Source organism: Sinohyriopsis cumingii, chromosome 7, assembly GCF_028554795.1.
Source record: "Sinohyriopsis cumingii isolate HCF-2022 chromosome 7, ASM2855479v2, whole genome shotgun sequence".
NCBI classification, from domain to species: domain Eukaryota; kingdom Metazoa; phylum Mollusca; class Bivalvia; order Unionida; family Unionidae; genus Sinohyriopsis; species Sinohyriopsis cumingii.
The window spans coordinates 20,901,563-20,962,510 of NC_142967.1; the positions used below are offsets into that span (position 1 = coordinate 20,901,563).

The following is a 60,948-nucleotide window of genomic DNA, read 5'->3' on the forward strand; positions in this document are numbered from 1 at the left end:
ATCCAATGTTGTTGTTGATGCTGTCGTCGACTTCGTCAAGAAGGTCATTTATTGTCTTACGCAGTAACCAATTCAGGTTTTTCAGCTATGAATTCCAAACACCACCAGTAAGATGCTGAGCTTAATGTATTATCGACGGCTTCCACTATAAATATTTCCTCGGTTCCCTTGTTTAATATTACAGTGACAACCCCGGAAAACCTGTCGGTGGAATGTCGCCAGGGATAATTTGTGAAAATATCTAACACCTTCTTGTAAAACACAGAGAGTCTGTGCATACCAGTGACTGCTGCGGTGTATTTGATACTATTATTTTCCGGGGTCCATGTTGCTTTTCCGGAAGATATCGTGTATACCATGTTTTTAATCTGCGCAGGGACAACCCCAGATGGAATTTTAATCAGATTATTTTTATTAACGATATCAGGAATCCCACTTACAACATCTTCGAGTGTTTTTCTGACTGTATCCAGGCTATTTTGAGAGTTTCTACCAAATTTTATAAACACATTTACGTGATCGTTATGATCACCCCGCAGCGTGGATACTTCACGGTTAATGGTGCCGTATTTAATGTCTACGTATCTTTTTGTCACTGCATCTTCGGGAGATGTTGGATCCACTAACGCTGTTATCTTGTTCCCGTTCATGTTGAGTTCGCCTGTCATTGTGTCACCGGTATTTTTTAAGCGATTAGTTACACTTGCTGCGATTTGATCTCTGATGGTTGTAAACACATACTTGAGTCTCTGATTTTTCCGCTATCAGTGAACACAGGGATGTTATCCGGGACAGCTCCAAGAACCCTGCGAACTATATCATTCCATTTGATATTGCTGGTTTTTAGTTTTCCGTATTGGTCCTGAAAAATAACAACCTCATCTGGGTCTATCCCGATCAGGCTTAAAAGATTATCGATTTCATCTTTGGTTGCATATTTTGATAAATCTATATCACTGGACTTCACTTTTCTGTTGAGAAGAGATCTTCCGTAAGTATCAACCATTATTTGATAGGAAACTGTTTAAATTGACCCGCGGTGTATTCATGCACGACTTTATGAGGCGGTTTGGTTGATTTTGATATCGCGGTGAGAACATTTAATACCTCACGACCACATATCGGTGGATTGGTCAGTGTTTGTGTTGGTAGTGTTGAGTACCAAACTGAAATTGGAGTTGGAGTACTTCGTACTGGAGTGCTTTGTACTCTGTGCACATATTTCAGGAATTCAACTGGCGGAGCTAACCCATACGAATCGAAATAGATAATCCCACGTGGATCGATCGCGTAAGCAACCCATTGAGTTCCAGGACCGTTACTGTTATCGAGATTAATAATTCCAGTTTCTGGATTATTCGGTTGTTGTGGTAATTGATCTCGCATAAAAACGCCTTTGAAATTTTTTATATTTGATTGTTTAGCAGCATCGAGCAAATCACAATTTGACATCGGTGAAAACACTTTGTGTTTTCAGAACCGTTTTGGGTACCATGAAGGCGGAGTTCCTGGAAGTCTGAGACCTCGTACTTTTTTTGGTATCCTTTTCCAGTTGCTTTCTTTAAAGCCATTCCGGCAGCTTTTCCAACAGCTCCCAACGCGGCTGCTTTAGCGACAGCTGAGACAGCAGCAGCTATCAGCGCTGGTATTGCTGCGAGAAGTGGACATATACCACCTGATTTAATCATATCCTTGATAGCTTTTGCAGCGAAATCAAGTTGAACTCCAGTTTTTGCTTGCTTCGCTTTATTGAAATGTTTTAGTTGGGTTTTAGTCAGCGATAACCTGTTTGGACCGCCGCCAGAGATTTGATCGTTTTTTAGTGTTATCGCCGCCCCACATACTTTTGCGTTTTTTGATTGTAATTTCTTTACCTGACCAGGAGTCAGAGTGACATTAACGTGACTATATGACATTTTATAATAAACGCGATTGATCTAATTGTCTTTGAAAACTACATATTTTTTACTGGTGCATCAGTAACTCTCATTCGTCCACCAACACCTTCAAGTAACATCGCCTTATCACTGAGTATAACAGCAATTGCTCTGTACTCAGCTATAACCCCTCTATTTACTTGAGCTCTGAAATGCACATCAACGACAGACTGTCTAGTTAAATCAAGATGCTCCAGTGAGAAGTAATAGATTGGATAATGTGACATAAAATCCAGTTGTGATATTTGCAAACCAGTATCGATATTTAGATCACACGCTAGATATTTCATCAAGCGATGATATACACGTGCAACATGATAATTAGCAAAATTTAATTGTATATTTTCAGATGGTTCTTGATGCCCGTTTATTCTTAAAGAAACATCAGTAACACCGAGTTGATCAAATATCATGTGACTCCGTGTTTGTGAGTTTATTCGTGCAATATGCTGAAGAGCAATGAAAATATGTCGCGGTGCAGAAACTCCCTGCTGTGATGCTATATGCCATGTAAATAAACCATTAATATCACTCTGAATACTATCTGTGGTTGTTGTAAGCCATGATAACAACCTTTTACCACCTTGATCCATAAAAGAAAGCAGTCGCTGTTCTTCAGCAATTGCTGGAATCATTACCGGCATCCACAACGAAAGTTTTTTCAACACTACCTTATCAGCGTCACCCGCGGGTCGCCATAACGCATCATTATCATCATTTTTTCTAAAAAACGCAACCGTATGTTTTGCTCCGAAAATTACCTTTCGGACATCTCTACAAAATCCAAAAATATGCGATAGTGGAATGGCACACAAAAAATTTCTACGACCAGTGTTTAACATTTGTCTACGTGTATGAAAAACCTAAATTAAATTCTGTATTAGCGCTAATAATCATGTCTTCGACAATATCAGCAGGACTAGGAGCAGCACGGTTTTTTGGTCGTCTAATAATAAACTGATCACTGTTAGGAAAATCAGAATTATCCTTGGCAAACATCATTGATAGACCAGCTGATCTTGTATAATCATCAGAATATCTTACTAAACCTATTATTGTTGTAGCCACATCAACATTGTTCTCAATTGACTCAATTTTTTTCCCATCAATGAGATACGTAGCGCTTTCAAACAAAGCCATGATTCCATTATTGACAAATCCGATTTTAACCGGATCCAAGTATACTGTATCATCTGTTTTTATAATTTCACCTACTACTTCAATAAACGCTTCAGCGGGTAAGAAATATCTACTTGTGTCTTGAACTTGCAATTCAATTCGTCCTCGTTTATCTGGTTCTCGTGCATCATAAGAATAATAATGAAAATCGCGCACCGATTCATCCTTGGGTACTGGTGCATCTATGTCAAATGCTGTGTCGGATTCCCGTTTAAACATTTTATTATAATTTGTTATCTTCTAAAACGAAGACCACTTCCCGACACCAGTCTTGTATTTATTTGTTCAGTCCCTTGATTTATCAACTCTGCTAGTTTTTGATTTGCAGCTTGATTTATTACTTTACTAACATCTGCAGGCATTACTTCGGTGCCTGGTAATTTCACCGGTGGTGGCTGGACCGCTTTTGGCCTGCGTATTAATCGTGCTAGTCTATCCTTGATTGCCAAGAATACTTTACTGGCAACGTTACCAACAGCACCAGTAGCTTTATCACGAATAACGTCAATAGCTTTCATTGATAATTGTTTTGCGATCGGTATTGCTTTAGGAGCCATTCCCGCTAATAAACCCTGAACAACATCACCAAATCCATCTCCGTAAGTCATTTTGTATACTGGCAATCGTGAATTTACCACCCTGACCCTAACTGGCCTACAATGCGATTCGTGTATGATCATTTTATTTAATTATTCACTTATCTAACAACTAGTCACTGTGATAGTCATCAACAAGCTCATTAATAAGTTCTCGGTAGATACCAGTATCCATGATACCACCTTGAAATAATCGTCTGCAAATATCAACTGCTTCATTTATTATTTCTGGTGAGTTATTTCCAGCTCGCTTTCCTCCTATGAGAACTTCTAGTCGTTGCACATCATTGATGATATTGTAAGGACAGTCAATAAAATCACTTCCCAAACCACTGCCAATAGTGTCAGGAGGATCATCATCATCCCTTCCTGTTAACATCCGTTCCCTTTCTCTTTTAAACTTCTCAATTGGCTCCCTCGAAATAGTACGTTGTCGGGTATATAATCACTGCAGGGGTGAAGGGTTTTGCTGCGATGAAGAAGATTGTTGTTCTGTCTGTTGCAGAGGTGGAGAAAGTTGATATGAAGGTTCCTGCTGAGAGAGCTGTTGTTGTTCTGCTTGTTCCATAACCTCTCTATAAAGTCTCTTTACTTCTTCATCAAGAATTCTGTATTCTACATCATCATCTCTGGCTTGTTTTTTGTTCTTATATATGCGATATATCCATTTAATAAGATTATCATCAGTTACGTTTTCAAAACCGGGTTTTAAGATACTAGATTTATTAAACATATTAATTAATATTTTCTGGGTAAATTTTCTCTTTTAATAGGTTTAATATCTTCGATAAAATTCTCCCTAAATTTTGCAATCAGTTTCACATTTTCCTTTATTGGTTTAGCAAGTTCTTTTTTCACACCGGCAACTTCAGTACGAATTTGTTCAATATCTTCAAGTATTTCTTCACCGGGCTGAGGTTGAGCTGCTATTTTTTCAACTTGCTCAGCGGTCTGCTTTAATATTGGAAGAATACCTTTTCTTCGCTCGTCCTCATCCTTAATATCTCCCAATAAAGCTCCTTCAGTGACCGCAGCAGATTTTTCAGTAGCTGTTGTAACGGGTTTAAGCAATTGTTCCATGTCTGTGGCGTATTCAACTTGTGCTTCTTGCCGCGCTTGTAATTTTTGTCTTACAGAATCTCTCACAGGAAGAAATTTTTTGATTGCTTCTGATCGCTCTCGAGCTAGTCTAACGGAATGTGCTTCTCCGATATTAGCCATTATTTGTTACAGAATTTTTTAATTGAGCAGCAGGGAGGACGACGACAACGAATTTGGTTCATTTCGTAATCGAAGCGCCATTAATGAATTTTTCAACCAGAAACCGTATTTAGACTAACTCGAGAGGACCTCCTGGGAGGTTTTCCCTCCAAAGGTTCCTCTTCAAACGTAGTCGACGGTTTATTTCCGGTTGAAATCCTTTTTTTTTTGGAGGGTTTATTTTGACATTCGGAACCCTATAAAAAGTTGTAGGATTCGCCCTCCCTGCTGCTCCATCAGACAACAATGCCACATACATTCATGTCATGCAAAGACATTACTGTGAAAATATAAAATCGAAATTTAAATGAGCAATTTTCTCGAAGAAAAAATAATTAGGAAACGATCCAGATAAGATAGTGATTGGATGGGCTAAATCTTTCCAGTTCAAAAAGTTATTCTCCATAACAATGAACTTGGACTTGTCTCGGAGATCTAGGATAAAATTACTGAAAATGGTTACATATGTTATTTTGAACACTATCCGATTAATCTGGATGGAAAAATTTCACGTGGTCTACAATTGGATGGAATGTACTAATCTTACGGATGGAATAATTCCTTAGCCCAATTTTATTTACAGTTGTTCAGCACTTATTGTTTTTCTCCACCATTTTAAGTTGATCAAATTAACTCATCAAGAAGTACAAAATGATGTTTGCCGTAGAAAACACTTTCTTTTTTTCATGTACTTGATTCCATCATTTCTGCATTTTCTTTGAACAAATAAATATCTTGCACTGAGTTTAATAGTATACAAATTACTGTGTGTGTGTGCTCTACATTGCAATTCATCCGCATTGTTAAACCTGATCTGTATATTAGATATTTCAAGTGATTGGTTCTCAAAACCTTGATTTTGAAGAAGGAAAAGTATATAATGAACCATTCTAAATATGAAAGCCCGCCAAAATACAGATGCTAAGCAAGTTGTAAGCTTTCAACGTATGTATCAATACGGATGCATTTTTTTTTATTTTAAAACAAAAAGTCTTTTGGAACTGCTAAAATGCTTTATTTCTATTACATTATTATTGTTCATGTATCTGTTTTTTTTTTTTTAACAGGTTAGCTTTGTAGGCATTTACCCCCCACCCCCCTTCCGACACTAACGTTATTAAAGTACAAATGTACTAAAAAAAAGAAGACTAGGCCTGTGTATGTGCTTTTGGGGGAAATGGGAAGTATGTTATGGATTATACTAAGAACGAATTCTGGAGGACACATAAAACGCAAATTTCCAGCGTACCTCAGAATTAACAAATCGCTTTATCATTAATGATTAATAAGAGGTGACAAACTTGTCATACAGTGTACGTTGTACACTCTAATATTTATAATGTGGGGGTGCACACCGACATCATAAATATCAGGGTGGACGCCTTACATTGTAGAACGTGCAAATTCAGGTGTCAGCTTATACGTCTAACTTTTCAATACTGTAACTTTATGAAAAAATTGAGAACCAGCTTGATGTCAGTGTCTTCTCTGATTTTAGGCAGTCCACCACCAAAGAAAACCAAATATTGCACTTGTTTGAAAATTAAGGTAGGTATATATAGTAACTCCATAAACATTGTATATATTGTAATGTATAAGGTGTATATATTTAGTACTAAAGCAGTTGGAATGCTGTTATTTGCTAAATGACACACCATTAAGGCTGATCCAGAATGATCTAATGTTATGGTTTGCATCCATGCCCTTTTCTTCGTGAGACCAGCATGAATTGGTGTGCAACCATAGCTCTTGGGCTATTCTGACAATTTAAAAGGAAGATTCCTGTCTCCATCTGTTTTTAAAAAGTTGGGAATTTTCTTTATAAAGGAGGAATTTATCAAAGAAATTTAAGTTTGGCTTGAAAATAATGTGCCTGACTTTGATGTAATCAGTTGGATTTTGTGCATTTTTTTAAATAGAAATCAGCAACAATCCCACAAATGTGCATTCTAGCTTTGACCCTGTAGGACTGAGTGTTTTTTCTGTTTCATTCACTTGTCCCAAAATTTAAATCACTTGTTAAGATTTGATATTTGTACTTTAATCCATAGAAAGAATAAATTTAATAATGTATAGCAAATATATTTCTTAAAAGATTTTAATTTTTCAAAAACCGAGTTTGACATTATAATTGTATAACATTGAAGGTTTATATTTTTCAATTGTCCAGGTATCATTTCAGGTAGTATTTCTTTCTCTCATGTCAGTACTTCCATTAACAAGAATGGAACAGAATCTGCTGGACTTAAGACTTTGTGTAACTTCTTCTCTCTAGATTTCAACGATGTCTCTTATCTGGAGTCTGTTCTTATAATTACCTCCAATTTCAACATCTTTTTCCATTGGACTACACTGTGTTGCACAGATCTTGTTAGGTCTAGAAGAGTCATGATTCTTGATTGGTGCAATCCTGAATTTATCCATTTTATCGACAAACATACTGTTTGAATTTCCAACCTTGGTAAAATTGATCTTGGATTCACACGGTCATTGAAAAGGATCAAATTAATGTGGGTTACACACAGTCAGTGAAAGAGATTAAATTGATGTGGGGTACACAAAATTTTCAGACATATTGTAAATTTACAGTCATTACCATTTTTCTGCTTTTCATTTCAGCATTTAGCAAGATGGATATAAATGTATTCAGTTCCACCTGCATAGAGTGATCTTTAATACATTCCCCAACTGGAACATCAGTCAAGCAAGAATGGCTGTCTTCAGATATTGTTACTTACTTTTTTTTTGGATTGGTAATTATGCAGAGAGAGACTGTATGTGAGAGACAGAGAGAGACTGTGTGAGAGACAGAGAGAGAGGGCTGCTGAGTGTTCCAGTAAAGAATCCCAAAAGTGGAGGGTGCCATTTTCACTTCAGTGCTCAAAGCACTAAAAATTCTTGTGAAAGGGCACCTTGTTGCACTTCATTGTCAGGTGATAATAATTATCCAGATATAAAAATGTAACTATTGAAAAGTAGAAGATAAAGCAGCTTTTAATTAAATTTAAAAAAAATGTAACTGTAAAAAATAATTGTAGAAAATTAGATACATTTAATAAGTACAGTGGACTCTCAGTTATTTAAACTCCTGTTGTGTAAATATCCTCTATATTCTGAACTATTTGTCTGATTGAGGCTATATTTGATCTTTAATGTTTATATCGTACCTGTTATCTGAACATTGATTATTCAAGTAGACTCTCTTAAAAGAAGTAATTTAGTGTAATGAGATCCACTAATTATATTGAAACTCTGCCTTGGGATTAAAGTTTGTTTTTGTATATATATATATACTAGAACCAAGAATAAAATAAAGATTTGCAGAACTTTAGGCTTTTCAGACCAGTGAGAGTAATTTTTTTCTTTTTGCTCAAAACATTTTGATTCACATCTAGATTTGAGTCATAATTTAAATTCAGCATAAAAATAGTTTCATTATTTTTTAAATATTTAGTATTGTTTCTTTTTCTTGTGTGAATTAGAGATGAAGTTTTTACCAGCCACAATGGAAACCATTGCGGACAGCTTGGAGCCTAGTCTAAGTATTAGGTAAGATGCAAAGTTTTGGGATTTGGTTATATCTATTTAATTTTTTGTGAATTGGTGATATAGTTTTATACCTGCCATTGTGAAAATCTGTGAGAACTTAGGGTTCTTTTTGTAGATTTTGGAACTTTGTTTCCGAATGTCACCACACAACACATTTCTGCTGATTGGGCTTAAGTCATTGACCTGTGGGTCCAGAGCTGATCTTATTGATGTATGCCCAACTCTTTCATTAACTTGGTTATCAGTAAAAAAATTAAAAAAACGCCAAATGTATAGTGTGACACCGCTATATAGAACGCTCCATTATAACATGAATTCAGACATAACACGGTTGTGGTGTGGCTCCTGAAATTCGATATGCATGTATTTTTCTTGTACATGAAAAAAACTTTCTTAAAAGTATGAAAAAATCTGTAAAATGACTATTTTCATTTTGGGGAAGAGATCGTGTATGAATAATACAAAATGATCGTGGCATGACTTCTTTTTTATTCGTATCTTTCTCGTACAAGAAAAGTTTATGTTTCTTAAAAGTACGAAAATAATGTGTGAAAAGTTTATTCAAGGATCACGCACGGCTTCGCTAATATTTCAGATTGCATTTTTTTCTTCCCTTATTAGCAGCAAAATACACTATTTGGCAATTTTTTAAAATTTATTATTGGCATCATTGGTGGATGTTTAAATTTGTATATACAACCATTGGTTTGGAGTGGAGAAATTCAGAGACGCCATGAAAAGAAGCCGCAAACTTGATACAAAAATGCACTGAAATTTATAAATTGTTACATAACAAATTCTTTGTCTATCTTGACAAACCATCTTAAGAATGCATTGTTATATCATAATCCGCTAATGTTGACATCCACCATAGGTACTGTATGTTGTGAGATATCTGTTTCTTTTACATTTCTAGTGGCAGAGATCAACTGGACGCATCATTATCCCATGATCTATCTTTAGATGAGTTTTCGGCTACTCTAATATAATTATTAATACATTTACATAGACATTTGTATGTGGATGGTAACTAAAATTCCTTTTCTTTTCACTCAGAATTAAATCCTTCAGAACACTCACATTTTCTGTAGTAATCCCTGTAATCAGACCAGAACACCTGCATATTTTGTCCGTTTACCCTTTTTTTAAATTTCTGATGCATGTGTGGAAGGCAGCATCACTTCACTTACCACAAAAGTAAAAAGAAAAATGGAATCCTACTTTAAATTGTCTTTCCAATAGGGAAGGAGGAACAGTGCCTAAAATTGACCAAACAACTGCCTATTCCTTTTTTTGAATAATGTATGCAGATAAAATACTTTGCTGAAATTGCAAAGAAAAGATTACCTTTGAGGCACCCATTGTTAGGAAAAATTACTAAGCAAATGAAAAAAATTCAGTCTCAGTTATGCAATACAATTATTTGTACTGATTGTCTACTACACAAATACATCCTGGACTACTTTATACTGATTGTCTACTACACAAATACATCCTGGACTCCTTCATACTGATTATCTACTACACACTCTGCAATATTACTGATTGTCCACTAGACAAATAATTCTGGGCTCCTATTGTGATTGTCCACTTCTTTGATTAAAGTCAGTGTTAAAATTTTTTCATGAAGTTTAGTTCTAAAGTTGTTTAACTTATTAGCTAAAGGAAAGGTAGACTGCACCAAAATGAGTTTCCTGTAAATAGACAAATATCATATATTTAATGATTGATCTTTTACTTTTTCAGTCTCAGTAAATTATCGAACTGAGCAACACTGCAAACTATATTATCTTTAATGTGGATTAGCTTGTGATTTATTGTCCAGTTTAGAAGGCAAATCACATATTCGTGTCTCCATATATGAAATTTTTATGATATGGCAAATTTAGCAAAAATATTCATTATTCTGCCATTTTGGATACGACAGTTACATGCAGAATACCAGCATTCTGCCATTTTGGATATGACAGTTACATGTAGAATACCAGCATTCTGCCATTTTGGATACGACAGTTACATGGCCACCCACTCTTTATGGTCAGAATCCCTTGGCACTGACGAGTTTGTGTTCAAAAGTACCCCTCAAAAAAGGCCACGCTTCTAACACGACCAGCAGACATGTTCCCTTGAAATAACTCTATTTTTGAGACAAACATTTTAAAAATGCTACTTTTAAATGAAGATATTAACTGCTATAAGTTACATGTAGCTTTTCTACTCTATAAACATACGTATTGTTAGGAGTCTATGCTCTTAAAATAAGTAACAGAAAAGAGTGAAAGACAACAAGCATTGTAAAATTTAACAAAGAAAAAAGAACTTATGCTTATGCGAGTTAATTCCCAAAATAGTCCAAGAATTAGATCAGTCACAAGTCCTAGTAATTTGAAGTCCTGAATAAAACTCAGTACAAGTCTGGAAGAAATCCAAAAACTGAAGGTGATTATATGTCTGTTAAAGCTCATTGTTGATGTGTCAGTAATCTTTTGTTGAATCACAGTAATATAATTCAAGATTTGAATTCTGTATAAATTCCAGTAAATTTCTTTACCCAAGAATTGTATCAGGGCACTTTTGTATTTCCAGAGAAAATAGTCACCTGAATTCAATAATTTGAAGAAGAAAAAAATTCATCCCGACTGGACACAACATAATACATGCTTTAGCATGAATGACCAAGTCCTCACAGTTACAGTATATATATAGGTCTTGAATGAAGCTGCAATATAATTCATTGTTGGGGTAAATACTCTAAATAAATTGTTTTCACGGGCCCCACACCCACCATTTCTTTGGATTCATTGATGATTATACTTCATCTATTTATGGGAAAAGTGGAATAGAGAGCTAATCTAAACTTGAATTTAACCCCAAAAAATTCTGTTATCCACTACATAAAGCTCTTAATAAAAACCACAGTCTCCAAATGCAAGCTTGATACTAACATGGACCCATTAAAACATGCTGAGTATAACATGAGGACAGAAAATATATTAAAATTTTCCAGGCTTGTAACTTTTAAGAAACAGCCAACTCACATCAGTGGTCCTTGATGATCTCTGGTGTAAGGAAGTTATCAATACTTGTGTGGGTCCCCGGGATCAAGAGCACTTCATGGTAAAACAGTCACCAAAACCCATGTGTGAATCCTGCCTTTTGTGACATATTGTACGATTATCTTAATACTTGGGTAGCTTGTGCCTTATGGTAGGGTGCTGGCTTTTATCACCAGTCTGGGGAAAGGAATAAAGGTTGATAATCCCCCCCCCCATATTAAATCCCTACAAATTTTGTGGATTCTACTGTCTTCTTTTCCCCTTATGACATGATGGATAAGTTTTCCATGTTTACTTGGGTTGGCTGACAAGTCCCGGCATAAACTCAAGTTCCTGACTTTTAGAAGATAAAAAGAAAAAGGAAAAAGTATATAATCATTTTTTTATATCAGGATTGAATTCTTAGCCATTTTATTTCATTAAAAAAGTTTAAACATTATAAATATGCATGTAAAATTAAAATTTTGTACTCCTAGAACAAACACTAGAAACAAAAAAAAACAACAATAAAATCAATTTCAATTCCAAGAATGATAATTTAATATAGTTTTCTTGGCAAGTAAAAGAGGTTCTCCATTCATACCAAAAAAACTTACCTGGCTTTACACTGTTCTGTATCTATAAACATACATTACCATCATTAAATGACAAAAGAAATGAAAAATATAACAAGCAGTACAATGTGAACGAAAAACTAGGTAGAATAAATACATTAATTTTTAAAAACATTAAATATCTGAAGAGTTGGCCAGAAGAAGTAGAGGTGGGAAATAACTGGGGTTCTATAGAAAAGATGCATTAATCATGTGCAGTGCCTATATAGCTTGATTATGCAGATGTGAACTGATGTCAGGATGAATTCAAACAAACATTAGGTACTCAGATTGAACTTTCACCTCTTTTGATCTTCTGTTGACATTATTGTCATTTTCATCTCAGTCAGTTCCCAAAAAATGCAAACAGATTTTGCAGACTCAATTTTACAAGTTGACACATTTTTGTAGTCCTTTATAAAGTCACTCTTGATGCTTTTCTTCCTTATAGTCTAAATCACGCTTGCGTATATTGCAGTTGTTATTAATATTATCATGGTATATCAATAATTTGAAAATATTGTCAAAATGAGACTATTCTGATTTATATTCCTATTGTCACCGATTTAATTTAAATACCATTACTACAGAAGAGGGCATCATTTTTTTGCTGAACAATTACAGGTGCTTACATACTTAGTAGACAGTTGTTTTCTTTGCAGTCGCGTAAGAGTAGCCTTCAAATGGACAGTTTTAACAAACATAAAAGGATATGGGGATTGTTATGTATATTTTAATTAATTTATATTTGATTTGATTCATTTGTTTTGTTTGTTTGTTTTTTTTTAAAATTCTTCCTTTAGATGTTATAGTAAATTAAGTGTAATTTTGTTTACAGGAATTTGACATTTACCAGAAATTAGTTTGACCTTAATAATAGAACTTTGTATCTTTATGCTGACCTAGTTTCTGACCTTGATACAGAGTTGTTCTGGAAAGTGACCATGTGACCCTATACGGGCATCTGTTTTGCGCAGTAGCTAGGTTTAATACCGATGTTTTGAGAAATAATCTGGCTTAGGCTATTAAACACTTGGATATCAAGGTGTTTTTTTGTTGTTGTTGTTGTGACCAGTTGGAATTACATTTTAATGTTTTTTCTTTAAATTATTTGGACTCTAAGAGATTAATTCTTTTCTCTGAAGATTATTTAACCCATTCGGCCCCGATCCCGTCTGTAGGCGTGATCCGGTTTCTGCATTCATTGGCTGATCCCACCTGTAGTCGTGAATTGTTTACTGCATTCAATGGCCGATCCTGTCTCCAGGCGTGATGAATGTGTGTTAGATACAACGTCTCTGATTGGTTAGAAATGGTTTATTCCAAGAACTAAACAACTATTAAACCAATCAGAAATGATTTTACTTTCATTTGTGGAAATTTGAATTGTTCTGAAGCAAAAGGCTAAAGTTTGAGAGCGGTTTAACTACACGTGTTCTGTTCATGAAAAATCGTAAATGATGGTGGACGGAAGAGTGATTTTTGATGAGAGCAAAAATGTGGAGTTTCTCGGGTTTGATCTCGAAAATATTGAGCAAGCTGAGGAAAGATATGTTCAGCAGTTGAATATTTTGTGAGATTTAGATTTGGACATAGAAGTTTCTGAGATTGAATCGTCTGAAAATGATGATGCTGACAGCGATGATGACGGAGTTCTTGCGGATAAACGTTGCACATAAGTTTGTAAATACTGGATAAATAAGTTGTAAAAGACTTCGACAAATAGGGAAAAAATTACATCAATGTGTCGACAAATTCATTTGAAATAAATGGTGAAAATTTCGTGGATTTTGTTTGGATATAAGAAGAGAAATTAAGGTAAGAGTGAATGCATGTGCACGATGTTTTCAAACAGGTAAAAACTATGGGGCACAAGCAGCTAGACACAGCTTTGTGCTTCTGAGGCATATCAGCAGAGATACCGAAAACAGTGCTGGGGCCGAATGAGTTAAGTGCTCATACAGAATTCTTGGACAAAGATATTTATTGAAATTTTATTCCAAATTCAAACACCAGAATATTATTTCCTGTTGTACATTAAAGAACTGTAGACACATCAGTGCTACACTGGCTATAGCAAATTTCATTACCTTCCATTTTGGAATTTTTGCCGGGACAAACTGAAATTCATTTGAACATTTTATTACTAGGACTTATAAATTTTAATTCTTGGATTTTTCTTGGATTAATGTTGGATTTGATTCTTAAAACCGTAAGTTCTTTTCCACATTTTTGCCTTGTTTTCTAGGGAAATAAATTATTTGTTAAACTTTACAAAGTTTGTTGTCTTCACTTTTTTCAAGTTACTGTTTATGAGAGCCTAAACATGTAACAGGAAAAAAAGGGTGCATCCTTTGAGAATTTTGCATGTATTTGATCTGGAAGTGCAAGTCCATGAGCGCTCTGGTTAGGGATTCTCATTTAGTATTTTGATGGACAGTCGATGCACAAAATTCTCAGAAATGTCCTGCTAAGGGACCTGTCACTGTCTTTGATGACAATGACGTGTGGTTAATCCCTTGTAAAGAAAAGTCATTTCTAAGTCTTATCTAACACATTTGCAAAATTTTCATTACATGGGTATAGTTCATACAACCTTGAAAAATTCATGAATTGAAGAGTTGCCATAATAGCTGTTGTTTTTGTCCCTGAAAAGACGTTGAATATGTTTTTAAAAAAACTCCTTAAAATTTCTCTGGGGTGAAAGATGTTAAAATTAAGTAAAAAGTAAATTGAGTAAAGGATTACTGATATTATTTATATATTATCCCAAAAATGTGATAAAATTTGTTGCATCAAATGACATACAACATTGATAGTTCACAAAGTAACACGGAAAAAAGTTGAATTTCCACAAGACAAATTACCTCTTAAAAACTTTGAAAGTCCTTAGAAACTTTCTGAAAACACATTTGCCATTTTGGGGGAATGAATTTCAAGAATTCTTTCAGCATTAAATTTTTTTTCTCCATCTGGTGGCTAAATCAGTAAATTTTTCTGGTCACTGTTTCATACATACACCAGATCTCTTTCCTAGATTCATGCTGGGGTTCTTACCTTGAGCCTGAGGCAGCAAAGTCCTTGGGCTTGTGTTCGCTGGATGAACCTTTTCCTTTTATCAGCAACCTATAGAATAGTAGGTTGTTCTTCTAACTCTACATTGATGCATCAACCTCATAAGACAACTGTATTATGGTTGTCAATGACAACACAGCTTATAGCAAAATTTGAGCCTAAAAGGTACTCGTGCCCCTTCTCGTAGCTTGGAAGTCTGAAAGTTCCTTAGATATAAGAAATATCTGGCTGTGCAGTCTTTATAGAATGTTGTCTATTATGTTGTGAGAACTACCACTATGTCTCTCCAGAAAGCAAGGGTACTAGATACATTCAGTCTGAACTGGGATTGTGATTTGTCTGTATGCCTACGCCCTTCCACCCTTTAAAATAATTCCACCGAGTCATTGATAGATCCTCTGTAGTGCCCATGGTCATGGTTCGATGGTCTCAGCCATTGGGGAGTTCCTGCTGTGAGATGGATCTGCTGTTGCTGCAATGGGGGTCCGAGGGTGCACAACAATCCACAAATTCTTCACCTTCATGTTTGGCTTATATCAAGCAATCTATCCACCAAGCCCCATTCTCAAGCAGGTTTGTATACTGCATCACTTGTGATAGAAAACAATTGATCCCCAACATTTACAGGTGGAGAGTTTTCTGCAATCAGTAGAGTTTAAAGCATATTGAGTCTATGCTCCTTTGGAGTTGTGAATTTTTTTCTCACTGGTTCTCTATGAACTCCACTATATGGTTGGAGCTCTTTTTTAAGAATGACGTAAATGACGAAGCCATAGAACTGCAGTGCTGTTTTTTGTTTGTTCTAGTCCTCCAGTTATTGATTGGAGTAGGGAATACAGGGTATAGAGATAGCAAAAGTAATAGTGTGATATAATTTAAAATTCTCTACTCCTCAAACTGTATTTGATTCTGTGTTGTGTTCTACTTTACGTTGTATAACTGTGTAGGCTGTTAAAAAACAAGGGTAAGCTGTGTACTTTGATTACATTTTGGAGATTTGAGATTCATTTTCATATTTTCAAAGTAAATAGGCTTTAGTTTAATGTAATTCAAGAAGGAAGAATTCGGGACAATAATAGGGGTGCAACAATATACTGGTATATTGTGGTTTGCTTTATTGGTAATATATATGCAGTATGGTTTTGTGTACCATGAATTTTGCACAGTCCTGCTTTCATCTAACAAATCTTTGTATACTGCACAATTTGTCCAGTTTGATTCAAGAACTGTATTGTCATATTGTGATTCAAATGAATGCACATTGCAACAACTTTTACAGTTGGTCTAGAATAGATGGAATTTGTTTTTTCTGTTCATTCTATTCATTTCTGCTTTTGATGGACTAGATTTATTAGCAGTGCCAACTCTTCAAAGTACATGTGATTTGAGCAGAGATGGACCTGCCTTGAATCAGCTGCACATTTTTTTTCTGTTCTTTCATTGACTGTAACATGGAATCATCACATAGGAAAAATATGAACTCTTTCAGTTGAAATTATCATAAATATATTATGGAATATCACCTTCATTTCATTTTGAGTGAAGTAAGGAGAAACCCAGGATTGCAGTTGGAAATGTAGTAAAAGTTACAGTGCAATTCCATGTCTGTAATTAAGTTTTAGCTCATGTAATTCGGATTTTCAGAACTAAGAAAGTACATTTTGAGAAAATTCAAGATGCAAAATTGTAAGTATATGTTTTGTCATTCTTATTACCAGTTAAAGAAGACGTGTATGCTTTGCCACTTGCAGGGACCCTCAGCTATGTTTTGACCTGTATGGCTTCTACTGGTAGCCTAAATCTGAAACATTGTATTGAAAAGGTTAACTTGGAAAATTGCAAAGCAGCAGGTGTGCGACAGTCCATTCAGCCAGTGAAAATAAGAATTCTTGGTTGTCTTGGCTTATTGGATCTGAGGCTCTTTTCAGTTGCATTGTTTTCGTGACTATAGTACTATGACTCATAAAATGGTTGCCTCTGATAGATATTCGATAGTCTTTGGCCTCAGTTATGATCCTTTTCTGTGTTATTTTAATGACCCTAGAGAGCACTACCGTATATACTCGCGTATAAGCTGAAAAATTTAGGAAAAAAATAAGGCCTGGAAGAAGGGGGGTCGGCTTATCTGCGAGCCAAGGTCCAAGTCTGAAATTTTTTATCCTTTTTCCCTCAATTTCCAGTATTTATTGTTTCTGTCGATCGCTGAAGATGAGATCACATGCCTAATGATGGCTCAAAAGATTTGTGCTGTCGTGAAGTGAAACAAATATTTTTTTCTAACTTAAGTGGTAGGATAATGAATGAAAAACATGTTTTAACATACTTGACATCTATTTGACAGATGTCCATCCACCAGAAAATGCAGCCATATGTGTTATTTGAGCCACGGTGGTACGTGTATTTTCCAAAAGAACCGCCATATTAGTAATCTCCAGTCAAGTATTTAACCCTTAGCTAATTAGTAATCATTAAACTCTATAGTATCGTACAAATGCACGCTAGCTTATTTCAGTGTAAATATGAAAAGAATCTACGTAATAAATAAAAGACTTAGATACTGAAGGTATATATGACAAACATTTTGATCAAGAGTAGAAAAACATGTTCGATTGTCTTAAAGGAACAATAGCGAGAGGCTCCATAGGGGTTTGTTGCATGTACGCTTAGGAAGGGTAAATAACAGCAATATACGAGTCAGCGTGAATAATTGTAAAACAATATAATTTGTGGGATTTCTTTGACAGGTGTTTTAGAAGTAATCGGCAGCCACAGTTTATATACTACTGTTGTTTAGTTGTTTGTAAAGCAAAGTGGTTTGTTAGCGGTAGAGTGTTGTACAATAGCTACCATATGCTTAATCTGTGGTAAATGCCTCAGGGATAATAGGTTTGTTTTGTTGCACAATGCCAATGACTTTACTAATACATGCCGTCTCTCAGATGTATTGTTTAATGAGATATGGTAGTGGATTTGGTTTCTGCTCAGAGTTATAAACTGTTACAATACTTAAAAGATGTGGGCAGAATGGGTTTGTTCAGGGGCTGTGAAAATGACAAAAAGCAGGAATTTAATGAGGCTGGACATCAATTTGGTTGCCACGTGGGTAAAAGAAGCGTGGGACTCAATTCCATCGGAAATGATTGCAAAATCATTCAGGAATGCAATGCCATGGATGGAATAGAAGATGATGCTATATTTCAATCCGACAATGATGAGGAGAGTGAGAAGGTGAACGACACACTATCGGATGACCATGATGACAATGACGACGTATATGATGAAAGCACATCCCGTAACAGAAGCAGAGTTTCGTGAACTGTTTGGCGAGTCTGATGCAGAGCTAGATTTTGAAGGACTCTAAAAAGTGTTTGAACTTTTATAATTGATGATTTTAGAATGAGGATTAATTAAATTTCCATTAAGACTTAACACTTTAGAATTGTTTTTATTTCAACATATAAATTAGCTTTCTTACTTTCATTTTATTTAGTAATGTGATTTGCCTAAATAAATATATTCGGAACTCACTTTGTGCATTTTGTGATGTACCGGTAGTCTAAAAATTATGGGTCAGCTTATACGCGGGTCATGCACTTTATAACAGTTTTACCAATTCAGTTGCGGGGGGGGGGGGGGTCGGCTTATTTGCAAACAGGCTTATATGCGAGTATATATGGTAGTCATTGTCTAAATTATTAGAATGGTATTTTCAATACTACATCTCTTGCATTTGCTATGGACATTGCGAATATCATGTTCATTCATTTGCTTGTTTGAATGTTTCATACTTGACTTGATAAACTCGTCCACATTCAGATAGATGAAACCACTTTTTTAGTTCATCCAAAAACAAATCTAATAAACCAAAACCTAAAAGTATCTGCTACATAAGTGTACATTCTTTACCATCAGAGTAGTTCCTAATGCATGATACTATTTGTAGACATGCATGCCATGCAGTATGATGCTGCTCAGTACGGACAAATATACTGCATGATTCTGACATTGAAAAGTTAATGGGGAAAGAAATGAATAAATTTCAGTATATCACAATAAGGTTTTGGACATTTTGTTTCACCTCTAGACATTATGTTTAGATTTTCTAGGGAATGGGAGGTTTTGGTTTGCACTGGCTTCACTTTCTCAGTGTGCACACACACACACACACACACAAACACACACACAAACCTAGTAAAGATGAAAAGGCATGTGCACACAAGACTGTCACCTGGGAAATGAAGGTGTTGCCCCTGGGACATAACTTCAAATCTATGCATATATTCACTGTGCTTACCTTAGATTTTGTGCTGAGGGTTGTACAGACAGACAATTCTAGTTTCAGATGCAGTATTGCCAGTTTCGTATCATGGCCATATTTATTTTTTTATTTATAGATGTGTGGAGTATATTTTTTATTTTATTTATAGATGTGTGGAGTATATTTATTGAGGTGTGGAGTATATTTTTTATTTTATTTATAGATGTGTGGAGTATATTTATTTTTTATATTTATAGATGTGTGGAGTATATTTATTGAAGCAGCAGAGAGGGTGAACAGACCATAGAATTCCGACAAAACAAATAAAACAAACAAATAAAACATCTCGTAGAAAGGTCAAGATTTTACAAATGAACTTTCCTTGAGATGTTTATTTTTGCAATGACCGATTGTACTAATAAAACCTCAGTTCGAAATAGTATCTGAAAAAATAAAGTACTCTACGTGTTTATTTATTTCTTGTTTATTTTTTTGACGACCAATGTTGGTAGGTACCCTCTCTGCTGCTCCCCCTGTTACCCAAATATTTTATCAATACCCACACGATATCTTGTTCTTGGATCATGTAAATTTATTGTTATAAATCCATGCGGGGTAGCTTGCGCTCGTGAGAAGAAATTTTTGAATTTAATTATATCCATGTCACCACCACACCAGGTTTGATGAATATTTCGCAACGTGTGTGTGTCTACGCCATTAAACACAACTAAAATGTTGCAGTTGTCTCTGATCACCTTCGGAATTTGTGTATATCGTTGAGTAACATAGATCACGTCTGTATTTTTATGTCTCCCTCAGGAAAATATTCTGGCTGGATTTGATTGTTTATCTAGCATCACATCGTCGTATACAACTAAATTATTAATAAATCCGTCTATGGAATCTACGGATGGTGCTTCATCAATATCGGTTATAAACTCTATAACATCATTATCCTCATCCAGTAATCGCGCGTTTTCATTGAAATCTTTAAGTACATCATAACATCGCTGATCATCAACGGATGGTGCTACTAAATACAACTTATCCCATTTCAACCATCTCATTATCAGATTAAGTAATAATTGCGTCTTACCCGATCCAGATGGTCCTATGATAATCATTCTGATGGAGTTCGGTAGCGCAGGATGATGCTTAACTGGCTCTCGCTGCCGAGTTGCTGAGAAATCAATTATATCCATATATGTTATAACATGAATTTATATTGTTTACGCTGTAGAGTTAAAACTCCAACTATTGATTTAGCTACAGTTACAACAAAAAACAAAAAAATAGCGTACGGTGGAAAATGTTCTATGTGCTGTAGAAAGAAATTTTCATTTTTACCTAATAAGCGCGGTGGTGATATTGCTAATTTGATGTCAAAGTTTCCAGGTGCTCCATGGGCTAAATATAGTGGAGATAAACATCTACCAGGATATAATTATTGCGGTCCTGGTACCAGACTTGATATCAGGCTCGATAATCAAGATCAACCAAAACCAGGCGAGGAACCAATAAATGCTATTGATCGAGCTTGTCATGCTCATGATGTAGCTTATAAAAGTCAAAATCTACAAGATAGGCATATTGCAGATGTAAAATTAATTCATTCATTAAATTCTATAAAAAATAAAAATATTAGAGAATCATTAGCTAATTGGTTAGTAAGATCCTCGATGAAAGGTAAATTAGCGATTGGGGCTGGTAATTAATAATGGAATCAATTTATTATTCACCGAGAGGATACTGGAGAGGCAAAGCAGCAATTGGTAAACTCGCTGATGCAGCGGCGGTTAAACATTCTACTGCTAGCGCGTGGTTATCTAAACAAGCAATATGGCAAATTTATCTACCACGTCCTAAACAAATTCAGTACGCGTATTTCGATGTCAGTGTTCCTAACGAAGTTCATCAAGCTGATATTCTGTTTTTACCGCACGATACTGTGCGTGGAAAAACGTACAAGTACGTGCTAACCGTAGTTGATGTTGCAAGTAGATATAAAGAAGCAGAGCCACTATCAGCGAAAACATCATCTGAAGTAGCCGATGCGTTTGAACGAATTTATCAACGAGGACTCGGACCACAAGGTGGTCTACGATGGCCACAGCTACTACAGGTTGATCCTGGTAAGGAATTTCTTGGTCCAGTATCATCGTTGATGAAACAACATAATACCAAAATACGACGAGGTCATACTGCAATTCACCGTGATCAAGCAATTGTTGAGCGATTTAATCGAACACTTGCTGAACGGTTATTTGGATATCAATACGCGAGGGAATTTATTCAGGATAAAAGATCTCGCGAATGGGTTGCAAGATTACCAATCGTGATAGCTGCATTAAATAATGAGATCACACAAACAACCAACATGAAACCCATTAGCGCGGTCACAAAAAAAAATATACCAACACAACGGAAAGATGCTGGAAAACAAAAAATATTAGGTGATGTCACAGTCAGATATTTATATGAGCCTGGTGAACTTGAAGGTGGTAGCGCGAGAGCAACTGATCCTATTTGGAGTGTTACCACACACAAAATATCTACCGTGACAAGATCCACTGGAAGAAACGTAGGCGTTTCCAGACCTGCAATCTACAGATTAGATTCAGCTGCTCCTCAACGTGGATTTACACGTGAACAACTACAAATAATTCCCGAGGATACACAACTACCGCCGCGATCACTTTGGTGATTTCGATCACTTAACTAGCACTAGTGCCAGCGCCTCTACGTCGATTACACTCAAGACAGGTTAACTTGGTATTTTCTCGTGTATGACCGCGACTATTATCTTTTCTATCTACGGTAAATTGTCTTGAATCATTACTCGAATATCGCCATAACATTATACAATTACAACTGATGCAATGATTATTCTGCTGCTGTTTTAACTCAGTAATAAATTCAACATCAAGATCAAAGTCACGTTTATTTTTTTTGTCAGATTGTTTGTATCCGATTAATTTTTTTCTTATTATATCATCATCGATGATGTTAAATTTATCAACGATTTCAGGAATTATAATTCTACGTAATTGAGATATATTTCTGACCCTCGATACCGCTAAATAAACTAAATTTGACCACTCGATGCGATCGTCTACAATCCAGACTCGTGTATCAGAAATAGTTAATCCCTGAGACGAGTGGATTGTCATGGCGTATCCCAACACCCATGGAGATTTGTCAGCGCGTAATGCATCTTCGACCACACTGATATCAACGGCGACAATATCATTTAATACGAGAATCTGTTTCCTTGACTCTGTCAAGGGTCCTGGAATATCAACATTAATATTCTGTTTTCGTGTATCTGATGGTCTATAACATAACGGAACGGGTAGTTCTGAATGTTTTTCTTTATGTAGTTGAAATAACTGTTGTTGTAAAGCGTCTGTGATTATTTTTCTACTTGCTACGATCAAATCGTTGGGTCTCCATGAGTTCAAAAAATCACTCATTGATGTCTCTGAGATCACTCCACGTATTATTTCACACTGAATTTTGTTTGATTGTAATCTGATTAATTTTTTAAACTCCTTCAAATTTGCATCAAGAGCTCTATGATCATCATCTATTTCTTCGTAATAAGCGACGAAATTTTTTAACCAATCGTGGAGATGGTCCAACAAAGGGCGGCGGTTGACCATGATCGCCACACATTATTATGGCGGTATTTTTCGTCAACAACCAATCAAGAAACGTTTTTAATGTATCCAATGACACCGTACATATCTCGTCCCAAATAATTATTTTAGGTATATATTTTTCTCCCATCCGTTCAGGAGTCCATGTATCTCCGCGCCATCGGAAGAAACTATGATACGTGCACGATTGTACTTGCCGCTGTTTCATCTCACGTGCGAGTCTATGTGTGGGTGTCAGCACGATTATATCTGAATTTCTAAAAACATTAATCGTTCGAGTTGTTTTGCCGCATCCACCAGGTCCATTGAGATATACTGTCTTATATCTGGTTATTGGATCACTCAACGATGGTGCCTTCGACATTTCTGATATTTTATTACCCTCACGATAAAAATCTCTCATTGGAACATCTGCTGATTCTGTATAATTGTGTAATAGTTCCTTTTTTATTCTCCACGAACCCCATCGTTCATCATTACTTGTAAATTTCATAACAGGTTCTAAATATTTACTTGAAATATAAAACGAGTCCGTTGCGACTCTGACTGCGGTCTCAGGAAATCTATTAATCATCGATAATAAATTTATAGAAACATAAGCCAACATGGAAGATCTTAGATGAGTATATTGCGGGGATACGTCATTTATGTAACTAACGATCTTACCTAATTTTGTTCCGTCGGATAAATAAACACTCTCTCGATTTACAAATGTATTTTTCGCCGTTGTATCAGCGATTATAAAATCGTACTCGGCATCATCTAAAATTAATCGTGCGTGATGTCTTTTATAATCATATGCACCACCTTGAGTAAATTTACCTATAATTTTTCTACCGAGATCTTTTGCGGTTTTGAGTCTATTAGGAATATCATCTTCGGAAATATCCTTAAACTCGCTGATAACTTCAGAATCTGACATGGGCAACCAAACTTTGGTCTGTGCATGATATGATATAATTGCCTCACTGACCACCAACGATGTCAGTATCGCACAATCTAGCATATATCGCAACAAAACTATAGGTGCCCAACGTTTTTCACAAAAATGTCTGCCAAACCAAACATAACAAATCTTGTGAAGATTTTCGTTAAGCTCGAACGATTCAATACAGGCGAATCCAGTCAGATCAAAATCAGGTAATGGTCCATTAATTGCCACTCGCGTCATCTCGTTTGTAGGGTGACCAAATCTTTCAAAGTACGTAGAACAATCTCCGTATCCCAGAAAACTTCCTGGATAACATGCAACCATATCAACCGAAATAACATCATTGTAATTGTATTTGGTATTCCATAATCCGCCATGTCCATATTCGACGCAACTTGCGCGTACGTCCTCGAGTAAATCAAATCGTGTTGGTTTCCATGAATTTCGTTCTCTAGCGAAATGAGCCGCAACAGATGGAACGGTAAAACAATTAGTTAGTAATTTGTCAGTATTTTCCACGTGCTTGCACTGTAAAAACGTCGCAAGATTTTTCATCTCGTCATGGAGGGATTCTGTGCGATATATTTCACCGTTCGGTTTGACAAACTGATCAAATTCACCCTCCTCATTACTTTTAAATAACCATACCGATACAGGATCGGTTTTACTTATTTCGTTGATAAAATCAAACATACTATCTGCCACAGAATTATCTGTGGGGTAAAATCTAACAGTTCGATCACGTGGAAATATTGTTACCGCGTTAGTCCATGCGTGCGCGTTATGATCGATAATATTTATTGGAGCTCCTTTCGATTTATATTTCGACTGGTACAGTACTTCTCCCGTTATTGTCGCCACGGTTATTGGAAATTTTAATATTTTTCCTAACTCAGCAACATCTTTTATTGTAGCACCGGTGTCCTTAACTGAATCAGCCCACGAGTTTATTTTTTCACGCCTTAAATCAGTTAATCCATTTCCACGCATCGCGTTTGTAAAGTGTTCTATTACTCGTTCAGCTACACAATTTAACCTTGAAAATTTCATCGGCGCTAGTTTATCAACGTTAGGTTTTTTATTTATCTCATAGATTCCATAAATAACTGCTGTTACAGGATATGCTCGCTCATAATACGGTTTATCAATACCTGTCAGTAGACCCGGTCTGGAATTTTTACTTAATATGATAGTTTTATTATTACCAAGGACAGGATCATATTTGTCACGGATAATCCAACTACCTGTTTCTGTTAATACAATAAATTTTACTCTGAAGAAATATTTTTGATTGCCCTCGTATTCAGCGATGTAGTTAATGATAGTTGCCGCTCGTTTGTCATTCATTGTAGCGTCCTTGACAGTGTTGCGTATAATCTTGAACGTTGACCATGTATGAGATGCACCATCCGTGTAAAATTCTTTCTTGGCGTCGTGAATTTTCGAGATCAAACTTTTATTTTTCGGATCAACCAGATCTCGCACTGGCAAGTCAGAAGATAATCTGTCAAGGTTGAATTTATGCTTAACAGGCCTAGTTTGGGATAATCTCTCAAACTCGTTCATATAATTAAAACAAATATTTAAATAAAGAAAATTATATATATATACACAATGTCCCAATGCAGATGGTTGATGATCGGCTCAGTAAATCGATGCAACAAATCCTGTAGAAAGGAATTTTGTTGGATGCACTCACAAAACATACGACGAGGAAGTCTAGGACCAATACCATGTCTACGGTGTGGTATTGGAGTGCGAGGAAAGACAGAATTATGTGGGAAGTGCGGCGGGAAACGGTTCAGAGAGCTTAAAAGATATTATAACAAAAAAAATAATAGCGGTGAAAACGCTATAAATCCCGTGAGGGATTATATATCAAGATTTCAGACAAACAATGATTTAAACATATAATATTATTATAATGGAGCAAAATATATTTGTCCCACATCCTGTCATAACAAACTATGAATCAAATATTAATGGTGTCATCAGACACTGCAAGTTAAAAAAACCAGTTGGCGTTGTTTCTAATACTGGCTATCTAAGGTTCACATGCGAGGGGGGGAAGAAACATTATCTATGTCATAGATTTACGTACGAGTGTCACAAGGGTTTGATCAATGATGGTCTTGTTATTGATCATATTGACGGGGACACTCAAAACAATAATTTATCCAACCTTCGTGTTGTCACATACAGCGAGAATAATACACGTGGAAATACAGGAAGATATAAGACAATCGGAAAGAGGGCGGTAATTTCTACAAACATAGAAACCGGTAAAGAAATTATGTTTCAGTCTATGAACGCGGCTGCGACATATTTTGATATTAACTCGCGTGTGGTAAAATACGTCGCAGATAATATAACCAGATCTACTTTCTCGAAAAAATATAAACAGAAAAATTATCTTTAAGTATCAATAACTATCATCACCACATTATTAACTATCATCACCACATTATTAACTATCATCACCACATTGAATTAATTTTTTTAATTTATGTCACAGTAGGTCCTCCATACACTACTGAATTTTTGATTACATAAGGGAGATTACTTTGTAATATATAGTTTTCTTCGTAGATGGTTGGTTTTTTATGATCGTAATTAGTCAGTTTAACTAATTACATCGTATAGTGCCGACGAACCTAACTCATTAGACTCATAAGTATTATTTATGGTTTTTAAATATTTTCCCATCATACAACACATGATAATGTTATTGATCCGTAGGAAGCTGTGTGTGAAACAGAAACCGTTGCTCATTGTAATCGACCTGCAGTTGTGTGTTCACTGAACTTACATTCTGGAAAGTTCTTTGACTGGTGCATTAATGCCACTGTTATTATTGATTTTCAGTCTGCTTAGGAAACCCGCTACAAATACAGAAACTATTATTTAGAAACTGTTATAAATACAGAAACTATTATTCAGAAACTGTTATAAATACAGAAACTATTATTATTCAGAAACTGTTATAAATACAGAAACTGTTAAGTACAGAAACCGCTACAAATACAGAAACTGTTAAATACAGAAACTGTTATTATTCAGAAACCGCTGTTTAGTGTAAATATTGGTTCCTTAGCTATATATTAACTTCCGAAACATATGTTCGTAACAATGTTTGATAGCTCGATCAGTATGGTATTGGACTGTGGCGCTCGCGGTCCAGGATCAAACCCCCATGGCTGACAATTTGTCGGTGGTGCGCATAATTGCGATTTTTATAATAGTGGGGGGAACCGTAAGATCCCACCCCGCTCAGCAAAATTCACCCACAATATTGACTTGTGGTTGATACATATTTTCGTATCACCCACTGGATTAATTATTGTGGGTGTGATTTTGCTGAGCGTATATGTTTGTACTGTCCTTAGTTAGTGCCGTTTCATTCATAATCTGAGCTCGCTAATACACTCGATAGGGGCTCTTCATTCATTGTATATAACCATTTCATTGTATATATCCATTTCATTGTATATATCCATTTCCTTAGTTAAGTTATATGTTTGTGCCGTCCATGCATAATCTGAGCTCGCTAATACACTCGATAGAGGCTCTTCATTCATTGTATATAACCATTTCATTGTATATATCCATTTCCTTAGTTAAGTTATATGTTTGTACCGTCCATGCATAATCTGAGCTCGCTAATACACTCGATAGGGGCTCTTCATTCATAATCTGAGCTCGCTAATACACTCGATAGGAGCTCTTCATTCATTGTATATGTTGTGCTGTCCCTGAAACATCCCGACGAACTCGCTAATACACTCGATAGGTGTTCTAGGGATATTTTTTTTATTTTAAAGATTTATATATTATATAATGAACTATGAAAATATCAATGATGTAATTGTCGCTATTAAAAAATTGAAAAAAGATGGAATTAATATATCTGATGAACTTAATCCTGAAAAAATAGTTTCTGACTTTGAGATTTTACAAGAACGTAAAACCATGGGGACACACACACTATCATCTGAATACAGGCTCATGAAACGGATTCAATCGGCAATGTTTCAGTCGCTAGCTACCGTAGAAGATGATCATGTGAAGGAGTTCGTTCCTCTTTCTACCGCTGTAGAAAGAATTAAGTCGTTATTATCCCACGAGTATGAGGCAAAGAAAACGATTAGTACTCGCATAAGACTATTAAGAAAAATTATGTCAGAGAGTAACTTCGTTACTGGTGAAACGATCCAAGGTAACTTCGTTACTGGTGAAACGATCCAAAGTAGTAATTTTGAAGATGACTGAGATCTTTGATCAGAAATGATATTTCTGAATTTGATGGGTTAGTAATTTGTTTTTTTTTTTACTGAAATTTAACAAATTTGTACAAATTTCTTAATTTGACTACCATTTACCCCATCAAAAGCATAAAATTGTACAAATTTCTTAATTTGACTACCATTTACCCCATCAAAAACATAAAATTGTACAAATTTCTTAATTTTGACTACCATTTACCCCATCAAAAACATAAAATTGTACAAATTTCTTAATTTTACAAATTATTTATTTCTGAATTAATTAATTTATTTACTGAATTAATTTATTTTTTTTTTACTAAAATCAAGAAAAATGCACAAATTACTTGATTCTGACGGGGTAGTTGGTAGTCAAAATCAAAGAAAAATGCACGAACTACTTGATTTCTGACGGGGTAGTTGGTAGTCAAAATCAGGAAAATTGAGCAATTTCGTTGTATTTTAGTAAAAAAAATATAAAAATCTCAGTAAAAATAATATTATTAATAAATAAAATTAATTTATAATAAATAAAATTTGTTAGGAACAATTTGACAAGGTTAGAACTTTCTTGATTTTGACGGGGTAGTTGGTAGTCAAAATCAAGTAGTTCGTGCATTTTTATGTTTCTGACGGGGTAGTTGGTAGTCAAAATCAAGTAGTTCGTGCATTTTTATGTTTCTGAGGGGGTAGTTGGTAGTCAAAATCAAGTAATTTGTACAATTTCAGTAAAAATCAGGAAAATTAATAAATATTATTTTTTTTTGTGATAGAAATTTTAATTTTACTTTCATCGACTAGCTTTTTTAGTTGCCTAGGCCGATTAATTTGTACCAAACACAAATTTGTGCCAGTAATAATAAAATATTTTTTTAAGTTGATCGAATTTGATTCTGAAGATCTACGACAGAAATCCCTACGACGGAAGTCCTTACGACGGAAGTCCTTAGACAGAAATCCTTAAGACGGAAGTCTTTACGACTTTACATACAGATTTATTACAAGCTCTTCTTCACGTATGTCAATTAAGCGATTAAGGTGGTCTGTGAGTTTAAAATTGATTCGCGTTAACATATTATTGTGACACCGCAAATACACGGGATTAGTGGGTTCTTGCACGATTAAATTTCCAGGGGGAACTTGTGGTGTGAACGTGTACAGGATGTATCCTTGTTGAGCTTGATTTGATCTTCCGAGATCTATTTGATAGCTGCCATCGATTACGTCACAAACCAGATTGACCGCGACCGTCGGTGTTATATTAACGATCCGCGGGGATACGTGTCTTCCGCCGCCATGTGGATCATTATCATGTCTAAGAACAACTGCTAATGGTGCTAGTTTTTTCCACGCATCGAGTATTTTAGGAAAAAACTCATCAATGACATCATTGACAGATTTTCTTAATTTATCCGGATTATAATCAGGAAACTTAAACGTTACAATGTCAGCTTCGGGTATTTTGTACTTGGCTGCGAAGGATTTTTTATAATCGCTTGATGACTTAAGAACCATATCTCTAATTCTGTTATAGATAACTTCAGAAGAATTAACTATATAATTTAAAACTTCTATGTACCTAATAATATTATCGCGCGCAGATGTTGAATCAAATAAATACTCTTGAAAACTATCACGTAAATTATTTACTTGTATTTCATGGTCTAAGTTTATTGAAGCAAATATAGAATCAATATTCAAAGCAATAACACGTTCATTAAGATTATACAAAAGAGCTCTAGGATCATATACAGGTGTTCCCCCCCCCTCCATCCTGGTTTTACTTCTATGTAATCTAGCCATTCTGAATTCATTTTAATATCATGACGAAGACTGGTCTTTGACGTAAAATCATCCCGAGTTGGTTCTGGTGGTCCTTTATGCACCGGGGGAATTTCAGGCCAACCTAGCACTGATCTGATTGAAGATTGATAAATATCAACGGCATAATCAGGCGAGTTTATTTCAACCGTCGAGGACAACGTCGGCTCATGAACATTAATTGATATTTTTGATTCTTTTCCTGTTATTGATTTTATTCTACGCGCAAATTCCTCACTGATTTGTTCGATCTCATAACTGCCAGTTGGTATTCCAACAACAACCCAGTCAGGTGTTCCATCGGATTTGTTCTTGTTAGTAAATACAAGCGAATTATTTGCTGGTGTACCATTAAATGATTTTGATCTGATATTTGGCCAGCTGTAATATACCCGTAATTGAGCTAGTGCTATTTCTTTTACTGGAATTGCAGTAGGAAAATTAACACTAAATTCAGGATTAATTGAACTTACCGAGATCATCGTTATGTTTGGCGGAGTTGTGTTGGTCACGATCTGCTGGAGTAATTCTGTCATTATTGATACTTGTATCTTTAATACCGATACCTTCGTCGTATATTTTGGTTATCATTGAAAATTCGAAATCCGATATAATTCCATCACTGAGACTCGCTGATAACAACGAGGATAATTTCGAGTATGCTACCGTCGCTGTATGTAATTTTATTGTGTAATCGGATAATTTTTCGTTCGTACAAGTACATATTTTTTTTGTGATGATACCAAGCACACCTGCAATAGTTGTTGCTGCTGAAATACAAATAGTTACAGCTACTGGTGCCATCGTTGTCAACGCTGATAATATTACACCGGTTCCAGCAACAACAGCGGATACTGAATAAACAATCACATCAACGATAACCAATCGTCGTCGATATTTTTTTACTTTTACTGTATATTGATCAACTTGATCTTTTAGCGCAGCCTGCCATTCACGCGCTTGATTGTATCTGTATTGTGCACCGTCCATATATATTTTTATACAGTAACCAATTGATGTGCTTCAGCTACAAATTCCAAACACCACCAGTAAGATGTTGCGGTTAATGTCCTATCAGCTGCTTCCAGAATAAATATTTCCTCGGCTCCGATATTTAATATAACAGATACAACCCCGGAAAACCTGTCGGTGGAATGACGCCATGGAAACGTTGTAAATATTTCAAATTTTGCAGCACTAAACACAGATAGCCTGTACACGCCAGTGCTTGTTGCGGTATATTTGATGGTATTATTTTGTTTTGACCATGTTGCAAATCCCGATGATACCGTGCATACGATGTTTGTGATATGCCCGGGAGTTATTTCAGCTGGAATTTTAATCAGATTGGTTTTACTGATAATCTCAGGAATTCCCGCTACGATGTCTCGTTGTGTTCGTTTGATCGTGTCTAGGTTACTTTTGATATCAACGAGTTTCATGTCAATGACGGAAGGAGTTCCAAAGAACTTATTTATGGCATCATCGGTTTTTTGAAAATTTCTTCGAAGCCTTGTAAAACCGGTTACGTGAACGTCATATTCGGCCCGCAGCGTGGATAGTTTTCCATCCACGTCGTCGACGTATAGTTTGTTTGCGACGTCATTGTCAGATTTTGGAGCTGTTACAGCTACTATTTTGTTCCCGTTCATGCTAAGTTCACCTGTCATTGTGTCACCGGTGTTTCTCACGCGATTAGCAACACTTTTTGCAATTTCATCTCTGATGGTTTTAAGTGACATACTTGAATCTCTGATTCTACCACCGTCAGTAAACACGGGAATATTATCCGTAACTGCACCAAGTACTCGCCGGACTATATCATTCCATTTGATATTGCTGGTTTTTAGTTTACCATATCGATCTTGAAAAATAACAACTTCATCTGGGTCAACTCCAGCCAGGTTCATGATATCAGCGAGGTCATCTTTAGTCGCATACTTTGACAGATCAACGTCGGATTTTATTTTCTTACTAGTAGAAGATCTTCCGTAAATATCAACCATTATAATAAGATCCGTTGTTTAAAATGCTTTACGCGCAACAAATCGGTTGCTTGTATAATCGTGCACGACTTTATGTGGCGGCCTGGATGATTTTGATATAGCATCGAGTACATTAATTACTTCACGGCCGCATATTGGCGGATCTGTCATTGTTTGTGTGGGTAGCGTTGAATACCAAACTTTGGAACCTCTGGTTGTTGCGTGAAGTGGTGCGACATGCTTGATAAATTCAACAGGTGGGGCTAACCCGTACGAATCAAAATAAACAATTCCACGCGGATCAACCGCGTATGATACCCAATGAGTACCAGGTCCGGAACGTTTGTCAAGATTAATAATACCTGTTTCTAGTTTGTTTGGTTGTTTCGGTAATTGATCTCGCATAAAAACACCTCTAAAGGCAGATATTTTTAATTTTTTAGCAGCATCAAGTAAATCAAAATTTGATGCTGGAACGTCTAACGAAATGATCCTGGAAGCCTTAGGCCTCTCCCCCAACGAGATCCCGGCAATCTTAGACCGCGCCCCTTTTTTTGTATCCTCGCCCTGTTGCCTTCTTTAGTGCCATTCCAGCGGCTGTTCCAACAGCACCTAACGCGGCCGCTTTTGCTACGGCTGGAGCAGCCGCAGCTATTAATGCCGGAATGGCCGCAAGAAGTGGAAATATACCACCCGTTTTAACCATGTCTTTGATGGCGCTCGGGGAGAGATGGAATTGAACTACAGTTTTTGATTCTAGGGCTTTATTGAAATGTTTAATCTGATTATTTGTCAACGATAATTTGTTTGGACCACCACTGATATGATCTCGTTTTAGTGATATTTTAGTTCCGCATTTGTTGGCGGTTTTTGATTGAAGCTTTTTTACCTGACCCGGGGTCAGAGTAACATTAACATGACTATACGACATTTTTATATAAAATATATTTTTCTAAATAGCACGATTAAAGATTTTCCACCGGTGCATCAACGACCCTCATTCGACCACTACCACCTTCAAGTAACATGGCCTTGTCGCTAAGTATGACCGCGATCGCTCTGTAATCAACACCAGCAGTATTTAATGTTGCTTTGAGATGTATATCAACGACAGATTGTTTTGATAGATCAAGATGTTCTAATGAAAAATAATAAATCGGATACAATTTTTTAAAATCTAGTTGTGATATTTGCAACCCGGTATCAACATTTTGATCACGTCCCATAAATGACATCAAACGATGATATGCACGTCCTATGTGATTTAATGCATAATTTAGTTGTACATTTTCTGTTGGTTCCTGTTGTCCGTTTATCCATAAGGAAATATCTGTGAGACCTAGTTGGTCAAATATCATATGAGAGTGAGTTTGTGAGTTTAAACGATTACGGTTCTGAAACGCAATAAAAATATGCCGTGGTGCAGAAACACCCTGTTGTGATGCTATATGCCATGTAAACTGACCGTTAACGTTAGTTTGCATGCTATCCGTGCTTGTTGTTAACCATGACAACAAGGATTTACCACCTGCATCCATGAAAGAAATTAATCGCTGTTCTTCTGCGATCGTTGGAGTCATTACCGGCATCCACAATGAAAGTTTCGATAATATTACTTTACCAGCATCACCAACGGGTCTCCACAGAGCATCATTATCATCGTTCTTTCTTACAAGAACAACCGTGTGTCTAGCTCCAAAAATAACCTTTTTAACATTCCTGCAAAATCCAAAAATATGCGATAGTGGAATTGTACATGAAAAACCTCTATTGCCTCCTAGCAACATATTTCTACGTGCTGCAAATCCCAAGTTGAAATTGTCATTAGAACCATGAACTACTGGCCACACAGGAGCATCAGCGGTATCGGCATCATTTCTTGGTCGTCTTATATTGTACGGATTACTTTCAGGGTTATCGGAGTTATCTTTCGCAAACATCATTGTGGGACCTGCTGATCTTGTATAATCATCAGAATATCTCGCCAGACCAATTATTGTTGTAGCAACGTCGACATCATTCTGAATTGATTCAATATTTTTTCCATCAATCATGTATGTGGCGCCACTAAATAATGCTATGATCCCGTTGTTGACAAAACCAATTTTTACTGGATCTAAGTAATTAGTATCATCCGTTTTTATAATTGTACCTTCTACCTCAAGAAAGGCATCAGCGGGTAAAAAGTATCTACTTGTGTCATCAACTTGTAGTTCAATTCTTCCACGTTGATCTGGTTGTTTTGCGTCATAGGAATAAAATTGATAATCACGTACAGATTCATCCTTAAGGACGGGTGCTTCCATGTCAAATGCTGTGTCGGACACGCGCTTGAACATTTTATTATAATTATTTTTCGTCTAACACGTTGATCACCGCCGCCGGAAAGTTCCACCTCGGAAAGTTCCACTTCCTGATATCAAACTTGAGATATTATTTCCAGATTCACCGAGTCCTTGATCTGCTAACGCCGCTAGTTTTTGATTTGCAGCCTGATTTATTATTTTACTAACATCTGCGGGCATCACCTCAGTACTTGCCAGTTTCACCGGTGGTTGTTGTTTTCGTCGCAATAATCGTGCTAGTCTTTCCTTGATCGCCGAGAACGCCTTACCAGCAACATTGACAATTGCACCAGGAGCTTTATCACGAACAATATCAATAGCCTTCATCGATAATTGTTTTGCAACAGGTGCTACTTTTGGAGCTATCCTCGTGAATAATCCCCGAATGACATCACCAAGTCCATCTCCGTAAATAACACTATAGATTGGTAATCGTGAGTTTACCGCTCTAACCTGTGTGGGTTTACGATGATTATCATGCACAATCATCTTATTTTATTTACCATTTATCTAACAACTAGTCATCAACGAGCTCATCAATAAGTTCTCGGTAAACGCCAATATCCATGATACCACCTTGAAATAGTCGCTGACAAATATCAGCTGCTTCATTGGTAATTTCTGGTGAATTATTTCCAGCTCGTTTTCCTCCTATGAGAACTTCTAACCGTGATACGTCATTGATAATATTATCAGGACATAAACCAGATCCTGTTTTAGGTTCATCTTAAGGTGTTTTAAATACTGGTGGTTGCATTACCGAAGTAAGTACTTCAGTGGTGGCCGGGGGTGAACCTTCTCGAAATCCATGTGGTGAACCTGTCGGTGTAAATGTCATTTTCGGTGCAGGAATTTTCTTCGAGGAGGGTGATTTAAGTGACTCTTTAGCCTTTTTAATTTCCGACATCAACCTTTGCTGTGGCGAAGAAGATTGTTGTTGTTCTATTTGTTGCAGAGGTGGAGGAAGCTGATACTGGGAGGACTCTCCTTGTTCTAGTTGTTACCGTCTCTCTCTATAAAGTCTTTTTACTTCTTCTTTAAGTCTTTCGTATTCTGGACCTCTAGCTTGTTTTTTGTTGTAATATACGCGATATATCCATTTAATGAAATTATCATCATTTGTTTTTTCATAACGGGGTTTTAAAATACTAGATTTATTAGATATATTATCTAATATCATCTCAGGTAATCTCTCTCTTTCAATTTTTCTAATTTCCTCAACAACTCCTTCGTTAAATTTTGCAATTAATTCTACGTTTTCTCCTGCTGGTTTGGATTTAGATGCAAGTTTTTTTCTCACATCGGCGACTTCAGTACGAAGTTCTTCAATACCTTCAAGTATTTCCTCATCAACAGGTGGAGGTTGAGCTGCGGCTATGTCAGTTGGAAGGTCTCGTAAAATCTTCTTTGTTTTTTTAGTTCTTGCTGCTATTTTTTCAGCCTGCGCTGCAGTTTGTTCTAATACCGGAAAAATACCCTTTTTCCTCTTCTCATCTTCCTCCGCAATATCTCCCCATATAGTTTTTTCAACAGCCGCTGCAGCTTTCTTAGTAGCTGCAGTGACGGGTTTAAATAGTTTTTTAGTGTCTTCTTCGTACTCAACTTTTGATTCTTGCTGCGCTTGCAGATTTTTTCTAAATGAGTCTCTGACAGGAAGAAATTTTTTAATTGTTTCTAATCGTTCTCGTGCTGTTCTTGCAGTATGAGATTCTGGATGTATCATTTTATTATAACATAATAATTTAATTAATATCAGCAGAAGAGGAGCAGCAGAGAGGGTACCTACCAACGTTGGTCGTCAAAAAAATAAACAAGAAATAAATAAACACGTAGAGTACTTTATTTTTTCAGCTACTATTTCGAACTGAGGTTTTATTAGCACAATCGGTCATTGCAAAAATAAACATCTCAAGGAAAGTTCATTTGTAAAATCTTGACCTTTCTACGAGATGTTTTATTTGTTTGTTTTATTTGTTTTGTCGGAATTCTATGGTCTGTTCACCCTCTCTGCTGCTATTGAGGTGTGGAGTATATTTTTTATTTTATATATAGATGTGTGGAGTATATTTTTTATATTTATAGATGTGTGGAGTATATTTATTGAGGTGTGGAGTATATTTTTTATTTTATTTATAGATGTGTGGAGTATATTTATTTTTTATATTTATAGATGTGTGGAGTATATTTATTGAGGTGTGGAGTATATTTTTTATTGTATTCATAGATCTGTGGAGTATATTTATTTTTTATATTTATAGATGTGTGGAGAACTGTTTAAGCAAGGTTAATTTCCAGAAAAGGGTTGTATATGAACCTTTATGCATAAACTGCTCCCCAGAAGGTACAAAGAATGTGTCATGGAGCATGGAAAAGTTGGCCTTCATAAAAGAGAAAAGCAGTGAATACCAATTTATAAGCAAAAGTCTGGCTCCTAATACCCTCTACCAGCTTACTTTGGAAAGTAAGTACAATTCAGATACTGTATGCTTATGTATATTTATACTTGTATGAATATGTTATAGTTACTTATATTTGTTTCTTGTATGAATATGTTATCATAGACATAGTTACTTATATTTATACTTGTATGAATATGTTATCATAGTTACTTATATTTTTACTTGTATGAATATGTTATCATAGACATAGTTACTTTTATTTATACTTGTGTGAATATGTTATCATAGTTACTTATATTTATACTTGTATGAATATGTTATCATAGACATGTAAGTTACTTTTATTTATACTTGTGTGAATATGTTATCATAGTCACTTATATTTATACTTGTATGAATATGTTGTAATAGTTACTTCAATTTATACTTGTGTGAATATGTTATGATACTTATATTTATACTTGTGTGAATATGTTTAGATACTTGTGTGTATACTTGCATGAATATGTTATGATCTGAGAGCACATCATTCAGATGTCTGTCATTTGGGTTCTTGTTCAAACTGGAACTTCATTTGTTTTAAAACCATTTCAGAGAAGATCATGTTTGGTCAATGTCTGTTGTAGAACTCAGAATTGGCAGTATTTTCTCCATTTTGGGAAAGATTGTAAATATGCAGAAATTGAAGGAGTAAACAAAATTGGGACTTGAGAATTACAGTCAGTCCTACGTTGCACATCCTAGATTAGGCCACGAAATATGGGTCACTGTGAAACCCACATTGTGCATCCTAGATTACACTTTAACATTTTACCTCCTGCAAGTAGAGTCTCATATTTGCTGCCTGAGTGAGAGCTAATTCTTGAATTAGTGCACATGCTGTCTGAATTTTCTATATCAATTTTGTCCCATGGAAACTATGTAATTTAATGAAAACTAATATTTTAAACACTAAACCAAAGTTTTGTGCCACTTATTTCCACCAACAAGTACATGAAATCCTCAAGAATCAAAGTTTATATTCACATATTCATAATAAAAATATTCCTCAAGATATCTGTTGTGTTCGTAATGTATATTAGGCTACTTTTCTCGCCACTGTTTGCACACCTGGATATTTTTCATCAGGAAAAAGTCTAAAAGGAAATCTATTTCTCTTGCATTTTCATTTAAATTAAATGCTGGTTCAGAATCTGCTGTAAAGTTGTCCACATATAATGGTCCCACGTGTTCTGACCAGAAAAGATCGTCTTGTGTTTCATCCTCAGATTCAGATAAATCTGAAATGTCAGGTGTCGAAACAGGACTTATATTAATGTCATATCCTTTGGATCATTAAAGGCAATGTCATCAATTTCAGATCCTTCAAAACTTTTGTTGGAATTGTCATCTGAATACATGAATGTTGCCATTTTGTTTCACTTTGACAATAGACATCTTTTTTAAAGGAAATTACCACTTAAATGCTGTAAAACTACTAATAGAACACATTCGTCATTTTATGTAAGGACTATTATCATTGGCTAAATATTGTTAAAATGACTGGATGTTTGTAATTTCATCCACTAGTGCAAAGCTTCATAAAAAATGTTTATATGCATCTCTGGGGTTTCCTAACCCTTGGTCAGAAATGCATGTATGAGCCATCTGGGATCAAGAGAGTATTATTAGCAGCTTGTACATGCGTTTCTGGGGTTACAAGGCTATTTTTAGCATTGCATATATGTGTTAGCAGAAGGGAGTTAAGAGTGGTGGTCACTGTGAATCCCACAATGCACATCCTAAATTACACCATGAAATGACCGAGTCACTGTGAATCTCACAAATTAAATGCACATCCTAGATTAGACCATGATTAGTGGGTCACTTAACCCCTACAATGCACATCCTAGATTAGACTGAAACATGGGTTACTGTGAATCCCACAATGCAGATCCTAGACTGGACCATGAAATGTGCATGGGTCACACTGAATCCATGCAGATATTATGTTAGACCATAATTGGTGAGTCACTGTGAATCTCACATTGCACATCCTAGATTACACCATGAAATGTGGGTCACTGAATCTCACAATGTGCATCCTATATTAGACTATGAATGGTGGGTCACTGTGAATCTCACATTACACTTCACATCTTAGATTATGCCATGAAATGTGGGTCAACATCAATCCCACAATGCACATCCTAGATCACACCTGTCACCATGAGTGATGGGTCACCATGAATCCCACAATGCACATCCTAGATCACACCTGTCACCATGAGTGATGGGTCACCATGAATCCCACAATGCACGTCCTAGATTACACAATGAGCAGTAGGTTTATTAGACATTACATGCCAATTTGAGTATGTCTTGTGGCGGGAGATATGATCGCTGTCATCATGTGAAATGGAAAAGAATGTCCAAGAATTATGTAAAGTTGAGAGATAGCAACAAGCTGTTGAGCTGCATATGGTTTGGAACTAGAGTTTGTGCGACTGTACTAGTGGTAAATAAAGTCTACATGTACTTTACAAACTTTTCAGTTGAACATCGATGCGTCAAACTTAATTACATTTTCCAGCTTTACAGTAGCAGTTATTGATGTTTTGTTACACCTTACTGAAAACTAGTCAGTCTTACAGAAAAAAGTCAGCTGCCTTACTGAGAGGGGCTCGTTAGGGTTGGCATGGGTCTGCCATGAATCCCACAATGCACATAATAGATTAGACAATGAGTGGTGGGTCACCATGAATCCCACAATACACAACCTAGATCACATGTGAGTGGTGGGTGACCATGAAATATATATCCCACAATGCACATCCTAGATCACATCGTGAGTGGTGGGTCACCATGAAATATATATCCCACAATGCACATCCTAGATCACATCGTGAGTGGTGGGTCACCATGAAATATATATCCCACAATGTACATCCTAGATCACATCGTGAGTGGTGGGTCACCATGAAATATATATCCCACAATGCACATCCTAGATCACATCGTGAGTGGTGGGTCACCATGAAATATATATCCCACAATGCACATCCTAGATCACATCATGAGTGGTGGGTCACAATGAAATATATATCCCACAACCTGCATGAAATAATTAGGTGGGTTCCACCTGGAACTTAAGCAGACTCCAGGTGGAATCTGCCTAAAATGTTAAAAATCTGGTTAATACAAAGGCAGATATGGAAAATTTGAGAAATCAAAGATTAATCCATCTAGAGTCCGTCTAACTCTAAGATGGACTTTTGTCAAATTCCTGCAATAAATACATTTTTAGGCATAATTTTGGACTAGGTTGCTTTTCCACCCACCATCTAGGTGGAATTAGGAACTTAGTCACTGACATCTATTATATAAAAAAAGGAATCTGGACTTAGTTTATTTTCTAACCAACATCTAGGCGGAATGAAGAACTTAGTCATTTACATCAGTTAAATATTACCGGTACAAAAACTTCCGCCCTGACTTTAACCAGATTCCAGGTGGAATTTTAAAGTGGATTTCACTTAAAGCCTAGATTCCTCTTATTATAAATTTTAGGTGGGTTCAGGGCGGATTCAGGGTGGAATACAGCTCGAAATATGTAAATTAGTCCGTCTATTATTAGGTGGAATTTGTTTATTCCGCCTACTAGGTAGAATTAGTTTATTCCACCTACTAGGTGGAATTTGTTTATTCCGTCTACTAGGCGGAATCTGTTTATTCCGCTTATTTAGCCTAGATTCCCCTTATTATCACTTTTAGGCAGATTCAGGGTGGAATATTGCTTGAAATTACTGTTACTAGGCGGAATCTTTATTTCTGCCTAATTACATGGAAATACCTGCAGAAATCCCATCCAATAATGAAAATGTCAAGGCAGATTTCAGACGGGTTTTAAGCATTTTCTGCCTAAACCATAAAAAATATACTTCAGATTTCTATTATGTATTAAACTGCCTAATGATTTTTAGATATTTTTGGGAATCAATGATAAATATTCACAGTAATATTTAAAATGGATCATAAATTTTATTTTGACAGACATCAAATAAGATTTAGGTTTTACTTGTCCTAAGGGGCAATGCCATTTTCTTTCTTGCATACAAAATTTAATCCAACATGGCATTACTTAGTAATATTCATTTCACTTTAAAGTTTGGTGAGATTTCACACATATTTTGACCAAAACTTTCAATGAAATTATGTTGAGGTCTCACTCAAATTTCTTTGAAATATTTGTGAGGTTTCAAAAAAAAATTGACTAAAACTTTTGTAAGATTTCACTAAAATTTTGATCATTATATAGTATTTTACTGAAGTTTTTTTTAGTGTTTCAGACATTTCAGCAGGTTTCAAAGAAATAATGGACATGAATTAACAGGACTTTATTAACCAAGGTGATCTTTAAGTGTGCATGAAAACAATTATACTGATGTTGTAATTATATGACATCCAAGGCAAGAGAAATTGGAGTTAATAATAATAAAAACAATAATAATAGTAATGACTTTATTTAGAGAAGGTAATTCAATTAGTTACAGAACTAATCTACCTTGAGGCCTTCTATCTGTGATGTGCAACATGTACAGTATATACAACATGATGTGAAGTATCTGACACTAAATAATTAAGTGGTTTTAAAAATCAAAGTATCAAGCCTGGAACATATGCACATGCATCTGTGAACACATTTAACATATTTAAAATATAAAATATTAATCTGCATTGAAAAATTCAGCCGTGAAAATAATGCAAAATTAAAGAAAAGCATCCATTTGAGACAATTTGATTATGAGAAGAAGAAAAGCTAGGAGCCTGCCTTATGTCATGAGTACTGTAGACTGGATTTTTGATTGCACAAACTATGATGCTGTTGTGGTCTCTCGAATTAGTCCTTGTTCCATAAGCAGCCACGACAAATGTTTATCATGATATAATAACTCTTATTTTACACTGAAGTCCAACACACCAAGAATATTTTGATAATATACACAATAATGCCTCACGAGATTGAAAGTAGATTCTACTTTTCAGCCAAGAAAATTCCGCAAAGATATGATTATCTTTGATAGACATGGATATCTGGCAACAATTCCCACCAGTGATCTACACGTTGTCCCTCCTTAAATTCTGAAGTTAATCAGTTTGGAGTTGTATATTACTTCGAAATCGTCCCGATTCAATTCCTTGTCCAATTTAGCACGTTAGCCGCTTCTGTAAAGCTCTTTATGGCACAAAAAGCAAAATGCTTGTCCTGGCGTTCAGTTTTCATACAGATTGACCAGTTATGTTCCCATCAAATTTGCGTTCAGGGTATTCTCATTGCCGCACATTAGTTAGTCTTACTTTTCAATCCACTCTAAGCAATAAGAGATTTGTGAGAGGGGTGTTCATTGCAAAGCCTCATTTCCAACTTGTGTGGAGTGTGCAGCTTGTGTTTAACTATTGTCATTGCAGGAACATAATGAAGTTAAGCCAATGATGCTGTTTTCTTTATAACAGGACTGAGGTGTCAGATGCATCACATTATGCAGACAAAATTAGCTTTAAAATTGATGTTAACCAGTGTACACATTTCCTCATTGCTGAAACAATCTAAACCAGGGCACCATGGGGAGCCTTTTGTTTTTTAATGTTGTATGTTGTGGATTGTTTGCAGTGTTATTTGCAACAGACCAAAGTTTTCAAAATTCTCAAGCACAGTTATTCATCAATCAGCACACTATCTCCACATAAAAAGTTGCAAAAGACACAATATCAAACTGGATAAAGACTGTTATGAGGAAGTCTGGATTAACAAGTTTTTAGGCTGATTGTACAAGGGCTTGTCTATTTATGCGGCCTGTGCTGAAGGCAGCTGCTTGGGCTAGTGCCTTTAATTTCAGGAAAAATAAATTTCTATGACATGCCTGTTACAGACGAGACTGAATTCAGTACAAAGGTCTTGTCAGCATCCAGAATTTCATAATGCTCATGCAGTATATACAATGGGTTCTCAGGTTTGCTACCAACACATAAAAGTTTTCTTTTTTTCTTCAAGTTGTTGTTAATATATTTTGTAAATGGAAGCCTCTCACTGAAATCTCATGGGATCACTAGGCACTTATGGGGGAAGTGAAATTGATAAATTAAACTAGACTTACCAAGTCGAAGTTTGATTGTAATTTCATGAACCCCATATGTGCCTTAGTGATCACATGCCCCCCCTTCATATTTCCTACCCAATAAAACATTGAGGCTTCCATTTCTATTTGCTCTCAAGACTGATCAGCCACGTGACCAATATCATCTCAAGTGATCACTAAAGCACTTATGGGGTTCATGAAATTAGTCATATTTCGACTTGGTAAGTCAAGTTTAATTTATCAATTAATCAGGCTATTTTTCTGTTAGTGTGCTTCTTATTTTTTTATGATCTGTTTTTGAATCTGGAAATAATTAACATACATCAACTTAAAGCTTCAGGAATTTAACAAATTGAAAGTCAAATTAGAATAATCAAAGTGAAGAACACGATGACCATAGAATTGATTTGAATGGTTCAAGATAAACAGGTAATAACATGGATTTGCTGCTTTTGAAGACATCTTGTACACATCCAGTTTATAGTAGTTAACAACATCTATCGAAAGCCATAAAAATTAAGAAGCCACACATTAATGGCAACCAGTGCTATTAGAGATCAATTTTATTGCCTTGGCAAACACATGGCTTAAACATTGTGGGCAGTCTACAAGGCATAATTGATATACGTGCTCAGCTGATGCATATAACGGGTGGTGGTGGTATGGAAGACATTCCTCCTAGTTAATATGAAACCAATGTACAAAACTAAAGGCAGTTATTGTTGTACAGCAAAACCAATCATATCTACATGTTGTTGTTGTTGTTGTTGGGTTTAATGCCATTTTCAGCACACGATAGGCTATACATGGCGGCCGATATTAATGGTGGAGGAAGAACCCGGGAAAACCCCGGAAAGAACCACCGACCCACTAGAAGCTACTGGCAAGCTTTCTCACATACCCACATTGGCCGAATCCGACACTCGAACCCACGCAGACAGAGGTGAGATGGCACTGTGATTCGTAACGGAGATCGCTTTAGACCACTCGGCCACTCAGGGCCCCTCATATCTACATCAGATACCCATTTCGTGATGAGGTTTGCACAATAGTTTACATTTTGGCAGAAGATGATTATGATGATTTTACTGGAGAAATTTACATACTGTAATAAATTTTATGTTATTAAATTGCTAATAGTGTGCTTTTCTTATTTTCTTACTAACTGTTGTAGAAACTGGTCATAATTAACATGTACAAACTTATTGCTTCAGAAGTTTCATAGATGGAAAGTAGAATGAGCATTACTGTAATAACATTCGTGATGAGCTTCAAATTGATAGGAATGATTTAAGATAAACTGGAAATAATAGTAATTTACAACCTTGAATCCAAAACGTCTTATGTATCCAGTATGGAGTAAGGAAAGTTATACAGAAGGTACCTGTTTAAAGCTATGAATAATAAGCCACATTAATAACAATTAGTACAATTAGAGAAAGACACTTGGTGTGGGCGAATTATGTAATAAAATAGAAGTTAAACAAGGTGGAAAAAGAATAAGATAAAATTTCACTTAGATAAAGCTTTATGAAACAAAACTGGGGGCTATTTATTGTGCAGTAAATACAATCATATCTACTGCAGATACCCATTTCACAACTAAGTTTGCATAACAGTGGGCATTTTTTGTATGAATTGCAAAAGATGACGATATGCTGAATGTCCATGAGAAATTAACTGATACTGCAATAATTGTCATGTAGATTGAAAGAATGTAATCTACACAAATTTGATCAGAATTAACTGAAAATAATGTAAGTTTATCTCCAACTGAAAATATTTTAGTAAGTTCAGTTTTCATCACTTTCACACATTCATTTTGTAGCAACACACATAAACTCATCATATGACCAAACCAGCAGTTATATATATAATAAGGTGTTGGTTATAGGATGTGGCATCACATGTTTCATAAAGCCTGCATAAAAACAGTGGGTCAGTAAAGTAAACATGTCTTCTGACATGAATATTTGCAAACTGTTTCACTTGTAGAAAAAAAAAATCGCAGATTCATCAAATGTGTATCTAGTGCTGAACACATTCAAATATGTATCTAGTGCTGAACGCATTCAAATATGTATCTAGTGCTGAACACATTCAAAAATGTATCTAGTGCTGAATGATACTAAAATGTTGTCATTAAGTGAATGAATATTGTTGTGACTTCTGTACAAAGTTTTTAACAGTATGGCCCAATTATGTTTCAGGGAACTATTTCATGCTTGAAAACAAGGCAACACTCTTAATTTAAGATCAATTTCAGCTAATCACCTTTCCATTCCATAACCAAAGAAAAAACAAGAAATTTTTATGAAAAGTTTTCACTATTTATGGTCAGTAATTTTGAACAGAATCCCAAAATAATTTTGTAATCAAGCATTAATTTAATATTAAAAATAAGAAAATAGTTAAATGATTACATTCCTGAAGTATCTTGCCTATTCTATTCTCATAATAAAATATATTACAGTTACCTTTTCTATTACGTCTCTGTCAGTTTCTCTCATATATATATTTTTTTAAATTGTAAATAAAGGTAGTACAATAAAACCTGTTATGAGAGACCGCCCATTCTGCCACCAAAAAACGGTCTCTCAAGACAGGAAAGTCTCTCATAGCAGGTTTGTACAAAAACCAGTTTCCATGTGACAGTTTCAGAACAATTTAAAGAACATTTACTGGCATTACTGTACATATATTCTGTTCTTTATTAATAATTCTTGCTAAAATATTGTATGCATTCATCTGAAAATAAAATTATGTAGCAATCAAAATATACTTCTATCATTAAACATGAAATCACATTTACGAGCACATGAAATCATTTCTGGTTTACTCCTTTTCCTTTATTAACAACCTAAATTTGTTTTACCGATGCTTAAGCTGTTTTTTTGTGAGTGGTCCGCTCATTTTCACTTCTTTCAGTTACAATAATTATTTTCTCAAGCTTTAATATTTGTCTCTTTTTAGTTGGAGGTTCATCCATTGTTATTAAGGTTCAAGGTCGCAACATTTTTAGTGCTTAGTTGCAATACTGAACATAAAGATGGTTTTGACTGGGCTTTGGGAAAATATGAAAAATCTTAACATGTGCATTGCTTATCTATCAATTAATGAAATAAAAAGATACAGTTATCTCATCCAGAAGTGGAAACATTGCCTCAGAGACAAAAGTGAACAGCTTCATTCAAAGAAGACATACAGGGATTAACTCAATAAACAAAGTGTGTAACCCGGTCACACCAACTTCAATAGATGACAGCTTTAATTGGGATGTAATCACTTAACATCAAGGAAAAAAAAACACAACAAACATCACAAGTCTTGAACATTATCAATAGAATCCTGCAAACAAATCTTTATTGCTGGTTTATTTAGACAATGGCCTTATTCACCCCCAGGCAATATGGATTAACTCTAAAGACAAACAATATATGTGACTACTATGTCAATTTTTCTGTTTTTAAAAAAAGTTATTATTATTATTCTTTTTTATGTTTTGATCAGAACAATTGTTACTAATCAAATGGTCACTGTAACAATTAATTAATACAAGTCAGTGGTGTCTATGTTCTTGTGATACGGTCATTTATTGTGATGATGGGTCCTACTCATACACATGATCTACGATAAGGCCAGAAAGCAGGCTAAGTGCAGGAATAATTAGTCTGGTTCGCTGCTTCATATGCTCCCTGCGTTGCTCTCCCCTATACAAAAAGCAGAGAATAATGCAAGGAGCATACGAAGCAGGGAACCAGAATAGGGAATAATCTACATGTACTTTAGCCTGGTTTACAACAGAAACTATAAAACTCTATAAGCATACCTACACAATTTTAGATATTGGTAGGCAGCCTTTTTTTTTGTAGAATGGCATGAGTGGTCATTGTTACAGATATTAAATAAAGGTTGGTAGATTATATCCTCATTTTTGCAGTGCAGTCAATCATAGCAGTGTTGAAATGCATATTTTGCCAAGACATCACGGTCGTTGGTCGCGTTTAGCAGGTGGTCAGTCGTGACAGTATTTATCAAATAAAATCGATTTGTGCATTATGATTGTGGTCGGAAATGATAGGTGGTTGCTCACAGCAGAGGTCGCTGATAAAAATAAGTTTTTATTGTATAATGCTTCTGTGTACATCAAAGTATTAACGGAAATTGAGGGCCTCAAAGGAGGTTAGTTTATTAAACTGATCGTGTTACTGTCTGGCACAAAGACATTATTATTATTATTACTATTACACTACAATGGATGGTCATAATGCTAGTGGTATCATTTAAAGACTTATGATGTCAACTAGATCCTTAATAAAAGATTTGCCGATTTTGCATCAAATATGGCCACCTTGGCAACCATCTTGAAAATTTTGTTATTGTCACTCCAGCTGAACTGGTTTTCAGTGTGGATCATGCTGTCTTGAAAATCATTTCACCCCTTGATTGGATGGTCATATAGCAATCTGTTTTTTTTATTAAAACATTTCTGACTATATGCAAGTTTATCCTAAGCAAAAATGATGCCAGTGTGACCTACCAAAGTTAAAAAAATCTTGTAACAGCTACCTGAATCCTGACTAAATGGCAATAATAACATTGGAAAACAAATGTTTCTTTCTTGTAATTTATAATTATTTTTATATTAAAATGGTGATGACCTCACCTCCAAAATTTATGGTTTTATTTAGTGAATCGTAAATAGTGATCTAGGATGTTTCCTCCCAAAATATATTTGGTGAGTGGTAGGGTCCAGATGTTTTATTTTTATGTCTTAACTGTAGAGGGTAGGATGTTGGTTATGGATAAAATAATTTGGGTCCAGATAGTATACAGTCTGTACTACTGAATTGGATTATTGGCTTTCTACCTCGACATTTATTAGCCACTGAGAGTTTGTCCAACAATCATTTATTTCAGTGAGCTCTCTTGATTTTCTTTTATTTCAAGGAAATGTGGTATACAGATTCGTATTGATGAAACCTCACCTGGGTTAGATTGTCAGCGTTTTATGTCGTTACATACCATCTTCCCTGTATCTTCATTTCAGAAAAGTTATTCTTTTAACAAATTTAATGGCTCATGAACATTGTGTCCAAAAACTAGTTCAAAGGGACTGAATCCTAAAAGTTCTTAGGCAACAAACAACTGTAAATGAACACCTTCGTTCCAGTCCTTTCTAGTATAAAAATAATATGACCAAATCATATTTTTCAAAATCTCATGAATTCTTTCTAAATCCCCTTGGCTTCCAGGGTGATAAACAAAAGGCTTGAAATGTTGGATACGTACGTACCTAATTTGTACATGCTGGAAAATTCCAGACAAGGAATTTGAGCCTTGATCAGTTTGGACAGATTTAGGAAGGCCAAATTCAGTAAGAAATTTTATCAAAGCTTTTACTATTGTTGTAGTTTTAATAATCCTCAAAGTAATTGTCTCAGGGAATCTTGTGGGCACATTATAGCCAACATGTATCGATTGTCTGGTTTGGCCTTGGGTAAGAGACTGACACAATCTACCATTATTCTGCTAAATGGTTCCTCAAATGCAGGAATAGGTTGCAGATGAGCCGTTGGTATCTTCTAATTGGGTTTTCCTAACATTTGACAAGCACTAAAAGATCTGTAGTATTTTCAAACATCACTTTTAATATTTTGGCCGGAAAAAAAATTTAAAGATCTTGTGATACACCTTATTGATCCCTAAATGTCCAACTAAAAAAGTTTCATGGGCCAAACTAAAAATTTCCTGTCTGTATGATTTTGGACAGTTCACCAACCACTCATCATCAACAGGTACCTTAGATGGTCTCCAAGTTTTCATAAGGACCCTATTTTTCACAAAATAACCAGCTAGTATTTCAGTGGCTTAAGTTTCACTAATAGCCCTCTGAAACAAACAGGAGATCTCATGATCTTTTCCCCATTCAATGACAAGTGATTGTCATTTGTCACTGTTGTTATAGAATAAAGAGAATGAGCAGTTAAAAGATGATCACTGTGTTCAATACCCTTTGACTGATCCAAACAAGGAGTAAAAGTGACATCATCAAAAGCCTGAGCAATACTTGTGTAAGCTAAAGGAATGCTTTTCTGATCAACATCATTCTCAGAAGCTCTAGTAACTGCACAAGCTGTGCATACATTATGCATTCATTGAATCTACTTTCTGATCCAAACAAGGCTTGTCCCTTGTAAATGCATTAACCACAACCTTATCTCCTGCTAGGTCGTTGCCTAATAATAAATCAATACCCTTAATGGGTAAAGACTACATTATTCTGGCTGTCATGGGTCCTGAGACAAACTCTGATGACAAATTTACAGAATGGAGAGAAACATTGACCAACTCGCACTGTACCCCTCTTCAATAAAAAATACTCATTAGAAGAATTCTCAGAAAGAGGCAAAAGTACCTGATAATAAATTAGACTTAGAGAAGCTCCTGTGTCCCTTAAAATTTTAATAGGGATGAGATTCCCAGAGTCACTAATGTGTGTTATAGAACCCTTCAACATGAATGGTTGATAATTCTTCATAATAATATCACACTGGACCCAACAAACTTATTGGTTTCAATACATGACTTTGACCTCTTCAAAATAAGAGCATTTGTTATAGATCTGTCTTGATGTTTACTTTTCAGTCAGAGTAGCAATCATAAATAATGTGACTTTTCTTCTTGCAGTAGGTAGGGATGATGACTTATAGTCGGTCTTATCAGAAAAATTATTTCTAAAAGTTGTGCCAGTTTGAAATTTGGAAGTGCTTGTATTAGACTGAAATGGTTTTTTTTTTTTACCAGATGACTGATGAGTGGAAGACAGCTGAGAAATGAGCTATATTCCTTAGCTGTTTGAGCAGCATTTTCTAAAGTTTGAACCTTATGTTCATCAAGACAAGTCCAAAAATGATGCAGTTCTTGAACTCTTAAACCAATATGAGCTTTCTGCAATTTCCTGATCTTGTCTTTCTTTTTTTTCTCTTGCAAATTTGACATGAGCTTGTCCAGCGTCTTTTTTTATAGTTCCTTATCTTTTGTTGATAATCCTTAGGTACAAACTCATAAACCTTCAAGATGCATTCATTAACCAGATCATAATCAGCACTTTGCTGTGATGACAGTGAAATGTAGATATCATGAGCTTTAGCAGTAAGTACCCTTTGTAATAATAAAGTCCAATAATCTCTTGGCCATTTAAAAATTTCAGCTATTTTCCCACAATCAACAAAATATTGAACTACTTTTCTTTCCTGTAAAGGGGTTACTAACTTTATATTGATTATATATGATAACATCAAAAGTGGGGAAGTGCTTTCCACTTGCCAGCTTTTAATCTAAGATGAAATTCCCATTTCTTTTTCTTTCAGCAATAGTCTTTCTCTCTTTCCTCTTTCTCAAATTGCATTTGTCTTTCATCTTCTTCATTCAGAAATCGCATTTCTGTCACTTTCATCTCTTTGCATTTGTATAATTTCTATCTGAGACTGAACCTGTCTTAACTCTAATTCCAACTTTTTTAGCTGTACTTCCTTTTTCAAAATTTCTAACCACTTGTGGGTAGGCTGCAAAACAAAGTTCTCTGCTTTAGATGATATTGTAAAAGTTGGTTGATTTCACTAAATATTTCTAAAATATGAAATAATACCTGAGACTTAGAAAATTCTAAAATAAGGTGAATTTAAATTTTAAAGTTCTGAAATATTCAAATTCAAATTTGGATGAACCACCAAATTTCTGTTACGAGTCTAAGTAACAGAAATTTGGTGGTTCATCCAGATATGAATTTCTCTCTACTCGACTCTACTCCATTCGCATGGAAGCGCCTTTTGACGCCTCTACTCCATTTGCATGGAAGTGCGTTTTGACGCCTGCTGTAAACATCAGCCATTTTAAGCTGGGGTTTTTAGCGCTACCTTCGGGTAAAACCCCCTATTAGATACTACATTCATTTCTGTGAATGACAATTACGTCAGATCACGTGGTCACTGTTTATGCTCTGGTCGATATCTGCTGTTTAAAGTAACTGGGTCGTAATCTCCACTCTCTAAAATGGAGGTCGTGGATTTTATTCAGTACTTATGAAGTTTTCATGATTAGAATCACAACTATGAAAGACTCAATAACTTAGGTAAAGGCTCTGATATTGATGTAGGCAGCAATTAGTTTTTATAAATTATCAAATTCAGATGACTTAGTGATGTAGACGCAGACGAAAAACATGTAAATTTCGAGTATGAGAAATGGCAGCTGCGGTGTGTCACGCAGCCTCACTGACATGACGGTGAACGAGTTCTCTCAAGATTTTAAGCACATAAAAAATTCTTGCGTGAAAAATAATTAGACAGCCATAATAATCGGACTATTAGACAGCTATAATAATTGGACTTTACTCTTACATTTTTCCACATATAATAGATGTGTACCAAAAATGTAAAATGGTTATAATTGCTGTTAAATGTAACATACACTACATTGCTTAACAGTTCACAGGCAGGCCTATGCGTATGGAGTTGAAGAGGTAACAGGTGTTTTATTTATAGTGCACTGCACTTTGTAACTATGCTCAATTAGGTAAAGGGTTAAAATACAAAATGAAAATTTAAAAAAGAACTTATGGTATTGTAAATTAAATCTGAAGATAATCCTAGAATTACAGATACAGGTCTAATAATTTAAAGTTCTGAATAAACTTTAGTAGAAATCAAAATCAAAAGTCCAACACTGAAGATGTAGATGTGCCTGTAGTGGCCTGTATTGTGTTGTTGCACCAATAGTCTTTTATTGAAATAGAAATATAATTCCAGGTTTAAATTTGCTATAAATCCCAGTGAATGTCTCTCTTCAAGAATATTTTTTAATGAGCACTTTGTATTTCCAGAGAAAATTATCACTGAATCAAATAATTTGAAGAAATAAATTCCATTCCAACTGAACTTCTGAGCACAACAATAATACAAAATTGATTCTGCTAGATCTTAAAACACAAATGAATAATCTTTCCTGTGATTAGATTATGTTGTTCTCTACTCGACTTCATGTCACAGTTAACATTTTCTATTTTAAAAAAATCCTATTATCAAATGGAAAATAATCTTCTAGAAAGTACTTAATGTTACAAAGTAAAATGTTAGTTATTATTAGAAAGTCTGTTAATAAAATTATAATATATAACACCGGGAAGATTGTAGGGGAATTCCAGTAACCTAGACCCAGACCCAAATAAACATTTACTTCTATTAATAGTGATCCTCATATTAAATGCATACACAGAGAATATTTTAGCTATATATTTTTTAAGGAATAAATTTGAAAAAAATTAATTCAGTTCAAGTAGAAAATAAACTTGAATTTGGACAAGGTTAAGTCAAACAATGTTAAATAACAATAGCATATAATAAAATTTAAAAAATAAAAAATCTAACAAAAAATGCAAATTCAATATATATACATAACACCTTCCCCTACAAAACTACAAACCTTGTCTTTCAACCAAATGATGAGGACACCTGAGTTTCCTGGAATTCGATTTTTTTATGAATATTATCCAGATTAAGTAACATATCTGGAATTTGCTAAACGATTAAACAGAAAAATAATTCATCAGCACTGACAGTTTTGTACATGAACAAACTGAGTGTTTATCATTTTGCAGGGCTAAAAGTGAACATGAAAACCCTCGCAAAACCTTCAGTTTCATTTTGGTCTTACAAACTTAATAGAACAGATGGAAACCTCCATAAACTTTTTAAAATTTGAAAAAAATTATGAACAGCTCTACCCCAACCCCACCAAAAATGCAGTTTTGCACATGGGTTTTCATTAGGCCTACCTTGTGGTTGAGAAAGAGCATGAAGTACACAAAGATATCCAGTCATTTTGTTCTATCAGATTTTTATTAAATGTTACCATGGAGATAATCTTGTAACTGTTTTTTTGTCTTTAGCGTAAAAGAATTTTAAAAACCTTGCCCCCCTCTTGAAGCCCAGACACTAAAATTTAACATTTAATCTCACTTCTCACCCATTTTTTCCATCAAGGATATCTTTGAAATTATGTGACCAGATTTCCTCACAATTGTATGTAAGCATTTTTCGAAGAATCTAGATTATGTTAGGTTTTCAAGCACAACCGTGCATAATAAATCTCTTTAAATTTGAATGTTTTTTTTTTCTTCAAGAGTATTTGTGGTGCACATTTTTTAATGAAATTCATATAATCTTTATGGCAGAGTTTATTAGATAGGTGCAAATTAAAATAAATAACCTTATATTGAATCTGCTTCAAAAATGAAATTGATCAAATTGTATTAATTAGCTCCTGTTGGAACTTGACTTTTGCATTTCTGATTGCTTACATCTTATCTCCTTTTTTTTCTTCTCCTTCTCAGTGTTTTTTGAAACAGATCTAGGTGACACAGCAGTATTGAAGAGTACAAAAATGATACAAACAACAATATCTCCGACAGGAGGTCCATGTACGGTTACTCCCAAAGAAGGATACACCGTCATCACCAGTTTCATCATTAAATGTCCAGAATATTTTGACATCGATGGATTGTCGGATCACATGACTTACAAGTTGTATCTTGTTGGGATCAATGGAGAAAGTAAGATAAACACATAGCCTGCCATCTAACTCTCCCGTCTTTTAATAGCAATGAGATATTTTATATAGAATCTTTTCATCTTTCTATACTCACACCATTCTGACTTTCCTGTCTGCACAATGACTTGATTATTACTGCAATCCAGTTTGGTATGTAACTAAATATTGTTGAGACTTTTACTGACTTGGGTTAACAGTGTTCTACATCATTCTGTAGCAGAATTAATATATGGCCCTTGTAAGAGCCACTTTTGTTTCAGCTCAGTAATTTGATGTCAGTGAGACATTGGCTGAGTTTGTTTGATAGCATTCTTGGTCATTGTTTAGTAGAGTTCTATCCCCAGGTTATTAGAAGCACCCATTTTGGTCCCCTTGACAATTACTCATAATTATTAATGGATTTAAACCAGATTTTAAAAGCAGTGTGATATTGACCTTTAACCATTCTATAGCCATATCTGCCATCGATTCCAGTTTTGCTGGAGTCATTGCAATTTCAAAACCATAATTCCACATTCCATATATGCTGTATACTTTCACTTAAGGTAAACACTTATAGAATGATATCTACTATACTAAGTTAATGAAAATATGTATTTTTAAAGCCATAACTAATTAGAAACTAGAATTTGTTAATGTGATAGGCGACACAATATTCAGCATAAATATTACTGATATTTGAACTAGATTTCGGTAACTCAAAGCTTGATGTCTTGTTTGTTTTATTGTTGAAAAGTTTAGTTATGGAATGGAAATTTGAAACGGACTAAATGAAATCTGCAAATTTAGATAAAAGTATCCCATATTCTGTAATATTTTGTCAATAAAACACAATATCTGTCAGAATTATCATTCGGTGACAATATTGAGAAATGTGCACTTGTGGAAACTCTGTAAAAATACATGCCGATTAATGATGTCTGGTCAAGAAATATTTGTGTCTATATTTTTATTCGTGGTTACACTGTGTGATGAGTCAGCACAGAAGTGGTATGATGGCTTTTGTTCATTCCTGAAAACAGTTGAGTGTCACAGCAGTGCCTGCAGGCACATCCATGGTAATCGTGGTACAGAGGATAAGCTGGATGACGACTGTTGAGAACTGATTGATCCTTTAGCAGTGGATTGATTATGCGATACTGTTAGCGTTACTTCTTCCTCTGAGGCTCCTCAAGTGTCCAATATGTCAGTGTTTTCTTATACACATGTACAGATCAGTCTCATACTGAGCATTTTAATGTATTCATCTGTGCTACATGTGGTCATGGTACAACAGATGAGTTTTGTATGTTATCATCTTCATGTGTTTATGTAAATAATCAAGGTAATGAAAATAAATCTGTTAAGTCTTAAACAATACATCACATAGTGCCATGACCAAAAATCAATACTTTGAACACAACTGTAATATTTTGGCCTCTTCAAAAGAGGTCTGCAAGTAGTTGACCTAAATATCAATTACATCCAGTCTAAACTGAATGAGATTAAATTAATGTTACAGCAAACATGCAGCTGTGGCAAGTTATGATTTTTCTGGTAAAGCACCATTGCACTGGTCTGACTGTAATCTGATATTTAACAAGGAACACAAGGGTATTTTGAATAAAATTTTCTTAAGTTCATAAAACTTTGTTCTTAAAATTCTAAGATTCTCAACCAACAATTTCCCACAATTACATTTTCTTTACTCAGCTTAAAATGGCTGTTAACCTAAATGCCAATAAAGACAGGTGTTATATAAATTTTTCGCAAGGGACAATACTTAGGATGTATTTACTTGCATATCTGCAAAGTACACAGCTGTTTTATCTTCATGACATAATTAATATTCATAATAATAAAGCACAAAAAGAAGCCTAAGATGTAACTCGAAGTCAATGACAACCACTAAATAGATTGATTATATGCAATGTGTACATAGGATTTTACTTAACACTTATTTTTACTATAACTCCACTGAAGAACTTGCAACCCCATTTCATCTCTGGGGCCCCGAGTGGCCGAGTGGTCTAAAGCGCTCATCGTTCCGGATCACTGCCATCTCACCTCTGCGTGTGTTCGAGTCCAAGGCTCGGCTAGCGTGGGTACGTGGGAAAAGCCTGCCAGTAGCTTCTCGTGGGTCGGTGGTTCTTCCCTGGGTTTTCCAGGGTTCTTCCTCCACCAGTTATACTGGCTGCCATGTATAGCCTATCTTGTGCTGAAAAATGGCGTTAAACCCTAGAACAACAACAACAACATTTCAGCTCCACTTCTCCTTACTGTGAACTCAGTCTTCATTCTCAGAGAAGGATTGCTTTCTGATACAAACACTAATGGTTTTATCTTCATGGAAGTAAATTCAAGCAAACATTGTGTATATTTGGAGAATGCTTGTCTTAGACTTAAAGTTACAATTATGATTTCAAATTTTGAGCTAATGACACATGGGATTCATAACATTCTCCTCAGGGGACTTAACTACTTTTAAACAAACTTTTGTTGTTGAATGGATTCAGTGACTTTTACTCAATTGGTGAAATGTATGCAATGTAAATTTTCTATCTTGGAGATAATGATAATGATAAATAAATTTATAAATCTAATTGTTGTTTCAAGAATAAATATAATGCCTTGAAGTGGCCTCCCACTCTGACCTCATTCTGGAGGGAACAAGCTGCTGTGGCTTCATTTCAAGTTGCTGCAGTTTGGGATAGTTTAGTATTGACATATGTTTTTGTAATTACTGGCAAGTGGAACAGAATAGCTAGCCCTTTAAGTTTTATGTCACTTGCTTAACAAGTATAGTATGTATAGGCAGTTACATAATAGATGTTTTGTTGACCTAATTGTACCTAATTCTGTCCCAATTCCAAGCATGCATAACCAACAAGCATGCATAACCAAAAAGCTTGCATAACCAACAAGCATTCATAACCAACAAACATGCATAACCAACAAGCATATTGCACAACCAGAAAGAATAATATCTATCTCCAGTTAAATTTTCAAATATTTGGAATACAAATATATAGAATTTATATAATAGCTTTTTTACTATATTCACTGATGCATTTCTCATCATGTTTGAAGAGTAAATCAACGTTGCATGTTTATATATAAGGATCTGTTATTGATTTGTATGTCGCTATATATTTTTTCTTTCTCTGTTTTTACTAATTATTATTCATATGTGATACATTTATTTTTGAGTGTTGTTGATCATAATTTCTTACCTCTTCATATATTAGGGTTAGTGTATATATCAAATCCTAACTTTTAATAATTACCCGTTACACTTAAACTTTTGGCAAGCCAATGGATAGGGCTTTTGGGATGGTGGAACAAATATTGAAACATTTAATGGTTTCAATACATTTCAGCTTTCATTTGTCCTTGTATAAAAATTATTTATTAAATAAATTCATGCATGTGCACAAAGATACCAGCTATTTCATTTATTTGAGACTTCTCAGTAGACTGGAATTAAACAAAGTGCTGAAATAAGTCTCATGTTTTTTTGTGTCAAAGTCCTATTTACATTTCATCCGCAGCATGCAGATTTTCGAAGTTTAAAATCACGTCTTATCTACCACACTTCAATTTTCTAAGTTCCAAACTATGCCTTAACTAGTGAATTGCAGTTTGCTAAGTTTCAAAATATGCCTTTCTTGCCAGTATGCCATCTTATTTTTGGGAATACACCTGTAATTTTCAAAAGTCTTAGACAAGAGTTGCCTGTATTTCCTACTGGTATTATGTTTCTGGGTCTTATATGCCTGTATTATTTCATACCAGTATTATGCTTCTGGGTCTTGTACGCCTGTATTATTTCATACTAGTATTATGCTTCTGGGTCTTGTACGCCTGTATTTCATACTAGTATTATGCTTCTGGGTCTTGTACGCCTGTATTTCATACTAATATTATGCTTCTGGGTCTTGTACACCTGTATTTCATACTAGTATTATGCTTCTGGGTCTTGTACACCTGTTTTTCATACTAGTATTATGCTTCTGGGTCTTGTACGCGTGTATTATTTCATACTAGTATTATGATTCTGCATCTTGTACGCCTGTATTATTTCATACTAGTATTATGATTCTGGGTCTTGTACACCTGTATTTCATACTAGTATTATGCTTCTGGGTCTTGTACGCCTGTATTTCATACTAGTATTATGCTTCTGGGTCTTGTATGCCTGTATTTCATACTAGTATTATGCTTCTGGGTCTTGTACACCTGTATTTCATACTAGTATTATGCTTCTGGGTCTTGTACACCTGTTTTTCATACTAGTATTATGCTTCTGGGTCTTGTACACCTGTATTATTTCATACTAGTATTATGATTCTGCATCTTGTACGCCTGTATTATTTCATACTAGTATTATGATTCTGGGTCTTGTACGCCTGTATTTCATACTAGTATTTTGCTTCTGGGTCTTGTACACCTGTATTTCATACTGGCATTGTGCTTCTGGGCCTTGTACGCCTGTATTTCATACTAGTATTATGCTTCTGGGTCTTGTACACCTGTATTTCATACTAGTATTATGCTTCTGGGTCTTGTACGCCTGTATTATTTCATACTAGTATTATGCTTCTGGGTCTTATACGCCTGTATTATTTCATACTAGTATTATGATTCTGGGTCTTGTACGCCTGTATTTCATACTAGTATTTTGCTTCTGGGTCTTGTACACCTGTATTTCATACTGGCATTGTGCTTCTGGGCCTTGTACGCCTGTATTTCATACTAGTATTATGCTTCTGGGTCTTGTTCTCCTGTATTTCCTACTGATATTACACTTCTGGGTCTTGTAAGCCTGTATTTCATATTAGTATTATGCTTCTGTGTCTTGTATGCCTGTATTTCATACTGGTATTATGCTTTTGGGCCTTGTACACCTGTATTTCCTACTGGTATTACGCTTGTGGTCTAGTACGCCTGTAAAAGTTGCTTTACGCCTTTAAATTGAGCGTGCTATGCCTCTTATACTGCTCCTGTATGCCCTTGGTTTTTGTATGGGCGTAGCATGTTGCACTCTTCTGTGAGGAAGGAGAAGCACCACACACTGCACATATTGGGTTGTGTCTACAGTTACAATGCATTCATCATTTCAGGGGTAGCATGTTGTGCCAACTTGAGTGGAAGCATTAGCACTACACCCATTCTTGTGATGAATCAGAAGAAAAAGGTTCCAAAATATCTGTGTCTCCTGAGCAGTCTTGTGACTGGTCAGTTTGTCCCTGTGACTGGTTAATGTCTGTGACCACCAACCAGTCATCTTGGTGACTGGTAAGATCAAACTGGTTAACAGCCATAGGTCATCTTGTTCTGTTTGCTGATGACTGTCCTCCATTCATCACTCAAAGGCCTCATTGTACTGGGATAGGGGCTGGACAGAGTTATCTCCTCTCTCCACTCTTCCCTTATGTTCTTTGCAGGAAAAAGAGTTGGGCCATGGGGTTCAGACTTAAAAATGGGGATTGGATTGGTATCTTCACTTGGTAATTTCCATTGTGAGGGGGAGGGGTTTACCAACTAGTTTTGGGAACAATCCCCTCTGTCAAGGATCCCCACTTTTTCACCAATCAAATCTGGTGAAATTAAAGGAAGAGGTGTGCACGCTTTTACAGAAGGAATTAGCTAGACTTCTGAAGGTTCAGTCTCCTGCATTCTACTGACACATGTTTCTGGTAACCACAAAAAGCAGAAAGTTTCATCTCGTAATTGATCCCTGCCTTTTAAGCTGGTTTTTCTGGAGGAACCTTTCAAGATGGAGAACACATCCTCAATTTAGAATGCAATGCATTCATCACATTGAATGGTCTGCAACAACAATCAGGATGCTTAGTGTGCATTCCCACAATTCCTCCCCTCCACAAATATTTCCCATAATTCCTCCCCACCATAAATATTTCCCATAATTCCTCCCCACCACAAATATTTCCCATAATTCCTACCCACCACAAATATTTCCCATTTTTGCTTGTACTAAATTATATCTCAATTCCCGGTTCTGCTTTTCTATCCAGAGTTTTTATTACATTAAAGATAAATGGCAAAAATAAAATCAAAGCTTGCAAGCTTAAGAAAAATGAAGATAACAAATGTAAATTTAAAAGTCATACAGATCAAAATTCAGTGAATAATGACAGTTTTGAATGCTTTCACACCTCCATACTTAGTATGTGCTTTAATGAATGAGCAAGACAGAGTATATACATGTATATTTTGTGTTACAACCCCTCAATAACAGTTCAGCCAGGAATGAGGGGAGAGGTCAGGGGATTAAGATATAAAGTATGTTTGAAAAAAGAATATTGACTTGTCATGGAGAGTTGTTAAAGTATCTCTAATTTTCCATGATAATTTGACTCATATTTGACTCTCTTTGACTTAGATCTTTGACTTTACAAACTAAACAAAAGTTTATTAAAGTTTATCATATTTACACAAGGGAACTTGTGTTGTATCGACACTCTTTTGGTTGTTTTTAAAGTTTCACAAAATAAAAATTCAGAGATTTTTATGGGATCAATTTTTCATGCTTTTAGTTGGGGACTTCCGCATAACTAAAAAATTTCTTCCATTTAATAAAACATTGCTATTGTTATTTGTTTAGACAGTTCCCAGCTTTACAGTGATGTTAATCCAAAGAGAATATTGGTGCATCTTCCAGCAGGAAATTCAGAAACAGAATACAGAGTGAACCTTCAAGTTGATGTAACTGATGAATATGGAACAACTACCAACGTTACTCCTCAGCTTTCTGTGAAGGCAATGTATTGTTAAATCCAATCATAACATACTCCATCCTTTTCACCAAATGCCTTAGAAATAATCTGTAGCAACTAAATGCAGATTAGTGTCATTCGTATCAAATGACCTGTTGTGCTGCTGCAAATAATTTAAGTGTCCTTTGAGGACAGTCATCAATTCATGTGATTCCATCTCAGTTGGAATATGAAGTGGCTTTTTCGTGTTCATATTTATTATAAAACTTTGTTTTATTTACCTTTGGTAAATAATTCTGCGAAGCTCTTGTACTGTTTTAAGCTAGGTATTGTTGTTACCTTGCATACTAAGCATTTATCTATGTTAAACTCTGGTCATAAGCTAGGTATTGTAGTAACCTTGCATACTCAGCATTTGTCCATCTGTTAAACTCTATGGTCATAAAGCTATGTATTGTTGTAACTTTGCATACTCAGCATTTATTCATCTGTTAAACAGTGGTCATAAACAAAAGGAAGTAAAATCAAGTTTTCTCAAACTTAACAAATGAATTAATTCTAAAGTTAAAAAGTGAAAATTCAGAAGGATCTTAAGGT

General features: G+C 35.3%; 1 protein-coding gene across 1 annotated transcript; it reads left to right on the forward strand.

Annotated features, from left to right (window-relative positions):
• The first annotated feature begins 5,871 nt into the window (after positions 1 to 5,871).
• Positions 5,872 to 60,409, forward strand: LOC149794844 (polycystin family receptor for egg jelly-like). The gene is made up of 7 exons (XM_089963721.1): positions 5,872 to 5,917; positions 6,471 to 6,520; positions 7,592 to 7,725; positions 8,455 to 8,521; positions 36,765 to 36,967; positions 53,415 to 53,633; positions 60,240 to 60,409. Exons 3-7 carry the CDS (start codon positions 7,683 to 7,685, stop codon positions 60,407 to 60,409), a joined length of 702 nt encoding a protein of 233 aa, XP_089819847.1. The 5' UTR covers positions 5,872 to 5,917; positions 6,471 to 6,520; positions 7,592 to 7,682.
• Positions 60,410 to 60,948: the final 539 nt, after the last annotated feature.

Coding starts and splice junctions, on each gene's coding strand:
- LOC149794844 (XM_089963721.1), top strand. CDS start 7,683: ATGGCTGTCTTCAGATATTGTTACTTACTTTTTTTTTGGATTG. Junction 7,726..8,454: donor CTTACTTTTTTTTTGGATTG/GTAATTATGCAG, acceptor TGTGTGAATTAG/AGATGAAGTTTTTACCAGCC. Junction 53,634..60,239: donor TGTTGGGATCAATGGAGAAA/GTAAGATAAACA, acceptor TTATTTGTTTAG/ACAGTTCCCAGCTTTACAGT.